Source organism: Anomalospiza imberbis, chromosome 28 (genome assembly GCF_031753505.1).
Source record: "Anomalospiza imberbis isolate Cuckoo-Finch-1a 21T00152 chromosome 28, ASM3175350v1, whole genome shotgun sequence".
NCBI classification, from domain to species: Eukaryota; Metazoa; Chordata; class Aves; order Passeriformes; family Viduidae; genus Anomalospiza; species Anomalospiza imberbis.
Window position 1 is genome coordinate 3136924 of NC_089708.1, and position 71932 is coordinate 3208855.

Sequence of the window (71932 nt, forward strand, 5' to 3'; positions counted from 1 at the left end):
CAGCGTGCTCTTCCCACGTTCCAATGGTGGCTCTGATGACAAGTCTTTGGCATCCTGGAACACTCACTGGAGCCAAGAGACCATGGGCAAACTTCACCGTTTCTATTTCTGTGACCTATAGTTTTTTGGGGCTTTTTTTTTTTTTTTAACAATTTCGTTCTCCTTTTTCTGATGGAGAAAAGCTTTGGTTTTTTTGTGTTTTTTTTTTTTTTTTTTTGTAGTCAGATATTCCTTGTCTGTTTTCTGGCACCTGGCATGGCTCAGGCAGATCCAAGTGCTTACAATGCAAGCTCCATTATTTACCATAAAACAGGAGGAAAAGCACATGTGACATCCCCATTCCCATGGCTGTTCTGGCATCAAGGGAACCACAGATAAATTATCAGCCCTCCTGACTGCCTGCAGTAAAGTTCTCAAGAATTACCTTCTCCAATAAAATATTGAAATGTGAATTTTATTTGCTATAATCTCAGAATGCCTTGGCATTGCAATATAAAATTTAATAGTAATTCCTCGCACTTTCTGTTCTGTGGATGAGAGATGCTTTGTAAATATAAAAGGACATTTATTTCCAAGGATCTCCATGTGATGAGTGCATGGCACCTCTCAGGCTGGAGGGCACTAGATGCACATTTCTTTTCCTTCTGTGGCAAATATATTTTCAGATTCCCCTGTATCTTTGTTTGAAAGACAGGTGTCTGCCAAGGAAGGCGGGAACCTCCCCCGGAATGGAAAATGTGACCCCCTTCCCTCTAAATTACTGTAACTCTGAAATTAAGGGGCTTTCAGGCAAAGATATGGGAAAAGGAATAAGAGTTCTTTACTAATAGATATGTGTATAACAAGGCAAAAAAACCAACAAGTGCGGTATTAACATCAAACAGAACACACACCCAGCACCAGCCCCCTCCCGGCTGCAGGCACTTCCCTAAACCTCGGGAGAGAAAACCCTGCAGGCGTGTGCCCCAGTGGACTCTGTCCCTTTATTCGAATGAAGTTGAAGGACTGCTCTGTCTCCTTTTTTGGACATAAACCTCTGGCATTTCTGGATTTTCCTGACAAAACTGTTCTAATAACTCTTATTTTTCTTCCCCAGGTTCCAAATATATCCCCTGCTCTATTTACCTGATTAGTTTTAGTGATTTTAGTGATTTTCCCCCTTGATTTTTCCTGTGTGTTCCCACCACTTCTGTCTCAAACTGTGTCAGCTTGCTGTGTGCTGCTTTTAAAAGGTTTGTAGTGTGTGCCCCACCAATGCTGAACAAAATGAATCCATTAATATGAAGCCATTAGGAACAACTGGCAGAGCAAAATGCCAATGTGCTGGATCACACTGGAAGCAGCTTTGGTTTGCTTCCCAACATCTTTGCAGAAAAGTGTTTTGCCAAGGAAGACAGCAAAGAGGAAGAAAAGAGAGTGTTAAATACAGAATGTGTTTCTACATGGTGTTGATATCCTTGAGGATATGGGTCATCCAGGCAACAGGAACAGCCCAGGCAGATCTCAAAGCTGAAATATGGGATAGGAACAGTATCGTAAAAGGAAGAAATCTTAAAAGGAAGAAATCTTAAAAGGAAGAAATAGTAATGCATAGTAATAAATAGTTCAGTAAGTAGGTTGTGAACAGCCAACGGCCAGGGATTGTAATATTGTTGTATAAACCTTGACTTAGTCAAGGATGGGCTCTGAACATAGAAATTCAAAGAAGGTGCAATTCTTAAAAATCCAAGCCCATGCTGAATCATTTGAGAAGAGCTGAGGGAGCTGCATGGACCCACAAGCATCACACCCAGTGCTCCAAGAGCCTTTTCCACATTATACAGCTGGATAAAGGAAGAACATGAAGACTGAAGGATTTATCTGTTTTGTCAACAGAGGACTGACAGAAACACTAAGAATAAGTTAAACCAACATGTTGTGGCAGGACATCTACACACACACACACACCACTCCCCCCCCTCCCCAGATAACCCGGGGTAAGAGGTCCAGCAAGGTCTCATCTCTGGTGCCAAAAGGGCTCAGGCCTCAGCTGAGAATCAAGATCTTAGTCTGGAGAGCAGATGTCAGAAGAGATAAAGGAAATTTTCTTGACTAAAAGACACTGTTTTACAAGTCTGTTCAGCCCTGACAGTGAGAAATCTCTCCTCTGCCTCCAAGGGCAATTAGGGTAATTATACACATGTCAATTAAATGAGAGAAAGAATAAATCAGTGTCAGTACCCTAAACCACAGCCCATTTCTTCCATCATCATGAAGCAACTTTTTGTATCAACATCCTTTGCATTTACTGGTATCTTTTAGTCCTCAAATCTCCTGCTTTGACCATAGAGGGTTCAAATTCTTGGTTTTGAAAAAAAAACCCTGATTTTTCATCAAGAGCTGTGAGAGCTTGTTCATGGCCTGTCCATGTGCCCCTTCATGCCAGAAAACACATATTCTAGGATTCTCTTAAAAACTGTATCCTAAACTGGGCGTTAGGATAAATAAATCCACAATTTTCTCATAGATCTCTCTTTCTGTTTGTACTGTTCTGGTAGGTGTGAGAAAGTGTTGGCAGGGTTTGGAGGCTGCAAAGGCTCTCAGTACCTGAAAATGAGGCACAGTGTGGAATTCACAGGTCTTAAATAAAACCCTGAGATGGTGACACTGAGAACATTTTACCAAACAAGTCAGTCACAGCTCAGAGACCCCCAAGGAGCCAAACATGAGTATTTACTCCAAATCTGTGCAAACAGGAAAGGATTCTTTTTTCTTTAATTCTTTTACTCAGTGTGTGTTTACCTGAGTGTGTGACATATCCTACTCTTTAATGTCTGTATGTCTCAAGTTCAAAATGAGTGAACGAAACCCTTTTCTGTCTGGTGTGTTGTGGAAACCCCTTTGAATGTGACACACAAACCTGGTTCTTACTGGGCTGAGCCTCAGACTGGAGGGAATCTCAAGAAATTTGCTAAAATAAATCAGGACTCTTCAGAATTGCTGGAAAAGCGACCTTGCTTAAGGAAACAAAAGAAATACAGAATTTAGCAGGGAAAAAAAGAGGACAGATTCTAATGAACCTAGATTTATTGAAATGTATGCAATTGACTTCAGTGGGAGCAGCAGTTGGCTCAGAATAGACCAGATTAATTAACAATAATGATATTTTGGCAGACTCCTCCAAAGTCCCAGAGGAGCAGTCCATGCAATTACCACTGCAAAATCCTGATAAATACATGGCTGCATTTGCTCTATTAAATAAAAAGGCTGTAGAGAGCTAATGGACTGGGAGGGGCCTTTATGCAGAAGATGGCTCATGGTTAAGCACTGGAGTGCCATGGACAAAGAATGTGAGTTCACAGAAGTCTATGGCAAAATTCCACCCATTTCTGTCGAATGAAGTTTCACTTTTGATGGTCAGCGAAGGTGGGAACTTTTGCCCAGTGGCAGCTTTGTGCCAGCACCTGATCAGGAAACACTTCTGTTACATCTTGTGCCAACCTTCAGCTGGAAGCACCTGCAGCCTTGAGAAGTGAATCTGCAAATCCCTCCTGTCTTGGATTCTGATTGAAATTCTGTAGTGCTTTAACTTGCAGCCTGGAGAAACAACAAAGTAAAAGAGAAAACAAACCTGAGTAATGGAACTGAAGTGATGGAAGAGGGGAAAACTTCTGGCTATTTTAAGGAAGTTTTTGGTTTCTTTTTTTTTCAACAGGCTGCTAAGGTTTAGTCACTGGCACTACTAACCACAGGTGGAAAACATAAATTATTACAAGACTTCTTAATAATAGAAACAATTTCTAGGCTTGTGTCGTGGTTTACGATGGCTTGGTTTTTTAGTTAAGGAGAAATCCGTCAACCACAGAAGTGATTCTCTTAGACAAACTGCTAACAGTTCCTCCAGACCCAACAGAGTGAATCAGCTGGCTAGTTTTGAATATTGACACCCTTTTAAACCACTTAAGAAAGCTGAACACGCCTCTGCGAAATAACATTTAAAGACAAAGAAAGTCTGGGAAAAACTCTCTTGCTTCTGGCTGTTGAACGGGTAACTGGGGGCCCGAGTGGCCCAGCTCTAGGTGGGCCAGGTCCCACTCCACCACACAGCTCACATGGCTGGCGGGGCCGGGCCCGGCCCTGACCCCTGTGGCCTGGCCAGGTGTCATGATCAGCTAGGACAAGTGGGGTCACGATGGTTCGTTTGCCAGTCCCAAAAGTGCAAAAGACAAAGAGCAGGGGACTATCAGATTAATCACAACAAATGCACCTTTTATTGAGTGCCCACAGCAAATGCAATAGAAGGATTAGAAAGGACATGAAGGATAGAGAGAGAGAAAGATGGGAAGGGGGATATAGCTACCAACGGGGAGACGAAATCCTCGTGGTCTGGCCAATAGATCCGTTGTGTCCGTCGGGGAGATTGTCAAAGTCTTGGTTAACTTAAGGGTCTTTTATAGTCCTCTGCCAAGGTGGGGGGAACAGGTAAAAGACAATGGAGAAATGAGTCTACTGAAAAACGGGTACAGACAGTCCATGTTTCGAAGCAAGGCAAGTCAATTTCAGCAGTGAGTGAGACCCACTATTTTTTTGGTCCAGCGGACACAGGGTAACACTTGGTAAACATCCCGCTTCAGTCAGGCCAGTGCCCCTGTGTTAGGATTATAGGGATCTCAGTCTCAGTCCTTGGGAGGGAGCTTCAATCTCCGTCCGTCACAGTGGTTGTGAGGCAGATGAGGGATCTTCTGTGGGAGATAACCAAAGTTACCCCAGAAAGTTCATTTGGCCAAGAGGTGGGAAAATTCATGGGTTATTGTGATGAGCGGGTATCGTGAAGCAGGTGTAAGCGTACAGAGCCAGCTCCTCCTTGCCAGGCCCTGCTCAAAGCAGTGCAGCATGGCGACACAGCAAACACACCTGCAAACAATCACTTGGCAAGCATCCACCTCAGCCAGGCCAGGACTCCAACTGGGGTCTTCAGGATCTTAGTCTCTGCCATTGTGACGATCGTGAGGCAAAAATGAGGGGAACTTTGGACCATCTCTTACACCAGGTCGGCCCGCGGTGTGGCTCGGCTGAGATTCAACCGCAGCTCAGCCGGCGGGCTGGGCCGGGCTGGCTCCGCTGGAGCTTTGGCCAGGGCTGAGCTGCCCCATCCCACCCCCTGCTCCAGCAGTGGGACGCCGAGCCATCCTGCTGGGACTGTCCTGGCGCTGTGAGAAATCATGTGGCTAAGAACAGAGGTGGCCCTGCAGCCCCTCGCAGAAAAGCAGCCCCGCGTCTGGAATTGAACGTGGCAGGGGCTGGAAACCAGCCATTTGGCCAGACTGGCTTTTGCCTGGCAGAGATACATGACTATCTGCAGGCCCAGGCAAGATATTAACTCTTTCAGTGCACAGACATTAATCCTCTCTCAAGTAAGAGAAGAGGAAAGGGTGAAGACACGTAAAGAAAACAACATGGAGACACCGAGGTCAGTGAAGAAGGAGTCAAATCCTAGATGGGAGGAGAATGAGGAGATGCTTTAGCCTTGGGCTGAAGTTCTTTTGTAAAGCCATGGTGATGGACTATGATACACTAAAATATCCCTGTAATTCATGAAAAGCATGGGAGGATGGTGTGTTCAAACTGTAGACATGCTCATCTGTGCTGAAGCAAGCAAGTGTTGAAGTAGCTGTGATCCAATGAGAAGCTTGAACACAGAGACATAGGAGTGATGAAGAGTCTTTGCTCCCAGAGATGATCTCAGAGATAGATGAAGACAACCTTTGCTTCTGAACTCATCCTTAAACTTGTGCCCCATTAGCCAAAGATTGAGCCCTCAGAAACAATTATGGGAAAAGCTGTTAGTCGAGGGGAGGGACTTTCACATGGCAGTCATATTTCCATCTCCCGGGTGGCTGATTCGCTGTGACATTGAAGCCACAAGAGAACTGTTTCTTGTGGAAAAGTCTCCATGGCATGGCAAGAGAGACTCCTCTCCCTAAGTGAACTGAAGAGAGATTATTTTAGAGGTAGTAAACTAGCTGAAAATCCCAGATATTTTCACTTTACGTTGTCAGTGGGAAAAGAAAGAGGAGGTGGGGGGAGGAGAAGTGTTATGAAAGTTTATTTAGTTCTTATTATTCTCCTTTTAGTTCTGATAATAAAATTTTCTTTATACCCTTTAAAGTTTTGAGCCTGCTTTTGCCGTTCTCCTAATCCTATCTCGCAACAGAAAATGAGTAAATAATTTTAGTGAGTGCACTGGCGTTTGGCCAGTGCTCAACCCACCACAGCTTGGAAGTCTATTTAGGAGTAGCTGATTAAGCATGTATCTTGTGATCTGTGCCCCCTAACATGAACATAGTGCTGTTGTTTCATTGATCTTTTTATCCTGGATAAATCAGAGCACCTCCCCTCTCTGCCTCACCTCAACCCGACTCTGCCTGAGAGAAAGATCCAAACTGTCCTGTACATATGTAGCAGTGACTGAGGAATGGCCAGGATTTCCTCTTCCTGCTCTTTCCCCAAATCCAGGTTTCCTCCCCTGCCAGGCTCCTGCTTCAGGCTGTGACCATTCAGTGTCTGGCCCATTTTTGCAGCAGTAATTTGGGATGGATAATGCTGTTGCTCTGCATTGCTCAGATAAAGCCCTGTTTATTTCCCATCTCATTGGCTCTGAGGGATAATTGGAACACAGTCCTACAGTTTGGCTCTTTATAAATACCAGCCAGAGTGGAGAATTTTGCTTTTTGAATTATATTTATGCTTGTGTCTGAATTATATTTTATTGAACATGTTTTGATGCCCTCCCAGTGTGCTGTAACTGCACCAGCAGGGAGCTGCCAACTCTGTTGTCTGATTGACATCAGATTTCTACTGTGGGATTAGATCAGGGAAAAATCAGAGAGCCCAAGATATCCAAGACTAACACCTTCAAAATGTTCCTGGCATTCCTTTTAGGTAACCACAAATGTCCTTACTGATATTTTAACTGACTTTCAGGAACAATACAATATTAATTAATATTTTGCCTAAACAATGTTCCAAAGAATATTTGATGCCATGACTTGTTCACCTCTGGATCATGACAAAGTAAGGAAGAGGACCCCGTGACAGGACAAAATTTCTCATCCTCTCAGGGGGGAAAGCAAAAAACAAGGGGGTAAGAAGTCCCCCTTGAGAAAAAGAGGCTGCAAATGAAGAAAATCACAGACCCTCTTCAGAGCTGTAAAGAGCTATAAACCAAGGCAGGATAGTGGTGAGGACATCATTGGTATAATTTTCTGTCTGCATTTTGAGATGGTGATGCCTTGCTCATGGTGTTGTTGCTGTGCCACGTAATAAAAACTCCATCTCATGCTTCAGCATAGTTCACTGTCCAGCACAAATTATACCCAAAAAAGCTGAGACAGGGAGCAGAGAAAAGAGAAGCAGAGTGATGCTATAAAAAAGCTATTTTTTAAAAGTGGTATTGATCCTCTCCCTCTGAATTCCTACACATTACTTGCTCAGCTCCCTCTGCAAATGTTTATCCCATTAATACATCTGCCTGGAACATTTATTACCAGTTTGTGACAGTTCAAGGCAGTGAAAGCAATGAGCAATGTGGTGTGGCCCCAGACTTTACAACAAACTAATCACTTGTGACTGCAAGGCAAGCGAGGGTGTTAATTACCCCCAGTATTAATTTCTGACCTCTGTATGGGGAGGATTGCAATAAACCCTGCTCTGACCTCACTGTCTTTGAAGAAGAAAGGCTTTTAGAGGCTGATTCTTCAGCTGCAAAACTTTCTCAGTGCTTCATGCATCATCAGATCCTCATTGGTATCCACCAGGATAAAGGATGTTGATTAATTAATTAAATCTTGCTAATAGTGCTCTGAGACTTACAAAAATGCACACTGAAGAGGATAACTTCATCAAGATAATCCTGGATACCGCATTTAATCTGTTCTAGCTGCCCAGGAATGATGAAGACTTCCTAACAAATCCTGCTGCAATGGTGGGGATTTGGTATTTGGCATTTCTACAGCCCAGCCATCTCTCAGCATTTACCCTGGTGTGTATGTGCTCGTCACTCCTGCTCCTGGAGTCTAAAATGAGCAAGATCCTATTAGCAGTGGGAACTGAGCATGACAGGGGAGAGAACTGGAGGTGTTCCAGTCACGCGGATAATACTTTTTGCTTGGCGATAATGACAGTCCAGTTATGTTAATTTTTTGCTTTGCACATCCAGTGTGCCACTGACAATGATGGCCCATAAGCGTTTTTATGAGGGCTTAATGCACACTCTGGGGTTCTGCAAAGCAGTTGTCAGAGTTAAATGCAGGACAAATCAGACGGTTAATCAGCATGTGAATTCATGAGGAGCCATGTCTGCAGGCCAGGCACTGTTATTTTTAAACCCCTGGGGAGCTCTGCCATCAGATGGGCCTTTTTTTTTAACTTTTTTTTTTTTTTTTTTTTTTTTTTTTTTTTTTTGAGATTTGAGTCCTCCTCAGAACAGTTTAGTTTGGGCTTTACACAACCTCTAGTAATTTTGGGAATACCTTCTGTGACTGCTCAGCCTGGCTCCTTATATTTTAGGTAGGGATCAATCAATACTAAGAAAGTTAAGGCAAATCCTGTGAGTTTGCCAGGTTGGATGCTTGGACCTGATGGGGATATTTGGCCTTGTTTTACCTGTCCTGACCCTTGGAATACATTAGGAATAGTTCAGAATGAGATGTCCCAGCCCTGGAAGTATCCAAGGCCAGGTTGGATGGGGCTTTGAGCAACCTGGAACAGTGGAAGGTGTCCCTGCCCATGGAATGAGATGATCCTCAAGCTCCTTTCTAACCCAAACCATTCCACCATTCTAAGTATTTAAATATGCAAACTCACTGATTTTGAGAGTTAAACGCCTGGATATGAATACAGTTTCTACATCCATTTGTGAGCCTGAATTTTTAACCTCCAATTAATTCCTGGAAGTAAATAAACAACTTCACAGCTTGAGGTTATTTGAAAACTGCTGAGTGGGGTTTTGTCATTTTTAATTTAAACTTGACCAAAACATATACAGACTCAAAAGATAGGATGTTAGAAGGAAGTTGAAGGTGAAAACATCTATTATTCAGTGATTTTTCTTCCTGTGTCTCTAATGTAATTTTTCTCCCTGCTCCTAAATAAATAGGGGAGACAATTTCCATTAAAAGTGGATGAGCTGGAAGGCTGAGTGGAGGGTTTTCTACTCTGAAATCTAAATTCCTTAGTCTTCAAAATCAATGCCGAAGTGCTCATTTGTCTCATGTTCCACCTCCACAACCACATTATCTGCTAAATAATCTGCAATGACTGTTATTATTAATAGACAATGCAATGATTTTCCTCTAGCAAACTTCCCCAGGGCTTCATCTCTACTCTGAGCAAGACAAAAATATTTACTCACACTAAAAAAACTCTTGTCAAGAATTTTGACATTTCTTCTGACCATTAATTAGCTTGAAAAGCATTTACCAGCACTACTGTTAGCACTTCATGCCTGACTAAACCTATGGAGAAAGAAGTGAAGAGAACAATTCAATGTATTGTGAAATAAATGTGCAGAGAGGAGAACACGATACAGAAACATGAATACAACCAACAGAAAACTTATTTTTCTACTTTGATCAAGAACTAGAGGCTTCTGGTAACTATCCAGAATATGTTTTGCTCTATACTATATTCAGTTTTTTAATATACTCAAAATGCACCACAGTTATTCCTTTTTCCACCTAAATAATTACTGGAGCAGGACTTCAGCATCTTGTGTAAGCATCATTAGCACTCATGCTTCTTTCTGGGATATGAAGGGACGTTCCCCCTCTTTTCTTTGTTTTCTCTGTTTCCCCTTTCTCTCAGGAATACCTTTTCTCTTTGATGTGCTATGTTTGTCCCCACAAAGAGTTTGGGTTCTGAGAATCGGACATTTTCCAAAAGAAGCCCATTCCATGAGAAAATCTCCAAGCTAGTAGTTTCTCTAACTACAAGCAGTTTGCCTCTCATGGTCTCAGGTCCAGCAGCAATCATACAAATTTCAACCCAACTTCACAAGCTCTTCCAGCCAGCTCACTCCTGTAGCCATGTTTTATATAAAATTTAATATAGAGAGATGTTTCTACCTTTTTCTGGGGCGCTACAGTGCTGTCCCTCTGTGGCCACCAATGGCTTCCTGATAGATTTAAATCTAAAATGTGATTTAAAATTAAATTTCAAATGAAACATAAAATTTAATTTCAAATCAAATTTCTAATTTAATCTAAAGATACATTTATTATAAAGCTGTCTCCCAGTGCATACAGGTATAAAGAAACCTCTTTGCAAACACAACATGGAAAAGGTGTTATTTTTTTACTGACATTTCCTGCCAACTTTCTTCCCCTGGTCCAAGGTTTAATCTCATTTGATGGCTTTGAGGAAAGATAAGGATTTGAGGACCGTAGGTGTCTTTGGCTCATTCCAAAAGACAAAAAGGACAGAAGGAAGAGAACATTTGGAAGTAATAATTCTGTATGAAAGAAATATTTAAAATAAGTGGGATAAATTTCAAATGGATTCTTGTGGCACAACTACTGACTTTATTGGAAGCAGTTTGTATTATAGCTTGCACTGACTCTTGAGTGTCCTGGAACATTCTTTGTTTCCTCATTGTCAGTGTGCATTGTAGCAAAATCACGCTGGAGTTTGCTTTTCCCCAGCAGACACCCCCAAAGCAGGAAGAAAATGGAAAAAAAGGCAAAAAGCAAATGCTTTCCTCTGTATTTGCAAAACAAAAGCATTGTGTGTAAATTTTCAGCACAAGGTTTTGAGAATGAAAAATTATGTATTACACATACAAAAGTCTGCCAAAATGACAGCAGCTCTTGTTACATTTTTTTTGTCAGGGAGAAAAACTTGTCTAAATTGCCTCACTATTTTAATAGGAAATGAAAAACCAGTATCAAAGTGGTATTTCTTTTAGAGTTGTATTGTAAATGGAGTGAAATACATTGAAAATGTAAATATGGTTTGATTGATTTGTATTAGATCTCCCTATTTATCTGTATTTCCCTATTCACATCACATTTTGTTCTGATTTTGACCTGGGTTCCTTTCTTAATGCTCAATATTTTTGTAGGGAAAAGACACCCTCCTTCCCAAGCTGTCACCTGCAAATCCAGAAAGAGAACTGTCTCCTTCTGATAACCTGATGATCACCACAGACCTCTCCATCTGGGCTGCAGTTCTGGCAAATATTCAGGTGTGAAATAGACTTGAAGCATTTGAAATTCTCCGCCAAAAAGAAGTGCAAGTACTTTGCTAGACAAAGCCAGCTTAGGTACAGGCAGAATTTTAGCAAAGACTGGGGTGACTACACACTCCTCTACTAAAAATAGAAATACTTCTTCAAACATTTATTTAGCTTTCCTAGTGCAGAAGTGGAACAGGAAAGGAGCCGTGTTATCAATCAGCCCTAGGGCTCTCACCCAGTTGGAACAGGACATGTTGTGCACTATATATTTATATTTACCCATTTCAATAGGCTGTAGATTAATTTTTTTCCCTGACATGAGAAATGTTGGTGGAAGCACTGAAGGATTAGAGAGTGGCTGTGATTTGCCTGCTAAAGTAAACATGAGCCAATACTGTAACCAGATCACATTCTTGTGGTGGGGTGAAGAGACTTTAATTCTCAGCCACACTGAGAAGCAGCAAAAAGTGCACCAGGAAATAGGCTGAGCTTTCTTTAGTGTGGGAACGAAAACATGGGACAAATGGGGACATTTGGCCTCATTTTACCTGCCTTGATCCTTGGGATACACCAAGAATAGTTCAGGATGAGATGCCCCATCCTGGAAAGTGTCCAGGTTGGATGGGGCTTGAAGCAACCTGGGATGGTGGAAGGTGGGACTGGATGGGCTTTAAGGTCCTTCCTACCCAAATAATTCTGTGATTGTAAGGATTCTGCAGACAAGAAATAAAATTGATTTCTCCATTTTAGAGAGAGCAGTGCTGTCCTGTCCAAGCAATCTCTGCACTGTGTGTGTGCAATGGCACTTCCAGGCAGAATTGGAGCCCACTAGTGAGAGAATACATGGCAAAAGACCCTCCCACTACAAGTACAGGGCACGTGCAGGGAGGGAGGAGAACTGCCCTTTCAGGCCCCCTGTGCTGACTGAGGTGTGAGGAGCAAAAATGTCACAGATCTGGACTGAGGTGAGCCAGGCAGCTTTCAGCAGACATGTCCCTGGAGTCCCACCATTCCTACAAGTCATGGGAGGTCAAATGACAACCAGGCTCTTTTCCTCCCTAGTATCTTTTCCTTCCTTTGAGGACATTTCTGTGCATGCACCGGAGAGGATTTATCTGTAAATGGCAGAAAAGTTTGATAACCATGAGAAATGCAAGCTGAAAATAATGAATCCTTGTCTAAAGACAAGCACGACCCCAAGTAAGTGGGGTTAGAAATATTTTTTAAGAGTGCACAGATGGCACTCTTAAAAAGAGTCTTCCATCTTCACAGATGGAAGATAAAGTTTTCTTCTTTTTAAAACTCCAAACACCAAGCACTACACTGCAAAATAAATTCATTGTTTTGCCATGTTGTTGTGAAGCAAGTACCTGGTGCAATGGAAGATGATTCTCCAAGTAATTTTTGGGCATCACTCTGTTTTCACAATGAAAAATTCTGCATGCATTGGGTGGGAGCTGGATAAGTCACCCAATATTTGCTGTGATTTTAATGCCATGTTATTTTAATGTCTAATGGAAAGCATAAATCAGAAGTTTTCAAATCACAGGCACATTTCTGGAGCAATGTTGCAAACCCACGTAGGTGAACAAGCTGAGAGTTACAGCTGAGTTCTTTTCTTTGAGTACCTGTGCAAAACAAGCACTGCTCTAGATCCAGCCATGGGAAAGGGAGAAGGAATAAAATTAATACAGCTCATCAGAATCCCTGGATTTTTGATGCGAATTTGTCTCTTAATGTATTACTATGACCTTTTGGGGAAATTTTCTGCTTTTTAACTAAACATGTTTTAATATAAATAATAACAATGATAATAAAATCAAGCAGTTTGCATTGAGGTCTTATTTTCCCACAAGGATTCTTGAGAAGCTGAACAGGGAATGTTCTCCAGAAGAAAAACAACTTCTGCCCAGCAAAGCAGATCTGTCCTGCTGCAAAAAGGTGCAACTCCAGCGACTCCAGCACAGCTCTGTGACCTACAAAAATGGCCAGAATTGATTCAAGAGTTGGAAAATGTTGCTCTGGCTCACATAAAGAAACAGCACATTCTGTCCCAGAGTGGTTATGTGGCCCCTGCTGAGCTGAATTTCCCCTGGATAATTTCTTTATGTCTTGGAATTCAACGTCCAGCCAGCCCAAGGCTTTATGTGCTACTTAAATTCAATGGAAAAATCATTTTGGGAGTCTTAGTGATGTCCTCTGCTCTGTGCTTGTCTACGTGCACAGCAAATTTACTGTGCAAGCTTGATGCTTTGATGTTATTTTTGAAAGTTCTTGAGGGCTGACAAGACTCCTTGAGTTTGGGGTCAAGCTGGAGAGACTGAAGTGGGGACACAGATATTTTCTGATTTATTTTAGCATCCTGTGCATTATGCAGCCCTGGACTGTGTCCACCTCTTCCCACCTCCCTTCATACCAGTTCAATCTGGCCAAAATATGGGAATTTGTAGTTTCTCCCCCTATTTTTGTTTCCCACGCAGAGAAGACATTCCACATTGTGAACAGTTTTTGTCGCTACTTCTCCTTTTTTTTTCCTACTAACAATTTCCCAGATATAATTGGCTCAGGTTTGCCACTTCTATTTTGCTCTAATACAACTTCATTTCTGGTGTAAAGGAGTTCTTGATTTTCAACACATCTCACATCTCTTGGTCTCCTGTCACATTGTTAGAGAAAGTTTGTGTCAGTGAGTTACCTCAATAATTCAACTCTTGACAGCTGATAATTTATAGTTTTGCCTTAGAAACTGAAACTTCTATGGCAGTTGGAAGTAAAATCAGACTGTCTGAGATCTGCAAAAACACAGGGCTAAACTGAGATTTCTAGATTGATCAAAGTTCAGGCTTGTCCATGAGCCTTTGACTTGAATGTGCCAATGTGTGAGAGGGTTTGTGATCAAATAATTGGGGAAAATAGGTTTGGATTTAAGCCATATTTCAATGCAGGAAATTTTGCTTAATTTTTAATTAAGTGACCTTGTCTCTCAGTTTTCAATGCTTATGGGCACCTAATTCCTGTTGGTTTGGAGCATCTGAGCCTTGATTAATTTTGGAACCACCATAACAGGGCTTGGAGCGCCCTGGTCTAGTGGGAGGTGTCCCTGCCCATGGCACTGGATGGGCATTAATGTCCCTTTCCCCCACAAGCACTTCATAATTCAGTGATTCTATGAGAAATTCTGATCACATTCTGCATTAATGCACAAACCCCACCTCTTTATTTTACAGTATTTCCATGTCAAATGGCAGGGTAGAAGCCAGACAAGAAACTGGAGAGTGTGCTCGAAGCAACGGGGGAAAAATTCCTTCCATGAGAGCATCCTTTCCTGAGGACTGTGTATGGGATATATCTTGTTTACTTTACAGTGGATAAATCCATCCCAAATCCCTGCTCTCATGGAGGGAGCCTCCCTGTGCTCCTTTAATGACTTCCCAGGGGTGGAATCAGTCATTACATTCTGATCTCCCTATGCATAGAGGCTTCCCCTGAAAGAATGATGTGGTTTGATTTGCTTTAAGTTAACAGAAGAAAAGCTCGTTTATTGCAGTCACATCAACTGAAGAGTTACAAGAAATGAGCTGTGTAACTGGGAGAGAAAGCATGAAAAACTAATCTTATTTCTGTGAAATATCTCAGGTCCTGGTGAGCTGCTTTGGAGAACATTATTTGTATAAAAATCTGTGGATTTTTTTCAGTGACATATTGCAGGTAATGGCTGAGTGAGTGTGAATTGGGCTGGTTCTAATTTTGTGTTCATGAATCTGTACAGCCGAGGATGGGAAATCTTTCCTGTCTGCCTAGCTCAGAGCTTGGGTTTCTCCTCAGCCATTGCTGATCCAAATTCTCTCTCTTTGTTCTCCCCTCTCTCTCTCTCTCATCCAGCTCATAAGATGGTCAAGAGGGCTTCTGGACAGATCTAATTGTGAAATTTAAAGATTCTTGGGTTTAAAATTCAATTTCTCCTGCTCAAGCTGCATAGATGCCACTCTGAAACATCAGTGGAGAACAAATCTGTTTAATCATCAGTCCAGGACTTTCTATTCCGCCTCTCAACTGCATAAACTCTGTTTGTTACAAGTCTGAAGTAATGCTGAGGAGCTTCTCATCTGATTTGACTTGAAGATGCCATTAATTATTCTGAAAGCACCACCAATTACTCTCCTGAGAGCTGGATGGGGATAAATCAAAGCCTGGGGATGCTGTTGCTGCAACAGAGACAGCAACAAAACAGACATCTGGTGTTTTTCACTGTAATAATGTCAACATTCAGGAGAACTCTGAAGTGCTTCAAGAATACCTTACCCATATTACCTCACAAATGGCAAGAATTAGATTTTTAGAAAAAAAAAACTTTTCCCATAAAGTACATAAAATACAAGTTGCAGAGAATTAGATTAAATTAAAAGGATGAAGGTTAGGGATCAATTGGATTCTTATTTAAACTGCAGATGTCTGGATCAGGAATAACTCCACTGAAATTACAGATTTTTTGGCGGTAAGAACTGTTTTCTATTGAAACCTTAAAAAAAAAAAAAAATTAACAACCCCAAATGCCAGCCTAAAAGGAAATCCTGGTGATGCAAACATTCAGCTGGTGGTCCCAGGATAACAGAATCTAAAAGTGACCAAAGGAAATCTGGTGCCAAACTGAAACCTAACGCACCTTGTCTTTTGACCCACACACACACCCAAACCTAAAGTAGATCTCTGATAAACCAAAACTTTTGTATTAATTCCCACAGGAAGGGAAATCTTTCCCAAGGAGTTCTGTGGGTGTAATACAAACTTATTGTTTGCATTATTGTTGCATTTAGACTTGGCCTTTGTGGTTGTTGTCCCCTTTTTTGGTGGAAAATTAGGCACCTTTACGAGAAGAAAATGTGTAATTTAAGAGGATGGTTGCAGTCGGTGATACCTGGGCTCCCTCTCCTGGCTCTCCCTGCTTTGCAGCTTTTCCTGCTGATCCCCAGACCTCTCTCTGAGCAGTTTAATTCCTCATCACTGCAGAACTGGGATTAAATATTGCAAATTGGGCAGATTTTGGGGAGCAGCAACAGAGCTCTGCCACTGAAACCCATGGAATTTCCCTCCTGCTAGCACACATCTACATGTTTTTTTACCTATTTGTTGTTTCTTTAAGTTCTCTCTGCTATATAAAGAGTCAATAAACAGCAGCCAGATTTTTATTCTGAAATATCCCTTTGTTGTGTAGGATGGAAGAAATCTTCTAGGAAGGAGATGTTTGCCATCAGGTTGCTGTCCTGCTGTAAGTGTGTTACTCACTATCTACACCTTCTATTAAATTGCACAGCACTTACTCCTGGAGATCCATAACTGGGATACCTCCTCCCTTTCCCCCAAAGCTATGAATTGGCTGAATTACTCCATGCTTTTCCTCTTCACATTCCAGTTTTAGTAGTCTCCAAAAACCAAGGCATTCTGCTCTAACAATAAGGGAAATTCCTATTCCACTTGGCCCCCTCTACTCCCTGAGCTAATTGGAGGATGTTTTACTTTGCTGAGATTTTATTAATGAATAATATTTCTTTCAAAGCTAATTAGAATCTCCAGGCACTTGGTAATGGAGATGTCAGGTACAAAGGCAGGGAGCAGGTGAGCAGGCAGCCTAAAAACTGTCATTATTTTGTTGAGAAGGAGGAATAAGGGGCAATAAAACCCAGCATTAGAGACTCATAAATACGAAACACTCAAGAAGTTGCCAGCTATGTTGAGCCACCATAAATAATTCACTGATGCTGCTTTAAAAAACTTATTTTAAAGATATTATTGGGCAAAAGACACTGAGATGTTGTTCTCAGCGTGTTGCTCCTCTGCTGGGGCAGAAGGATCAGAAGATTTGGGTTCTTCCAGTTCTATCTAAAGAACAGAGAATTATTAACTTTAGTGTCAATGCATCACATAATTGATGGCGCTTTTTTTGAATAGTTTGTGAGGGTTTGTCAAATTCACATGAATTGTACTGAATGGAAACACAACACTTTTAGTAATTAACTCTGTGTTAATTGACTCACAATTAACCTGCCAGAAATGTCATAAATGTCAGTGTCATGTTGAAAAATATACACCCTGTAGCTTTAATTAATTGTGTAATCACAGTTTTTATAACAATTTTAGCTTTATGCTCATCACAATGAGACCTGGATCATCACCCAGAGTTATTAAATCTGAAAAATTCCACCTGTAACAGCAATTAATATTCAGCCAATCCATTTTAAATATTTAGACTTTCCAAAGGTGACCTTGGAAATGGAGCCTCTGAGATGTGCTCCTGAAACTCCGATCATTCTTCAAGGAAGGTGTAAAAGAAGCAACATTCCAGCTGTTCCTGTGAGTCTGCAGACTACAGATATTATTCTCTTATGCTTATTTGAGCACTGAGTTAATTTTAATTAGGCTCCTGTGCCTAATTGCTCAGGAAAACACCTCCTAGTAACAAATGTTGCTCCTTGCTACTTAAAAGAAGCTGAATCACAACCCCATGTTGCATTCTATAAATGTCTGTGTTATAGCTCATTAAGCTGATATTTTAAAGTTGTTTTTGATGATGTGGTTCACGCTTTAAAGCTGAGCAGAATTAAGTATTTGCTTTAAAAGGGAAAATTAAATAATGGAAAATAATAATTTATTGTTCTCTGACAGGCAAGACATCAATTTGATGTTGTTCAGTTTCTATTGCCATGGTTCTCAAAACTGCCTTCTCCTCCCAAAACAACAAATGAGTTTTGACTTCTCTTCATTAAATGCATCATTAATTCCTCCTCCTGGTTTCTGTTTCTTTTCCCTTCCTGCTCTCTGGTGCCTGAGTTGGATGATGTGAGGGCTTTCCCCTGTGGCTTTGCATTGTTCCCAAATCAATATTATACCCCAAAATTCAATATTATTCCCCAATTCATGCTGACAAGTCCATGCCCAAGAAATATCGGAGTTGCAAATATTCAAATGTGGAAATAACCACAGGTTGCATTGTGTCCCCTACCTATACGAACATTACCGTTGAAGTCTTTTGACTATTTGTTTTTGTTGTAAAAACCCAAATCAAATCAGCACGCTTGGTTTTCTCTGGCATTTTTTAAATCCCCTTGTCTTGATGTGTAGTTGGAGGAAATCACCGCTTCTTTTGGAGTCGAGGTGTGTTGTGGTTAAACCAGACATTATTGAAAAGCATCATATTTGTACATCATATTTGGGGAATCGAAGGTGGTACAATTGAGGCAGACATGAGAAGGCTAATGAGGGGCAAACAGGGCAGAGCCTGGACAGACAAAACTTTATGGCTTTAAGTGGGAACCTTCACTGTTTGAGAGGCACATTTGGAATCATATGCAATAAGGAGTTTTGATAAATGGTATTTTACAAACAGGACTGAGGTTCCATCCTGCTGCATCATGCAAGGACAAACAGTGTGCCTGGAGGAGGTTCAGGAGAGTGCTCAGCTGTCACCTCAGCCATGGAGATTTTTCTTTATCTACCCCAGACTTCTCTGTGTGCTCTTGACCCTGGAACAAGCCTTTACTTTTGCTTCCCTCTCTAATTGCTTTAAGGTTGCCCTCATTCTCTCTAATGACTTTAAATCACTGGGTTTGATGACTAATTTATCTTCCCAAAATGTAACACCTCTGACTGCATCAAATTCCCTTCTTAATCCCCTTGGCATCTCTGATCACTGAAGACTGGAGTTAGATAAAATCTCCCAAGTAGCTTTTGACATCTTTCAAGAGGCAGATGAATGCCATAAAAGATCCATCATACTTTCCTTGGTGTCAGAAAGGTTTTGCTATTAGAGATTAGGGAGGCTGGAGGTCACTCCAAATCACAGTATTGCTCACTTTATAAGCCAGTTTTATCCTGTCATCTGGTATTTTGTGTTCCAGATGTTTCGGAGGAGTCTACAGCATTCATCAATTCCTCATCCTTCAGCCCCTCTGCACATTGGGGTTTAAGCACTGTGTGATTTGTTAAATGTCTCCAAAGTCAAGCCACTTATCTTTTTCACCATATTTTATTTTCTCTGTTTTCCCTGACTTACAAACCTCCACTGAGCTCTGCTTGCTGTAAGAGCTGGTGCCTCACAACGGGATCCAGAAGAAAAAAATCCTTGTGTAGTGAAACCCCCCTACTGAAATACTATTTTAAACAAAAGTAGAGGCCAAAACACAGTTTCAAGGTCCAAAATATTATTGTTGATTATTTCTCAGACTCAACGCTGAGCTTTCCAAGCCCATTTATATAATGCAAACCTCAAAACTGGGAGAAGAGCAACACTTTTAAATCCCCAAAGCCCACATTTGGCAGACCAAAGAATTGATTTGAGGTCCAAATCCATTCTCTGGGACTACAAAACCACACTCGTAAGCTCCAAGGCTTATGATTTTAAAGCTCAAACCCTCATTTATAGGGCCCTGAGCATCATTTTTCAAAAGTCTGATCTGGAATAGCAGTGGGACTGTGATGTCACACAGAGCCTGTGACACAGTGGGACAAGAGGGGCCACAGGGAGGTGGGTTCTGCACTCTGGAGACAGCCTCGAGGGTGAACATCCTCACCACTGAGGACATGGCTGTCGACAGTGGTGTGAGACCAACCCAGATGGATTTCTGGGATGGGATGGAGTTTGTGTTCATGATGCCCAGCATCACCCCCACAGGTACAGGCAGGAGCATTGCTGGAGCCGCCCTCTCAGGGCTGCGGGGAAAAGAATCAGCACTGACCCCTGTGGGGCTGGGGACAGCAGTGACACACACGCCAGGGGTGCTGGAAGGCTGAGAGCCAGCAGAAACACAGCATGACCTGGTATTTCCTTGTTTTCCAGAGCGAAAGGCTGTCTGGGATGCAGTGGCCAGCAACGTCCAACAACAGCTGTTGCTGCACAAGGTGGAACAACACCCTGGGGCAACGCCCTGGGACAGCACTGACATCCTTCTTTGCCCACTCAGAAGAGCAGTGAGGAGTTCCCATGGCCCTCCTCATGGATCATGGCCTGCAGTTCCTCTTGCCCTCCTCAGAATGCAGGAAGCCCACCCCAAAATCCCCTGCTGAGGGACAAACGGAGCTTGTGCAAGAGTGGTATCACCTCTTGGAGGTGGCATTGTAGCACAGGGCTGATCCTGGTCACTGGAGACTGGGGATGTCCTCGAGCTGCCTCTATCTGTCCTGACTCCAGCATGGATTTTTTTGGTGGGAGGAGGGAAAGAAGAGGCCCCAGCATCTCCTTCTCAGGGCTCTCCCCACTGTCCTGACTTCTGAACAGTGGGAGTTGGCAGAGTTCGGTCAGAGGCACAATCCCTTGATTGAATCATCCTTGGCTCTTTCCTCTGTCCAATTCTCAACATTTGGGCCTTTCCTTTCTGCTCCAGGGCATCAGAATTCCCACCCTTGGGTCCTTTGATGTGGTCCACACAGAAATCCTGGTGGGGAACAAGACTGTGATTGTGCAGAGGCCAGTGTTCCACCTGGCCAGGAATCTTGGCGGAGCCCAGAACCTGGAAAATAAGGACAAAAATAGCAAATTAAACAGAATTCACTGTTCTATTGCACAACTCATCCCTTGTACACCTGCAATATCCATTTCTTGTCCTTCAGTCCCTTAGGTTTAAGCACTGATCATTTCAATAAATGTCTCCAAAGTAAATTATATATCTTTTCCACTGTATTTTATTATCTCTATTTTCCAAAAAAAAAAAAAAAAAAAAAACCAAAAAAAAAACCTCCAGCACAACACTGAGTTCTGTTCACTTTAACAGTCTCTGTAAATACAGGGTATTTTTACAGAAGGAGGCACCTGCAAATGCTTTTTTGCAGTATTCAAAATTGCACAGTGTTTTGAGGGAATTCTAGTGAGTTTCTATTTGGCTTTTATAGTATTGTGTATTTCCAGGTAAGAAGTTCACCCTATTCTTTTATTCAGGACTGGTTTTGTTTCATTTCACATTTTAAACTCAGTTAAAATATGGGATATGGCCACATATATTTTAGAAGTTAATGTGCCAGAAAGGAGAATATACAAATACACTTATTAAATGCTGGTAAGAACCAACAAAGCTGCTCAATGCTTTAAAAATTTGCTGTAGTGCAAAGCTCCTGCACTGCTTACCTGACATTGCATAGGGCCATAGAATGGTTTGGGTTGGAAAGGATTTTAAAGCCCATCCAGTGCCACCCCCTGCCATGGGCAGGACACCTCCCGCTAACCCAATGCCTCTCAGTAACTAATGCCCTGCCCAACCTCGGCTTGGACACTTCAAGGGATGGGGCAGCCACAGCTTCTCTGGGAATTCCAATCTAGCACTCCATCACCTTCACAGGGAACAGTCCCTTCCCAATATCCCATCTAACCTTGTCCCCTGGCAGTGTAAAACCCTCATCCCTGGGCCTGGAATTGCAGACCCTGGTGAAGAAATCTCTCTGTGCCTTTCCCATGACCCCCTTTATCCAATGAAAGGTCACAACAAGGTCTCCTGGAACATTTTCTCCTCCAGGATGAGGACGACAAAACCCCCAAATCTCACAAGGTTTCTGTTCCAGGAAACTGTTGCAGCCCTGGCATCATTTTAAAGGCCTCCTCCTGGACCTGCTCTAACAGGGCTGGGTCTTGCATGTGGTGGGGGGAGCTGGACCTGGAGTCTCCAGAGGATGGAGCAGAGAGCAAGAATTCCTCCCAATCCAAAACTTTCACACAGACTATTGTGCTTCTTATCTTTATTTAGACTTCTACCACTAATTCCTTGTCTCCAGTCTCACTGTCCAGGAGCTCAGAATTGGCTCTCAAAGCTGTGAGGTGCCTGTGGAGAGAGAGGAAGCTGCTGAAGCCCTGCTATGATTTGGTATGTGGTGGGTGTGAGGATGTGGAGCAGTGCTGGACATCCCATGGGATGTGGACACCCAGCAGCTGTGGGCATAGAGAGCTTTGGACAGAGCATGGTGCGCCAGCTCCCAGCACAAATCTCTGCTGAGTTTGGCCAGTGACCAACTGGGCGTCCAGCGCTCCGTTTCTTGAATTGCCTCACAGCAGGTCCAGCTACCCTGTACCAAAATTTGGCAACCCTGGAAATGCCTCATGGCAGGTTCAGCCCCCCTACACCAACATTTGGCAACCCCCCCACACCCCACAAGTCACTCACTCTTTTGTGTCCTTTGCCCATGCAGGGGCCACCTTGAGCAGCAGCAGAGCAATCAGGCTGCAGACCACAGACACAAGGAAGGCTCTTATAAAGACACTCCAGATGATTTTAGCACCAACTGTGCCTGTGTTTGCCATGGCCTCCACAGTGTTTGGTTCTGTCTTGGTGTCCTCAGCACTGCTGAATCTCTTGTCCTCACCTGAAGGATATTCCCAAAGCTCTGAAATCCCTAGGAATGGGATGTGCGGCATGGTGGGCATCTCACTGCACTCACAGAGGGTCTGAGTGTGTGTCCCTGGCACAGGAATGGCCACAATCTCTACCCTGAGGGATGGCCAAGGGACAGAGATTCCCTGACTCACCTGTTGGCTGAAGGGCCTCACTGTTTCCCCCAGGGACTGGCACTGCCTGATGACCTTCCTGAGGTGCCTCCTTATCCACAAGCTCGGGGTCCAGCACTTTAGAGAGATGGTGTGCCGGTTTAATTCCAAGTCACCCTTCGGCATGGGAATCTGAACGCCCAGCTCCCCACCTCCTGTGATTAAGAGTCACTTGTACCTGGAAGTGTTTTCTTCAGTAAAGTAATGAATTCAGACTGTTCCACTAATGGCCAGGAAATGTTTCCCAATCCAGTTTTATTCTTCAGACCTTAAGGGAAAGAATGAAAAATTTTCACCACAGAAATCCCTGGCTGTGCAATCGGTCAGGACTGACCAGTGACCCTCATGGTGCTTGGTCCGGCTGAGGAGCTGGGAAAGCTCAGGGACACCAGACGCCCATGAGGAGCTTCCGTCACACTCTGTGGTGTTCCCTGTCTGGACTGACCAGCAGCACAGGGAGAGGATCGTGGAGTGACCTGTCACACCCAGGCTAGGCTGGATTCTCTTATCTGCAGGAGATGCCTCGCTCACATTTGGGCCTTGAGCTGGCAGTTCCCAAAACAAATCAAAAGCTATGTAGGGTCCAGGAGAGTCAGATCCAGCACCTGGATCTCCATTGCCTCCAGCCACGGCTGTGAACAGGACAGAGAAGCTCAAATGAAATATTTCCATGTACTTTCCATGGCAGGAACTGTGGTTGGAACATGGAATGGCTCTGTGGACCTGATTGTCCCTTCCCCTCTGGAAGGTCTCTGGAGCACCATGCAGGCAGGTGCCAGGTGTCTGATCCATGATGATCCAAAACAAACTGTGCAGGAGCTGCCAGGAGCTAAACCTAACCTCAACAATCCTGCTAGCATTGCTATTGGAAGCATCTCAGAGCCTTGGAATCTGGGAGGGAATGCTCTGCATAGCTGTGTGTTCTGGGGCCATCCCTGAGCCTGACCCATTGCGTCCCTGCTCTGCTGCACAGCTGAGCATCAGCCAAAAAAAGTATTTTATTTCCTATCAACAGGGTATTGAAACCTAAATGCTCCTGTGGGACCTGCCCCACTGCCCCTCCCTGCCCACCTACCTGCTCCTGATGGTCCTGACTCACCAGTGGGGAACTGGGCCCTGGGGGCTAGCAGGGCTATCAGGGATAGCAGGATCACCAGGGACACCGGGACTGTCAGGGCTCTCTGGAAAGCCAGGAGGATGATGCTGGCCATGGACCATCGTGCCCACCCCATGGCCGCAGGTGCTGCTGAGGCCTCACCTGCCTGCACTGCACACCACAGCCCAGCTGTGTGACCCCTCAGGGGGCTGCATCAACCCTCAGAGGGCTGTGTGACGTCGTGAGAGGCTTCTACCACCAACATTCCACTGTCTCCAGGGGACCTCCTCATGTCCTGCAGGTGCCTTGGACAGTGTAGGCATGGCCCTATCCCAGCCCACCCAAAGCTCTCTGCTCTAGGAAACTCTGCATAGGTCACCTGGGACTTCACCTGTTTCCAGAGCAAACCCCAGAGCAAAAGGAGGCACTCCAAAATCATGATTTTTAGCTGTTTGGTGGAAAAATGGAGATCAGACTGATTTTTTGGGACAGCATTTCTGTCAAGGGTTAGAACTATAGAACCCCAGAATGGTTTGGGTTGGAAGGTACCATAAAAACCATCTACTTCCAACCCCCTGTCACAGGCAGGGACACCTTCTTAGCACTAGAGAAGGAGATGGGGGATACTTAACAGTGCTGATCCTCAGGATACTGGAAAGCAGCAAAGTCACAGTTTAGGAGCCAGAATTGGGCTTGTCCAAACCCAAGTGCTTCCCAACACCAAATCCTCCTTCAGCATCACAACCCCTCTGGAGTCACCAAACTCCTCGAGACCCACCAAACAAAACAACTTTTATCCCTCCCCCCACCACCAACCCCCCACAAAACCACATACCACAAACACAGATTTAACCTGCAGCTAGTCTCACAAATCAACAGGAGAAGAGCAACCACCCAATTTGCAGTGGGAAAAAAGGGGAGAGTTGGACCTGCCTGGGGGATTTAGGCAGAGTCCAGCAGGGACCTGGGAACTCCTCTGTCTCCAGAGGAGGCCAAGAAATGGTTGCAGATGCCTGGGAGGAGTCCTTGGCAAGGGCCAGGCATTAAGTTTCCCCAACACACATATGCAGTTCCCTCAGAATAGTCTGGAGATGCTCTCAGGGAATTCCCTGCTCTCCAGGAAACTCCAAAATACTCCTTGAGATGCCCAGAGGAGTCACAATGAGCAATGAGGCACAAACCTGACCCCATCACAAATAAAACTCTTCAGGAAACTGCCTAAGAATCCAATGTGTTTCTACCCAAGACCTCTGCTGTTCCCAAGGAAGGCCAAATAGGAGGAGACATGAAGTGATGCAAAACCTGCAACAGATGAAAGGCTTGTCTGACATCCTGCAAAATAAAATGTCTTAGATGAAGGTTTTCCCTGCTGTTGTTGATATTGGGTTCAACAATTGGGTTCAACAACTGCTTAAAATTGCATTTTCGTTACCCTTAGGAAGATTGCCTACCTGATACCCTTTTTCCTGACATACTCTGGCACTCACACATGCTTATTTTCTGCTAACAGCTCTTGCCATTTATAAGCTTTGCTGTGGAAATGCTGGTTCTCCTTGTTCAAAAGGATCTGGGAAAACTTCACTGTCAGATTTAATATATTAGCTCACTGCAACAGAGACTAGTGAAGTTGATTTTGGATTAAATGTTTTTAAATATTAACATGTTTACATAGCAATGTCAGCCTGCAGTTATACACACCACTGGAGTATTCCTTAACTGCTGTCTGCTTTTCCTATGCAAGACTGTAGGCTGAGTTAATGGCCTTCCTTATGGCTTCCTCTAACACAGATGCATTTGGTGGCTGAAATGTCCTTAGTCTGTCTTTGGGCTCTGTCAAACAGGTTCCTTCAAGCAGCACTGCAGATGTTTTGAGCAATTTTGTACTGAAACAAAGACAGAGCCCTCCGATGGGCGCCAGTCCTGTCTCAGCTGGGCAGTGAGAATACAGAAGAGATGCTGCCAGCCCTGGCACAGCTCAGCTGCCAAAATATGCCTGGCTTTTAGAAAAAAAATCTGTGTAGGTACCTAATCCTGTGTGGATGCTGCTGTGGGGAAGGTTTTGGCAAATGAAACAATGTAGAATTGTCTGGTTTCATATTAATCCTCAAATCTGTGTGTGTGCAGTGCTGAGCCTCAAGTCCTGTTTTGGAGTGAACCAGATCTGGGCATGAGGCTTGATCACACCCCGAAACATGTGGCAAATATAAGATGGGAGGGAGCAAAAAACTGGAGTTTCAGCTTGTGCAGTGACCGTGGTTTTCCTGCAGGGCAGCTCCCAAAGGGAAGCCCAGAGCTGATTTTCTGTGAATAGAGTTAGAAATGTCAGCTGGTCCTCTGAACTACTGGAGAATTTTCTCTGTGGTGGAGAGGAGGGTTCATCGGTTGGCAGCTGAGCCTGGTAGGAGCCAAAGGTTATGCTGTGACTGCAGTAGAAAGGTAGGGGTTTAATAATGAGAAAATACTCATTAGGCAATTTATATTTGGTCCAATCTGACTTTTCAGCAGTGCTGCCCTCAATCTCCCTCTCTGAACCTTTCCCTCTGAGCTTAGGGTTGTGTTGGTGACAGTGTGGGCAGCATACTACCAAAGATCTGCCCTTCCTTCCTAATTTTATCTACCTTTGCTCAGTTTGGAAGAAAGAAAAAGTTAGAAAAAAATTTAATTACTTTAATAAAATTGGAGTTGGTTTGCATGTTCCTGCTCCCTTGGGCTGTTGCTGTCCCTTCTCTTGTGTTAAATAAGTCAATGCACAACATTGCATCACTACCACGTTCCTGAATGCTTTTTGAGGTGTTTGTTCTTTGGAGATGCTCCTTGCACTGGGTAAATATCTTAAAAATCACAATAAAATTCCATTGTTTAATTAGCGTTTAAATTATGCTGGGAATTACCCAGAGCACAGTACATTTGTTTCCACATTAAGCAGTTGTGTGTCAGTGTGGATATATAGGAAGTCTGAGATAATAACAGAATAACTCATAGCCCAGAAGTCTGCAAGACTTGAAGTTTATTTATAGTGAAAATGCCAGGTAAGGCCTACCCTCACTCTCTCAAATGAAATGCCCAAATTTGTGTGCTGGGAATGCAAACCACAGAAGGCTTCTTCCCAAATTACCTGCTTTGCTGCAATGGGTGTTTGCTCTGGGAGACTTGACAAATCTGTGCAGCCTCCGAGGTTGATAATGGATGATCTAATCTCGTGTTCATGGCAGGAAAATAAAAATCAGGACTCTTGTAACATCGACAGGCAGTCTTTCTGCTCTTGTGCTTGTCACTGCCCTGTAATGTTTTAGCAAATGCTAGAAAATAAGTGTAGGTTTTGATCCCAGTTTAATACAATATCAGTATAATGTATCTACCCTGTTCATCTTTGTTTGCATCTAGGGAAAAGTGATGGGAAGGAGAACAGGAGCTCTGACTTGTAAAATGTATTGGTTTTCAAATCTCCCATTTCTAAATAATACTTATACCAAAAGACACTTATCCTGGGGGAAAGAAAAGATTTTCCTACATCATAGTTAGCACTAGAGCACTGAAAAATGCAGTATTTCCAAGCAATTTGTATTTAGGGGTGTAAGAACATTTTATATGTCATAAATTTTGGAGAAGGCAGAATGTAGAACAGATTTGTGCAAGGTTGCCAGACAGTGTTACAAAACCAGATGATGCAGGGTTTTGCGTGATGCTTTCCTCTTCTCACAGGCTGCAAAGCCCTTTTGTCCAAGACATCGCTGTCACAAAATTCCCCCTAGAGAGACCCAGGAGTTCCAGGATTCCCTAAAAGGCACAGGAGTTGTGCTCCACTTTGGGCTTTGAAGACCAATTTGGGCTGGTCAAAGAATTCCAGACTGATTTGGATTGGAAGTGACCTTAAAGCCCACACAGTGCCACCCCTTGCCATGGACCAGGACAACTTCCACTATCCCAGGGTGCTCCAAACCCTTTCCAGCCTTGCCTTGGACACTTCCAGGGATGGGGAAAAAGGCTTTTTCTTCAGTTTATTTAAAGAACAAAGATTTTTATTTGGCTTTAGCACTAGATGGGGCTAAAGGACTAAGAAGAAGAAGAAGAAGGAAAAAAAAAAAAAAAAAAAACCACCGGTTGAGCCACAGCATGTGAAAACCCCCTGGAAATGAAGAGGGAAAAGCCAGTGGGGGCAACGAATGCTGTGGGAGCCCCTTCACTCGCTCAGCTTTGTGACAGGAACCAGACCATGACTCTGCAGGTGTTGGGTTGTCAGCACTTGTGAGGGGTCAGTGAGATGTTCTAGGGTGGGGTGAGGGGTAAACCATGAGTAGGATACTTTGGACAGCAGTCCTCAGCAGGTGGGTCCTGGTTTCAGACAAATCTTTTAGCAGAGCCTTTCCCTGCATGTTATAAAGGGCCTTCAAAAAACAGCTTTCATCCTGCAGCATCCAGGAATAATCCCAAGAGACACCACTACAGGGGAAAGACCCAGATTTTGTGTTTATGAGCTCATTTTTGCATGACTGGATTTAGTGGTTTACTAGATGACTTTTTATTTATCATTTCTGCTTTCAAAATACACAAGAAAACTCCTGTTTAGATTGTTACTCGCTGGGATTTCCCCTCCTGTCCCATACAGGTAAAAAAATCTGTTCGTAATCAGGTAAAGCAAGGAAATAACACTTCATTTTCAAGCACAATATCCCTGGACTGTTTCAGTTAAGAATTCTAACTCTCTTTAGACATCCTATTGCAAATTGTATTTATCAATCCTATTGCAAACTATCGTTATCAATCTTCCTGTAAGCTATCCTTATCAATCTCATGGCAAAGATCTGCTGTTGCATCAGATTTTGCCTGTATTAACCTGAGTATTTGTGTGTGTTCACACAAAGATTTCACTAAAACTCAATAACCAGCTGTTTTCTCATTTGCTTCACAAGTGTAGAAGCATTTAATGAAATTGCTTATGGTTTAGTGATTTGTATGACATAAACAATACTTCCCTTCTGTCAGACCTGGGCCAATCTTAAATTGCTTGAGGATGTAAACATGAGAGAACAAACCCAAACAATTTAAATTAAATGCCTAATGTACCTAGGTACAGATTATCTGCTCTGCTTCCATTTTTCCTTACAATCTTCTCACAGTGGGGGTTCCTGTTTGTTGTTCGGTGTTTTATTGCACAAATACTTCAATGCCAAGGAGCAGCACAGGGGTGAGGGGATGGGCATATTTGAAGGGAAGCACCAAAGAATTCCAGAGTCTTTTCTTAAACCTGCAGTTTCATCATGGAAGAATAAAATATCCTGAGTTGGAAGAGACTCATAGGGATCATTTGAGATGTTGGAATAAGCTCTGAGAGAAAAGACAGAGCTCTGGGACATTGGCAACAACCAGAGCTGTGGTGGTGTGGTTTGACAAGAGAAACACCGGCATTGCGCCAGCATCAAACCATAACATGTGGGCAGCAAGGACGGACTCACTCCTTGGGGCAAGAAGTTTTTAGTGCACAATTCTCATTTACCTCAGGATGGTGTTAAGCCAGTTCCAGCTTGGATGTTCTGGACTTTGCAACTGATCCATTTTTGTTGTGTGTATTTACCTGCCTTCACTTGTCCATCTTGAGTATAAGTGGCATGGAGGTGTTTGTGTGGACCAAGGACTGCCTTTGTCTTGTGCCAGTGCAAAGAACTCTAGTCTTTAACATCCCAGAGAAGCTGTGGCTGCTCCATTCCTGGAAGTGTCCAAGGCTGGGTTGGAGCAACCTGGCATAGCAGGAGGTGCCCCTGCTGTGAGAAATGATACTCACTTTCAAAAATTTAAAAGGTTTATGAAAACCTTATCAAAAATACAACAGAAGACTGAATAGAGAAAGTATTACGGCGCTGGGAGCAAAGGATTTTTTTTCCCACCATGTGCTCACCCACATGATGGAGGTTTTGCCTCTTAACCCTTTAACCCCTCCCAAAGTTCTGTCCATTGACTCCTTCTTCGCTGTCCAGGGGTGGAGGTCACTTCCTGACACCTTGATTGGAGGTCAGCTGTTGCCGTGGTAATGAGCCGACCCTCCCAAATGTCCCAAACCCAGGCCACCCCTGATAACAACACAAGGGGGGTAAAATATAACTATAAATCTACAAAACTTCTCCTAACCTATATCCATGGTATTAGCCTTCTAATTGTGAGAGTCAACCACGGCATTCCTCATCTGCCACACTGCCCATGGCAGGAGGTGGGGCTGGATGGGCTTTAAGGTCCCTTCCCACCCAAATCACTCTGTAATTCTAGGATTCATCCTTTTATTTGCTTATGTCAAGGGCTTGGAACCTTTACAAATGGATAGCAAGGAGAGTCTTTGCATCCAGCAAAAAAAAAGAGGAAACTCAGGACGTAGCTGCAAAAGCTGGCGACCTTATGGAATCCTAAACTCTGCTTCCCTGCAAGTGAAGCACGTGGCACTAAGACCATAAACAATCCCCTCAGACTGTGTCAAACAGACCTGTTAGATTTCCAGCACCAGCAACATCCCTGTGATCACTAGAGTCGCAATCAGTTCACTTCTTGGTGTATCCAGCGCTGAGGAAGGTGGTTAATCACCAATTAGGTGATTTCAAAATTGCTTTCAAAAAGGAGGGCTGGGAAGGAAATGAGCTGCTGCTGGAATATCACATTGGCTTTGGCATTAGGCAGGCAGGAGCCGTACTTTAAAGAGAGCAGCAGAAAGTCTGATGTCACATATGTTCCTCCCATGCAAGTTTTAATTATAGATCTGGACTTTGCTGAGACACATCATTGAGTCCCATGTTCAGACAGCTTTTCCATGAATAAAATTGGCTCCCAAGGATGATGTGTGGAGCAGGATGTTGAACCCAATTTCATTTCAGAGGAGTCATTCTGGGTAGAGCCCCAGAATGAAGCTGAACCTCCCAGCAGGGCATAGAAGTTAAGCCAAATTGCAATCTCATTTGATGTATTCCTTGGGTTTTTCCCAGTTTCTGGGGAAAGCAGATGGGTGGCAGCTCAGTTCAAGCAATGAACTTATGACTATGAGAGCTTTATGTTTTTTGCCAAGAGACAGCTCTAATTGATTTCCTTGCACTGGGAAAAGTTATGTTTGCAAGACAAGGTATTACTTAGCACTATCTTAAGGGAATTTTCAGCTGGGGCCTTTGGCATAGGTGGAAAGTTATAATTTGAACAAACAAAGGGTGAGACTTTGTAATCCTTCACCTGGATATTGCTGTACAGAGGCTTGCTTGGTCTTGAGGCACTGATATGGAAAAAATGTGTAAGAATAAATTGTCTGTCTTTTTTAGATGTGAAATTTGCCTTTGCCCTTTGGTTCTCTCCTGTCAAGTCACTGCATGAGCCCGCAGGATGTCAAGAGATGATGTGGGGAGTGACATCAGCTTGGAAATGGAGTCTGGAAAGTTGAAAATAGTCTAGCAGTCCCTATTAACTTATTCCTCTTTTTTTTTTTTTTCCCTAAGCCTTATAAAACATTTCACGGTTGAAGTCAAACTCTGTGGTAGGATTGAAATGCCATCAGTTGATTGACTCTGCCAACATCACCCTTAATCCAAGAGTGATTGAATGAGTTATTTTGAGTGTGTCCTTTGATAACCCCCTATTAAAGGATTCTTATATTTTGTTTTAAATTTGAACTTTTCTCCTAAATTTGTGATTTATTTGTTTGTTTTAAAATTGAACTCTGGACTTAGAGATGAGGTGAATTGCCCAAGATGACAAAATTCTGGGGCAAAGAGGGAACTAAATACTGCTAGAGAAGGACTTCCAATAAATGAGAATATTTTTCATAGAATCCTGGAGTGGTTTGGGTTGAGAGGGATCCTCAAGACCACATAGTTCCAACCCCCCTGCCACTAGACCTGGTTGTTTTTCTCTGAAAACAAAAAGAAACCCCAAACAATTCTTGATAATTTACTGGTCCAGCCACCTGGATGTCATTAGGATTGTTTGATCCCAGTGTCAGTTCCTGTTGTGGGTATGGAAGCAGATGGAAGTGTGGCTGTAAAAGCAGGGTATATCTGTTTGTGTATCTTTAATACAGGACCAGTTTTAAAGTACAGAGACTTCCTAAAAGAAATTAGTCTTGAAATCTAAGCCTTGCTGGGTAACTAACACAAATAACATCTTCCATTATTTAGGTTGTAAGCAACAAAAAATATTCTTGCTCACAATAGAGAGTTTTCTCCATATATACTTGTTTCTGCTGTAAAGTTGATGAATCTGTAATGGACAGCTTAATTAAACATTGCAGGGATATTGCTTTGGAGAGGAAACACATAATGAAGGGGATACAGTAAATTTTGGTGATTACCAATACAGTTGTTCAGCCCAAGCATTGCATGGTTGGCTTTGTAGGTTAAAAAAAAATCCCAAAGAACACAATTTCGCTTAAGCTCTGCCTTTCTGCCTTGCACTGCTAGCAATGGATTAGGCTATTAAACTCTATTTTTCCATTAATAAAACAAATGTTAATGCATTGTTTGATGCTAATAATGAAACCATTGTAGGAAGCACAGCTCCTTCCATTAACATTTATCACATCTTGTCAAGGCTGGGGCTTTTTTTCATCAAGGTGAAATGGGAAAGCACAGCAAGAACTTGCTGCCCTCTTAGTCTGCTTTGTGTTTGCCACGTTCTTATGGACAAGGCTGATCCAAGGGCTGCATAGAGCAGAACTTTAAATACATCAAACTGTCTGCTACAGCACATCACTGGCTTCATTAAATTTTAGTAATTCTTAGCAGAGTGAGTCAAGCAAGAAACCTCTGCTAAGCTCTGCCTGTTTCAAGAATCTATTAGGTGGCTGGAAATGCTCCACCAGCTCTTATGGTACTGCCTGTCCTAAGATTTTTGCACTGCAGCTTGCCTTGGGCACATCCATAAAAACATGGAGTTGGAATTCGCCCCTCTCCATCAAATCCAGTGTGGTTAGATCTGGCTGGCCTGCTGAGGTAGGGGTGTGTGTGTAATTATGAGGGCATGGGAATGGTTTAATACCTTGTCCAGCTGCTAATGGCTTGATTTTTACCTTTTCCAGATACCTGGGAGAAAGTTCAGGAGTTCAGGACGAAAAACCTGGTGTCTTCAGGGGGCTGTAACTGGGTGCCTTACTGAGGTAGTAGTGTGTGCATTGATCAGGGCATGGGGATGGTTTGAGGCCTCATTCAGCTGTTAATATCTTGATTTTTATCTTGTCCAGGGACTTGGTAGAAACCCACTGAGCTCAGGAGAAAAAATCTGATGCCTTCAGCTGGCTCAAACTGGGTGTTGCTCACTGCAAGGACAGGGTCTGTCTTTCCCCCCCCCCATCTCTTTGTCAGACATGATTGTGCATTAATTCTTTTATCCCTGGCAATTCTGTCAGCTGGCTGGTGAGAGAGCAGGAGGGAAAGCCCCTGCACAATGTTTATTGTCCTTACTGTAAAGCTTTGTGCAGACACTTAAGTTGTGGATATTTTAATGCAAACAATGATAGCTGCAGATGAAAGCCAGTGTAAGGGGATGGCTGGAACCTCCCCATCAGTGATTTGAGTGATGCTGCACACAACGTTTCCTCTTACAAGGGAGAGCAGAGGGCACAGGCAGCTCTCTGAAGCCTCAGCAGAAGCTGTTTCCAAGGTCTGCTGGAGCTCTCGGAGCAGGGCCACACTGCACACAGGTGTCTGTCACAAAAAGGATGGCAGTGCCTTCAATCACAAAACGATGAAGGCAAAACAAGCTCCTGGTATTTTGGGGCTGTAGCCACAGCTGTGCCCTCTTCATCCAGAGCAGCAATTTGTGTTAAAAGACTGTGAGGGAGCCACAGTTGGTGAGTCAAAGACATAAATACCCATAGCCAAGCAGGTCCAAAGAAATGCTGCTGTGCTATTAAGGAGAATATTTCTGAGTGCTCCAGCTGCATGACTGTATCAATTCTAAAAGGCACCAATTTACAAATGTGCCTCAAAAAGCAACTCCAGCCATTTACTGGAATGCTTCTGAAGTCTGTGCAGACCTTAATTTGCCTTATCAAAGGGTAATCTGTTGTGTCAAGACTTGGAAGAAGGCTTGATTAAAAAAAGCAGTTGAGGTGTAAAATGCTGATATCTGGGTGGTGCAGAAGTAGTATTTATTTAAATGCATTTAATGAGTGATTTCGGTAATGTGGCTCTGTATTTAGAGTTGCATCAGTGACTCTTCCTTCAGCAGGGCTTAGTCACACACTGTCTTTTCCTGCTAAGATTATTTCTCTGTTCTGTGGCAGCCCCCAGGCTCATGTTGTTACCTACTGGACAAACCCAGCAGGCTTGGCACCCTGAAGCTTTTATTGCAAGCAAGGAAGGAAAGCAGCCCTTTTGGGGTTCAAAGAGCTGATGCACCCTTCTATGCTCTCCTGGCAGGTTGTTTGGTCTCACTGTTGTCCATTGACAGGGTTTAGGTAAAACCTTGCCTTGTGTGAGCTCCAGGGCACAGCTTGGGAAAACTCAGTTTCAGTTCTGCCAGTGTTAACAGCTTTTATAAGTATTTAAATTAAAATGAATGATCCTAAAGCTTTGTTTAAACAACAAATTAAACCCCCTCCAACTATTTTGGCATGAATAAAACTTTCCAGTAGGCTGCAAATTATTATTCTGAGTGTGACAAATAAAACCTGATTTTTATCTACAGCTTTGATGCTTTCAGCACTCAGCCCTGCCCTTCTGGGTGCAGGTGGAGTGGCTGCCCATTCCTACATAGAAATCTCTTTCAGGAGCTGCCATCCATGTAGAATTATGGCAAAATCTCACTGTTGTTTGGAATAAAGCTGTAGCAGGGGACTCCTAATCCCTTTTCTCCTGAAGACACTGTTTTGTGTGTTGGGCCACATTAATGTTATATAGTATTAGGTGAAGCAAATGCACTTTATTTTAATCCCTGCCCTGTAATTACACATGACACAGTTTGGTAGCTGAAAATAAACTAAGTTTTGAATAAAATATGGTTGTTTTTGCTAACACTGTAATGCTTGGGCTTGTAATTTCCCTCTTGAGCAGTCTTTATTTTTTTCTGAAACACTTAAGTGGTCATGTTTAGGTTTTATTAGTCTTTTTTTTTGTTTGCCTACCTTCTCCAGCATATTCAAAGTGTCCCCTATTCAACTCATGTAATTTTAATCAAATTCAATTGAACATTTCACCTTTCTGTGCTAACGTACCTGTGTTGGCTTTTATAATACAGGCTCAAATATTGTGAAATTTAAAATTCAGCTCTCTCATGAAAGAGAGTAACATAAAGAGAATGCAGATGGTGAAACAACTGTTGGAGCAGCAGATGAATATAACCTCCTGCTCAGGTATAAAGCATAAAATTCTGTTGTATAGACAATTTCCTCCAGATTGAATGAGACCTGAAATTTAATTCATTGTTGAAGACTGTTTGTGTTTTAAAAAATACTCTCTGGGGAAGTGTTGTGCCTTTCTGCACGGCACAGAGGGGAGCTCAGCATTACCTGTGTGACACAGCTGATGGACAAGATTGTGAGATTTGCCAAAAATCACATTAAAAGCCTTAAGATATTTGGGATTCACCACTGCTCAGACCTGCAGGAGCAGATGGTGGCAGTGACAGTGGCTTTCTCACCCCCGTGGACACCAGGTTCTTTGCCTTTCCTGATGAAGGTGTAAGGATTTCAGAGCACATGTGAAAAGCCTCTCTCCTTTCAGAGTCTGGACTGAATGCTGAGTTCCTGGTATCGCTCTGGAATGAGGTCAGTGGGACTGGGTGCTCACCCTTCATGTGCGTGGCTGGGGGCTGCCTGAACATCCTGGCTGGTGCATCCCCCTCAGCATCTGAGGTGTCACAGGCACCTTGTCCTCAAATGTTCCCAGCAGAGAAGAGCTGCCTCTGAATGCTGTGGGCTGGACAGGCAGCTCTGCCACTTCCTAGAGCTGGTGAAGTGGTTTGGGTTGCCAGGGGGAGGAAATGGATGAAGAAGTTTGTATGGATCCCCAGCTGATGATTTATGTCAATTATTAGAGCAGCTTTGTGGCCACATCAGGGGTGGCCTTCTTCACACACCTTTGAAAATAAGATGCTCTTGCTCTGTAAGCTTCTTTTTGTGCCTGGTTTGTTGGTCCTGAGCTCTCCAGAACTCTGCTCCAGCCACTGCTTCCCATATGCTCACTTGGCTTTGGGAAGGGCTCTCTGGGCAGCTATCCAAGAGGAGCCAGATCTTCCTCTGCAGATAATGTTGTCTCTTTTAACAGCAGAAAATACTCAAATATTAGAGATTGGATAAAGGCCTTGAAAAGAGCAATTAATTTGATGCACTGAAAGTTTGCAGGTCAGTTTTCAGCAGTGGGCAGCCTTACTTGACAGGCCTTAAGGACGCTGTCACACATAAAGGCACAGATTAGAATGTCTGTGTGATCTGAAGATTGATTCATTGTTCTTTGCTTGTTACATGTGCCCTAGTAGAGGAGACTATTCCATCACTGTGCATCCAGGTGACCTTTAGAAGAACATGGATGGAAACCCAACGGGCACCTTCCCCTCTGCAGTCACTTCTCACTGCTAAATGTGGAGTGGACCTACGAATTTAGCAAAAAAGACATTTGTGGCCCATTCTCTCATCAGTTATTTTTTTTCCAGGCTCAGAAGCTGCACTAAACCTGATTGTTGTATTGTGTTTTTATGATTCTGTAATTGTTCCATAATGGTTTGTCCCTTTAGCCCCCATTTTCACCCAGTGATTTACCCTGAGTTCTCCTGCCTTTTCCCTCAATGTCAATCTCCCTGAAAATGCCTAGTCGTCCCCCTGTTCCCCTCCCCTGGTACCTTGTCTATCCTATTCTTCTAGAATCTTCTACCCTGGGCATCAAGTGATTGGGCGAGGGCCAAGAGCCCCTTCTTTAAACTTCCCCTGTTGGTGTTTGTATCCGTCTATCCCTCCACCTTCCTCTGCCTCAAATCCCCTCATTGGTTAATGGGCGTTCCTTCCCCACTGTTACCGCCCCTGTATTTAAACTGTTGCCGGAGTGCAGAGAGGGCTATCGGCTGCTGGATCCTCTGGTGTTCGGAGCTCCTCGGAACCGGGATTAAACCTGAGCTTGGTTCCCCAGCCTTGAGTCAGCTCATTATTACTTCCTTGGACGCTGCGTCTCCTCCATACTGGACTGACAGCGAAGCGCTCAGTCCAAGCCGCTCCCCGACTCTCCTTGAGACACAGGGAAGTGTCCCCTGCAGCTGTCTGTGCCACAGCTGGGCAGGTGAAGTCAGGGGCTTCTGGTGGGCATGGCAACACCTGTTCACATGAACCTCAAATATTTGCCTTCATTTTCTCTCTGTTCCTTCACTATCAGCTCCTCTGCCCTGTCCAGGAGGACAAAGTCCTGATTTTACATTGGCTTTATGATTGATAGAGAAAAACTCTCTCATATGCAGTGTGAGCTCTACTTTTCTGTAAGAAACTCAATTTGAGCAGTTTCCAGTCAACTGTGTGGTCACTCTCTTACAGGTTCTACCAATTCTTGCAGAAACCTCCAGTGTGACTAGAGCACAGTGAGTTATTTCTGTTTTAGAATTGTCCATCTCTGTATTAGCTGATGAATTATTTGCAGCTCAGCTGTTTCCATGTCATTGCCTTAAGTTTGTTCTTTAATAGAGAAGGAATCTGCAATTACTTTCCTCTCCCTTAAATCTGTATTCCACTGCTGTCTCATCTGTTTAATACATTTCCTTTACAAACCTAGACTTATGTTTTAGCCTAATGCCAGCAAGAGCTCTGGAAAGATTTATTCTTCTGGGACCTAATGTGAAATGAGCAATGCTACAACTGGCTCCCTTGGTAGCAGCAACACGTTTTACTACTGATTGTCAGAAACAATAAAAAAGAGAATACATTGGTAGTTTCTGTGCTATTTGCTTCCTGGGATTTTTGTCCTGGATTAACCTTCACAAATATATTGCATGAGTAACTTTGGAGAAGTTCTCAGCATGTGTGGAGGAGAGAACAGGGAAAAGAAATTGAGTTGTTGCTACAGCTTTTAATAATAAACATCAAGAGAATGAGGGGTTCATGGCAAGGCTGTGGTGACCCACTGGGCAGCCACTGTCAGGTGTCCCGCTGTGTTTTCCAGAGCACAGAAAGCATCTCTTAGCATGGCATTTACATATCCACAGGTGGAATAAGTTGTGTCTCAACTCGGCCAACGCACAGGCTAAGTGTGTGCTGCAGGTAAGACTCAATTCAAAGCTTTTTAAATTTCAATTATCTTTAAAAAGCTAAGATTTGTCAAATTCCAGGTTCTAGCACAGCCCAATGGATAAGGGTGTTCTTTTAAAACAATGGCTGACCACTTGGCTCGGCATCAGAGTCTGGACTTGTTTTATTAGTTTTGCTGAGAAAAGCAAGTGCTTCCTGCTCTAGTTATTAAATAGATGAACATGGCCTCTTTTAAACATAAAAATACTGTGAAAATTATTCTGTTAACAGCCATCCAAGGTCTGAGTGAGTGGACAGAGAAATCTTCAGTGCTGAGTGCTGTTTGGCTTTTACACAAAGGAGTTTTAAAGAGATACAAAAGGAAAGGTAATGTCTGGATTTCAGATGGAAAGGAAACCAAGCCTGATATTTGAAAGTTGATACAACCCCCTCCTAGAGTAGGTCAGGAGTGCTTCAAACTGCCCCACTTTCAGCCTGGTAAAGTTCAGGGGTTCTTGTTGTTATTTAAAATACATCAATTTCCTGTGAGTGTCATGAAAGGAGTGAACTGGACTTGCTGTGAGAAGAGCCTCCAGGGAAAAGGCTTTTTCCTTTTCTCTGTGGAGTTTGGGTGAGGGAAACATCACTTTTCTTCTTGGCCAAAAGAGATTTTCCAGGGCTTAAAGGTCAGGACCTGTCACCACCTGATTGTGGCTGTGATGTTGATTTAACAGTGTTCCACATTGTCCTTAATGACTTAATAAAGTTTCTAATGCAGTTTGAGCCTTCCTTCCATCTCCAAGTCCCTGTTTCCTTTTGTTCTCCCACAGCAATAAGCACTGTTTTATCCTTTCCTATGACCTCTCCATGCTGTAGCACTTTCTGATTTGTGTCTTGAGCTCCCCAAGTAAGTTTTTCAGAGCAGTTTATTTGGCCGTTTCACATCAGTGATGGTGACTGAGTTTTGGGAAGTACAACAGACCCAACTGTGATATAATTTCCATGGGGGTTTGGACAGAACTGTCCCATTTCAAGTTTCCTTCTTGGCTCTACCTTGATGAAGCCACTTGTTGACACCCTCACTGTTCTGCAAAGGACGCAGGGAGGATTTTACATTTGTTTTACATGTGTGGGACTAAGCTTCCAGAGGCTTAAAATCTAATACCCTACCTGTCCTTTCTATCATTCACTTGAGAAGAATGAAAGGCAGTTAAAATCACCAGCAATGACAGGAGCTGACGGTTTTGGGTTGTGGAGCATTGCTTGCGATGAATGGCTCTGCAGAAACTGTCACATCTCATCTTTGTCTTCTGCCAGAGCTCCCTTTCCCAAAATGCTGCTAGGCTTTCCAAATTGCAATGATTTAGAAACAGCTACCTTGTCTAAATTTTTTATTTTCACCCAAGCAAAGGCACAGGGAAGTGATGTTACAGAGAATTTGTGGCTGCGCTGTCCCTGGAAGTGTCCAAGGCCAGGTTGGACAGGGCATGGAGCAACCTGGGATAGTGGGAGGTGTCCCTGCCCATGGCAGGATGTTGCACTTGATGGGATTTGAGGTCCCTTCCAACCCAAACAATTCCATGGTTCTATGATTCAATGACTTAACAAAGCCAGCAGTGCAATGCAGAGATGGGATGGAGTGTTTGAGCTCGGAGTGGCTGCCGTTAGCCGTGATTTAACAGTTTATCCAGTTACAGCCCAAAAAAGAAAATCAAACATTTTCTGTTTGCTACGAATGGGAAGCAAACTTTGCATTGCAGCTGTGCTGAGAAGTTGGCTGTGATGAGACATCCAGGATGAAATGGATGCTGGCTCCTACTATTAAACAATTTTACTCTGGTAGAAATCACGTGTTGGCCACATCTGGGCACGGCTGGATGAGTAATTATAAAATGTGGGATGGCTTTTGCCTTGGAGTAGTTCACAGCATGAGAGTTGATGTGAATATCTGAGCACTGGCCAAGGAGCAGTGATGCAGAGACACCTGGGCAAGCTGGGTCCCAAAATCACCCCATTTATAGGTGGGAGTTAATGGCATGGAGAAAATCTGAAGTGTGATTTTAATTAAATTCCTTATGATTCTCCCTGGCTTTAGTTCAATCCCAGTTTACCACTTAAAACATATTTTTGGAGGACTTTAATGAGGTCTTTAAATAGTTTGTAGCTGTGTGAGCTCTAAAAATAGAGAAAAATCAAAATTGGCTTTGAACACCTGAGAGATTGCGATTTGTCTGGGAGCTCTGTGCTGCTTCCCCATTTCTTGTTGGCATGTACATAACCATGGTTATGGTCTGAAAGAGATGTGTTTTAAAATATCACTTAGGTGAAGCGTGACTCTTCACTTGGTAAAATAACAGAAGGAAACACAGAGGAGGGAAAGGAAGTCAGATTTTACAGAGACACAAGTGGATGCTGGGGCTAAATCTCCAGGCCCAATTGATTTCAAGATTTGGTAGAGTTATTTGAAAAATGGACCTGCAAACTTTTGAAGAAATTATTTCCTAAACTGGAATAATTCCATGCTCAAAATCAGCTGAAGACTGGATCTTGTGTGAGTACATTATGCCCCTGGGAATCCTGGTATTGCTCATAGCAAAAGAGGTTTATAGAGAGAGCAATGAGTGGAGATCGGTGCAGTAAACTCAGTCTTTGGGAGCTAAGACTGATTTCTAAGTTTTGTTTTTTGCAGTTTGTGCTACCATCAGTACCTAAAGATGGATTTATAGTTTCTTAAGTAATTTCATCACCATGTAGACACGATTTTTTTTTTTTTTTTTTTTTTTTTTTTTTTTTTTTTTTTTTTTTTTTTTGCAGAGGGAGAGATCTTGCTGAAAAATCAAGCTCATGTTTTGAATTGGATTTTTGGATTTTTTTTTCCCCCTTAAATAATCAAAGCAGATAAAGAAACTTCATTCCCATGAGTACCAAGGGTGACCTGTAGTGGATCATACCCCTTTCTAGAGGAGTGTTTCTGCTTGAGTGGCTCTGCCAGAAGTCCCAGATGATCCCCTCTGGAATGGGAGGGTCTCCATGTCCCAGCTCAACATCCCCAGCACTGCTCCACTTACCTGTAATTCCCAGAAAGGATGGAAGCTCAGCCTCTGTGGTGGGAGAAAAAAGCTAATTTCCTGAGGAATATGGTATTTCACACTGCTCCTGAGCAGTTTGTCTAATCATCTTTAACACTTATTTGGGTCCTTGCAAAACAGCTTCCATATTTATTTATAGGTTTAGACCACAAAATGCTGATTGGCTGACTTGGATCCACAAGGAGGAAAATTTCAAAGAGCTTTTCTTTATGCATCCCTGTAACAAGAGGACTGGAAAGTTTGTTCTAGAGTGGGAAGTTAAAGGTCTGGTAAAGAACTGACCTCTGATCAAACTGGAAATCTAAATCTAAGCTGATCGTGGTCCAGTCAGAGTTCATGTGTTTGACTTTGGAGTTAAACTCTGGCATAATGACTTTGAAACCTGTGTGTCTTGGCTTGAAAAGATAAGTGTCTGCCAAGGAAGGCGGGAGACTCTCTTGAAATGGAAAATGTAAACTCACTCCCTCCAAATTATTATAATTTTGAAATTATGGGGTTCTCAGGCAAAGATATGGGAGTAGGAATAACAGTTCTTTATTAGGAAAAATAAAAAATAAAAATAAACATGCAGTAATACAAAACAACACTGCCAGAGTCAGAACAGGCCCTGGCACGCTGTGGGTCAGGGTGGTGGCAGCAGTCCCATTCCATGGTGGTTCAGACCTCCTGCAGTGCCAGCTGTGCTTCTGCTGGAGCAGGGATCCTGGACAAGGGGGGAGTTTTCCTCTGAAGCTCCAGGGCTGGTGTGGATGGGCCTGGGCTTCCTCTGGGAATGCACTGGGCAAAGGCTGCTGTGGTGCTCCAAAACTCAGATTGTATCCAGGTAGGAATGCTTGGCTCCTCCCCCTGGGCGGAGCATCTCCCAAATGTCATTTTATCGGCCATGCAGTGACACCCACTGGACCATTAACAGAAGATATCTTCCCTGAGTGAAAATGAGTCTGGAAGAGATAAAGAAAACTGCCTTACCTGGTTTTTAACAGGTGGCCCAATTAACAGAAGATAACTATCCTACCTCTCACAGATGGCAATAGAATACACCCTTGGCCACATCTTGCATTTGCAACCTAAGACACTGTGGCAGACACAAAGTGATGTAGTGTTACAGGTGAGCCTTGAAAATCATGGAAGAAGTTGGTTTGCTTAATTTAGTGAGGAAAGTTGCAGAAAAAAAACCATTTCTTTTCAGTTTTATTGGTGAATATAAATAGAAATATTACTGGGAGTTGTTGCTAATACAATATTGTGCTGCATGGGATGTGGGCTGATGATTAAAACCCTTTGCCACATTCACCAAGTGTTTTTCTGCTCTCCAGGCAGTGAAAGGGAAAACCATTTTTGTAACTAGAGCTTTTCGTTGGCAGAGAGATCTGAACTCTCTTTTACACTCTGTCCCAGCTCACATGAATCAGACACTGCCAAGGCTGAGTTTATTCTGCCAAAGAAAACCAAGCACCTGCCTGAAGGACCATCAGGAGCTTCAGTGAATTCCTGCTGTAGGGCATGGTCATTATCCTCCTCCTGGCACTGCTTTGATGTCTCAAGAATTCCAGATGTTCCTGTAAAGCAAACACCTTTCTGGATGCTGTCTGCCACCAGAGCTGGAAACCCAGCAGAAGCTGTGGATGGTGCTCTGAAGTAAAGAAACTGGACAGGTGACCCAGCAGCCACAGATGCTCTTGTCCTCTGAATCCCTCAGTCAGAGTTACATGCGGGACGTTTTTCCTTGTTATAACCCCAACTTTCCACCCGCCTTGGATCCAAGTGACACCAGCATGGTAAACTCCACCCCATGCCACTTGCTGTGTGCTCCTGACGTGCTTGCTCACTGCAAAATAATTGTTGGACCTGGTGTTAAATCCATTAATTTTGATTTTGTTAGCTCATTAATGGGCTTCCTTCATCTTCTCCCTTCGCTTTGCAAAGCAGCCTTATATTTAATTAGCATTGACTGACCTTTTTTATTTAGCTGGTAAAAAGGTTATTTAAGTCCTTAAGAAGAATTACTACAACTACAGTCGACCTGGTAATTGGTGTATTTCTGAGGGGGCTAATTAGGCTTATATTCGGGCTGGGGAAAGCTGTGTACATGTGGCACAGGTGTGTGAGCATAAATTAGTGTTGTTCTTCAGCAAAAGTCAAGGCACAGAGTAAGGAAATAGTAAAAGCACTGGCAAACTACTTAATGGCTGGTGAGTGCTCATGAGGGAGATCAGCTCTTCCTTTGAAGCTTTCCTAGCAAATAAATGTTAGTGTTTTTCTTCTAAATACAATTAAGATGTAGTCTAGTGAATATTTGGAGTTCCTTCTGATGATGCCTGGCCAGGCAATTGCAGTGATTAATGAAAAACACCAGCAAGCCTGAGTGTTCAGAGATGGGTGTCACACTGTGGACAGTTGTAGAGATAAAACCAACAGCCCTTGCAGAAGTGAGCCGAGACAGTGGCAGGCAATGTTGTCTCTGTACCTCTGTAAGTTTAATCAGGCATACTCATCCTTTTAAGAGATGCAAACTGCAGATAATAAAACAAATCCTGGTGTTTGCTGCACTTGGAATTGCCATCAATCCCCCAAGCCTAGTAGAATCTGTTCTGAAAAATGAGAATAACAGGCATTCAATAAAACTTGATTCAGAGAAGTTCATAGGCTGAGCTGGTTTTTTTGCAAGTTTCCTTGGAGAAAGCCTTGGGAAGGTGTTTAAAAGGATCCTTTAGTCAAGGTTTAAACCACAAATCTCTTCTATTTCTTATATGGTCTCCTTTACATCAGGCTACAAACAGTGCTTTGTCCTTTGCAGAAAAACTTGGAATTCTGGAAAGGTACCATGGTCTTTAGGGTTCCTTCCAATCCAAATTCTATAATTAGCCCACGTTCTGTAGAAATTCTGTAGGGTGCCTATCCATTACCTTGCTGGAACCACATGCTGGATCTGTCTGCCCAAGCTACCAGAAATCTGAATCATAATCAGGTAAAACCTCCAATTATCATTCCCACACCTTTGGAATTACTGTAATAACACCTTAGCAGTGTCCCCCTGCCCTTTAGGGTTACATGTGTTCAGCCCATCAATCTGTTTTAGTGATCTCAGACTCACTGGTGTTTTTCAGCATAATAAATCTGCCACTGGTTCTGGCCTCATCCCCACCTACACAGGACTTACTGGTCTTCCAAGTCACACATCCTCAAGGATATGGCACCAATGGAGTTGCAGAGAGCCCTTGAGTAGCATGGAGCACGATGGATGTGAACTGGCTGCTGTTACGGTCATAAATTCCTTTCCATTCCCTTGCTGCCTGGTGATGGATTGGCATAGGGAAGGTACAGAACCTCCTCAGCCTGGCTGGGATTAAATCAGCTCCCCCAGCCTGGCCCCTGCATATAAATATTTGTAGGGAACTCCTTCCATGAGGTTTGTCACAGTTGGGAAAAATAAAGGGAGGGTTTAAATCCCTCCGTTTCATTTTTCCCTTCTCCTTCCACATCTTCCCTGGCCTATTGACTTCCTTTCAATACCAAAGATACTTTGTTAAAAAAACTACAAGTGTCACCAGACATTTTTAAATCCCTTCTTCAGTAATTTGAAGGAGAATTTCTGGAAGTGCAGAAAAACAAGGGAGTTTAGATAACTGATCTTTTAAATGTAACAAAAACAACAAAAGGCAGAGTTTCTTTAAGTAGAAAACCAAAACCAAAATCTGAACAGAAGAATTAATGAGTTTGGTTGATGGCACACAGGTAATTGTATTTCATGAGCTGATGTTTCTAACACAGACTACGCTGGGGTGGTTTGTAACATTTTAGGAAGTTGTGGGTTTGGTATTGGCCATGTTGGATGGGGTTTGGAGCTCCTTGGGATAGTGGAAGGTGTCCCTACCCATGGCAGGGGGTGGAAAAAGATCTTTAGGGTCCTTTCCAACCCCAAATACTCAGCGATTCTATCATGGGCATCTTTTCCAGACAGTTTCCCAGTAAAATTGTTATTGGTGCAGGTGCCCAAAACTTGCTTCATGCCAGGTTTATGTTTATTTGAATTGCAGAGGCAGAGAGAGCAATAGATACTGTATTTGTGTTACGGCCTGAGATGGGATTTTTAACAAGGGTACTCAGGAGAAAGCAAGTTGCTTTTTAACATTTTACATAAAAAATCAAAATACTAGGCTAGCTAGAGCAGAGACAAGCCAGGAAAATTACCAGCCCTCTTAACAGATGCTTTCTTTGAATGATTCAGGCATCCATAAATGATGAGTGTGCTGCTCACTCAGGGCACTGGCTTTTATTTTTATTTTGCCTGTTTATAGAGAAACAAAATCTATTCTCTGTAGATAGCAAGGTAACAAAAATCAGTGAGAGAGCTCCTGTTGTTTGCCAAGGCACAGGCATGTTTGACATCCTTTTTGTCTGCAGGTTTAATTTTGAGAAAGAGACTTGCTCCAATCAATTCCTAAAATCTCTACAAGACAAAAAATATTGCAATGGAAAAAACATTTTGCTGTCTTCAGTGTTTGGTTCAGCATAATTAACATGACTAATGCGAGACAATTTTCTGATAGTTATTATATTAGAGAGCTTAGCTGACTCATAACTGCCCCCATGACAGAGCCAGAATGCAAATTACTTGGATAGAAATAGCACAGAGCTGGTTTGATTAAAATGTGATATGTATTTTGAATTAAAAATATTCAAGGTCTTACAAAATGACCTTAATGTCACATCTCTCCTTCCCCCAAGGCCACCGAAAAAATTTGCATGATCATTTGGAGACAGCTTTTCCCTTCTCCTTCTGTGGATTCACAGTCTCTGCCATTCATGGAAAAACAGGGTCACTGATTCCGTTCCTTTTCTGAGCTCAGCTACAGCAGAATAACAATGGAGAATTTTGGCCTCTCTTTGTGAACCTGGCTGCTTTATCTTAGTTAGGAAGATAATTGAGCTAACAATAAACCATCAGGACTCTGTTAAATTATGTTAAAAACCAGAGCCATCTCCAAGTCTCTCCCCCCATAGCCCCTAAAATCTGACTGTGTCCAGTCACCACCAAACTCCTAAAATACCTGAGAACAAAATGTTGAGATAATTTTGAAGATTTTTGTCTGCTCTAAATTTTGTCTGAAGAGCCTGTAAACTTGGGCACTTGGGTCTACAAGAGGGTCAGAAAATCCTTTTCAGACTCTTGAGATGTCTGAAAAACCTCTCTTAATTTTCCAATTAATATTCCAATTAATTTTACAATTTTTAATTTTCCAAATTGTCTCAATTTCCTTATTTGGTCTTTTTAAAGTCTAACTTGTAGAGAGAGCATTTGTAAACCCTCTCTTAAGGGTGTTTTGCTTCTGCAGAAATCTCACATTCCAGGCAGCCTGGGAAGGAGCAGTGCTCTGGATGGAAAAAACAGCTGAAAATTAGAAAGGAGCAGTTATTACAGAAAATTGCCCCAAAACATGATTTCTAAGTGAGCTTTCTTCAGAACTCCAGTGAAGTGGTGCAGTGAGATTCTGTGTCATCCACACCAGTGTTAAAAATAGGTTAGAGACTGTTGTAAAACAGCTGATAATTGTTACGCACACACTGTTAGTTTGGTTATGGTCAAAGGGGTTTAGAGGGGTTTACAGGGCTCTGGAGTGGCATCAGCAGCACTGCTTACTCTCTGTGCTCTGCATTCAGATCTGTTTTATTTGGAGCATTTAAAAAATTGCAGCTAGAACTTAAAGATCAATGGATCAGTTTTAATTTTTGAAATGTTGCTTTAGAAGAAAAGTGTTTTCTGTTTGAAGGGCTTGGAGCCTTACTCTTTTGTAAATCCAGGAGTTCAGAAAAAAACTCAGAGAGGTTTCATTGCTCTTAGGGGTTGGAACTCCCTTGCTGTGGCCACAGTGTGATATTAATCTGTAGATCTACAGTCTCCTTTGTTTTGTTTTATTTGGGTGTTTTTTGTTGTTGCTTATTTGGCCTTTTTAACCAGTTAATTTCCTTGGTTAACAGTAAAATACTTGTTCTGGTGGGAAAAACAAGGTAACTCCAACAGTTCCCTTGGAAGCACAACAGCAGGGGAGTCGTAAAGCTGCTTAAATGAGTATAGGTTAACAACACTCTGTGGATAACTTCAATTAATGTCCTGCAATTAATGTCTGGCTGTGGGTCACAGGGCAGAGGCAGAAATCTGCCTTTTAAAAAGCAGAAATTTCTGCTGCAACTGCTTGAAATTATTCCTAGTCTCTTGGCGGGGAAACACCACTAAATCTTCAAGAGCTGAAGTCTCCTTTCCTTCACATACCAAGTACAGAGCCAGGGCAGTGTGGCAAGTGCTTGCTGAGGGAAGCCGTATGTGTGCAAGGTGCTTGCTATCATGGAGAAAAAAAAAATTCCAGGATATCTTTGCTTAGGGTGGGGTTGGGCTTCTCTGCAGACACACCTCTAGGTGTTGCTGACACGGTGGGATTACCTATGTTGCTATATCTGGTGAAAAATCCAGGAATCCACAAAACTGGCTTTTATTATTTCATATTACTTCCCCTCTACTCACCAGAAGCGCCTAAGAAGAAACCAAGCGTAGTCACAAAACACACTTTTAATTTCTTTTTGGGCAATGAAGCTTTTCACTTCTTAAAGTACAAGCTGCTTGATGGTTGTTTTTTTTCCTCTTTTTTTTTCTTTTCTAGATTGAATTGATTTTCTTTCCAGTTTCATGCTCTGTGGGTATTGGGACTAAATTAAACTTTTGCACATGTCTGATGTACATCAGGATGAAACTTTTACCCCGGAGACAACATGTAACCCAAAAAAGAAGCTAAAAATCTGACCAACATGGGAGTTTCTCCTGCCAGCCTTCAATGGCAACTGCATATCCTCCATCATGAGGAATGTGCAGAGAAGAAACAGCCTGTGCTCTGCTTTTCCCCCATTGGACTAAACAGCCACTTTTCCCATGGTTTTGTCAGGTTTTTTTTTCACTTTCTATGAGAGCTGAAGCAGTTAAGAGTAAACTACTGGTGTGCCTGTGTCTGTTCTGGGAACAGGTTTTTTTTCCCTTTCTTATCTTCATTCTGTATTAAAACACCAGATACTTGCTTTTTAGAACCACTGCCTGTTTTTCTGGATGTATCATTAGTCAGCAAGCTTCTGCTTCTTCCCCAGCCCCTGCACAGAGATGTTGCTGTCAGGGAAAGACATTTCTCTGCCAGTATTTTTTTTTCCCAGGGCCATATTTCAATTCCAGAAGCTGATCCTGAGAACTCTTACAAGCTGGAGTCAGTGCTGAGTTACCAACCACGTTTGGAGGCAAAATGAGGGAACATTTATTGCTTCCAGTGAAGATCAGCTCCCTGTGCATCTCACCTGGGTTCTATTATCAACTGATGCCTTTGCAAAACTGGCCTTTATTCCATCATAAACCACGATAATTCCTGAAAAAAAACCTGCTGTAAATATATCCTTAATCTGTGTTTCAATGACAGTGGTTTTAACAACTGGTTTTGATCCTTGCATTTTCCAGCAGGGAGGTTGCTGAGTGAACAACACTCCCCAGAAGTTTAACATATGTCATTCCTCATCGCGATACCTGAAGAGTACCGTAATTAGTTGCAACATCTTAACTATCTTTCAAACAAGAGATGTCTTCACATCTCAGTCGTCAGAGCCTGTGTGAGGCTGAGGAAGCCCCAGGACAGCGTTAGGCTGGTCCTGCCTGTCCAGGAGTTAAAGCTGAGCTTGTTTTTTTGCTACTTTAAAATGTGCTGCTAGTCCTGATGCGACAGGAGACGTTAAAATCAAACTTGTACATCCCAAATTATTGACTCTGTGTCCTTGTCACTCAGAGCTCCAGGAAGGTGCTTCATGGGGAGGGTATGGGCTTGATGCCTCAGGGTTTGTCAGCTTAGGGGGGATAGAGACCAATATTGTTCTTCTGTAGGTTTAAAATCCACCTTAGAAGCAAATGGCAAATTTTTGTGGGTACAGGAGGTCAGGATTGAGCTGCTGCTCTGGATCCACCTCTGCCTCACTGCAGCTGTGGAATACTCCAGAAGTGAAACACACCTTTTCCTGCATTCCCTGAGATAGGAGAGTATTCCAAAAGAACAGGTATTTTTAAATTCGTATTATAAAAAGATCCATCTATGATTATGCACTTCTGAAAGAGGGTTTTGTTCAGTTCTTTGTCTTACCTGGAGATGGCGACATGGCAGTGTCATTGTCACACTGTGGGTTTCTCTCAGGAATACACACAAATTACATAAAGCCAATAATACAAAATAAAGCTTGGTTCAAGCTGGCTTTGATAATATAGGGAATAAATGCGTTAGAAACATACAGATAACGGAGCTGAAACAGCTGATTTCACTAAATGAGAAGCTTGGTGAATGGTAAATTAATTTTTTTATTGCACCCAAACACCCAACATACTTTTAATGCCTTTAACATCCATTGTAGTGAGTGACTTAGATGAAACACGAGCCCTGTGCTCCTGCTTCTGGGCTGGGTGGCAACAGATGGGTGGAGCTGTCAACGTCCTCATCACCTTTATGTTCCTGTGCCTGAATCAATTTGCCTGAACCGAAATTTCCTGTTTATCAACTTAGGCCTTGAAGCTTAAAGAAGTTTTTCATAACATTTTGCTTGCTTCTGGCTGAGAGAATTTTTTTTTTTCAAAGGGGAAATTAAAAGGTCTTGTGCTTAATTACAGCACTGTGAGAGTGGTGCCAGCTTTAACAGAACATCCCAGAATGGTTTGGGTTGGAAGGGAACTTAAAGACCATCCAGTGCCACCCCTGCCATGGGCAGAGACACCTCGTACTATCCCAGGGTGCTCCAAGTCCTGTCCAGCCTGGCCTTGGACCTTTCCAGGGAACAGGGCAGCCACAGCTCCTCTGGAAATTCCATCTCATTTCTCATTTATGTTTCATTTTCACTTGTTTCAAAGAGTTGTGTTGTGGGCTATCAGCATCATTTTCAATTCCCAAATGGAGGGGTTGATGTAGGGGTGTAATGAACAAAGTTTCCAGGTGTTCCCCAGAGAGGCAGGCAGGGCCTTCCTAGTTCCCATGGCAACACTGGAATGACTGCTGGCTACCGATATTGAAATGTTAATTAGTTAATTGCTCTGTTTGTTTTCTCTAAACTACCTGGAGATAACCTGCCTCCCCCCACCACGCCGACATTCTGGGACTAAAATGCAAATAAGAAAACCCCTTGGGATCATGAGAGTATTTTTAGGGGATAAAGACACCCCTAAATAAAGAACTAAACACAGTAGAGGGGGATAGACAAATGCCCTAGCTGAGGAAGAGGGAAAAACATCCCCTGATCGACTTTTGCACATCATCATCACCTAAAAGAGACTAGACTAGAGTGGGCTGAGAGAAGTGGAGACGGAAAGACAGAGAGCCCTGGTGCTGCCAGAAGGGAAGGAGAGGGGACAGCTGTTCTAGACTTCAGCAACAGACTCTGCACGTCTCCTCACCCTTTGGCCACCAGTGTGCCACAAGGAAAGAAGAAGGGACAGCTGCTGCTCTGGACTTCAGCGACAGACCCTGCATGCCTCCTTCCCTTTGGCCACCTGGGAAAGCTACAACAGTGGGGGCGAGCTCCTTTCAGGCCCCCTGCCCAGCTGAACTTTTTAATAAAGAGCTGAACATTAATAAAGGTATTAGCCCTGCTCATTTCAGGGGGAGATGGACCTGGTCTCTTCCAGGACAACCTACAGGCAAAGCTGAGCAGGTATCCCAGGTTTGTTTATGCTCAGTTTATTAATCTGCATTCATAGCAAAAGGAACTCAGGATCTTTTGCATTTGTATCTGAGCAGATTTAAATGCGGACAATCCCCTTGGGTTCCTTGGATCATTAAGAATACAAGGGAAGGGGTAGATTATATAATTTGGGAACCCACTTCTATAGGAAGCTCTGGGGATTTAAGAAATGCGATTGCAAATATTTTTTTTCATGGGAAACAGTGTCTGCATACTGAACACAAAGGATTTGCTCACTTAAATGTTCTGGCTCTCAGCACCGCTTTAAATTCCCCTTTGGGATCAAGGCATCTGAGTTTGGTAAACGGTTTCCTCTGCCACTCCAGCTTGTATCTCTCTTCCAGTGCCTTATTTCTGTTCCTCCAGCGCACCCTGTTCTGTTCTAATACCTTTGCTGACGGGAAGGTAAATGCAGTATAAATTGTCACTTTAACATGTTGCACGTTGCAGTGTGTTGAATAATGCATTTAACACGCTGTCATGATGTACCTGCACTGTGCCAAACGTCTGCAGCCCTGACTGCTGGGTTGGTGCTGTTTGTTTACCAAGCACTTAGTGCTCCAAGAATTTTGTTCTCCACACAAATTCAGGGAAAGGACAGAGGAGACATTCCACAAATAGGTTGAGTGACCCCACCAAATGAGAGAGGATGGTTTTTCCTTTTCATGTCACTCCTTTGGTGTGTTGTTTTCTTACCTTGGGAATTGTTTAGAGAAGGGAAGATAAGCTCTGACGCTCACAGGGTCTGCGTTGTATTTTTACTTCTGTCACAACTGTTTATGTCACCCTGATGTGCCACCACATTACACTTGGCTCCCCAGCTCCTCAAATGGTCAGTTTAATACCTCAATCCACTCTCCACGTGTGATTAACTGCACTTTTCAAGGTCTGCCTGTGCTGTTTGAAAAGCTGACTGCTTGTGTGGAACACACACCCACCCTCCTGGCATCATCTGCCTGCCTTTCAGACACAATTCCAAATAAGAGGCGTTTATTGCATGGAAACGCTTTCAAAAGCCTTGATGTCCCATAAAACATGGCCCCATGAAGTCAGGTTCAGAGGCATCCTTTACCTTTCCTTTCCTAAACATAAACTGACCATTTGTGGCTCACGTTCATCCATGGGAAAGCAAAATCCCAGGTTCCTCTAGAGAAGGGCTGTTGGGACTGCATGGGAAAGAGAGAGCTGATATTCAGTTTCAGTTATCAAGTGTCTCATTTGGACACATTTAGTTAATTTGAAAAGCAAATGAAGGAAGGACCTAAACCATCTGTCTAACACTGTGCTTCTATTCCTGACTTTTTTTCTGATTATAATATCCTGGCAGCTCTGTGGCATCCAAGCTCCACTCCAGACAGAGAAAAGAATAGAGAAGGTGCAGGAGAAATTCATCTACAGGAGTACAAAATCTGGATAAACTGTTGTTAATCTTTTTACACTTGGTTAATTGCAGCATTTGTAATCTCCCAGTTGACTTCCAAGGTTTCGTCCAGGACGTGGCTTGGACAAATCCAAACTGTATGTCCCATGCCTGGGGAAGTGCAAAAGTGGGTTCCTGGAGCTGTGGTCCAACCATTCATGCCATGCTCTGCTTGGTATTCCTGAGCCCAGAAAAGCAGGAAAGCAAGGGCAGGATAAGAGGGGTGACTGGAGGCACAGCTTCCAGTTTAGATTAAATGATAGAAGTTAAAATCAAGATGGATAAGGAGAAGACAATAAGAGAATGACTACCATGGGATGCTGTTTTCACACTACAAGGAGCACCAGGAATCAGAAAGCAAATGGGCTTCAAAATGAAACGGAAATAATGTTTAAGAAAACCAGAAATTAAACTGTGGGGCCTTTGCAGTTGATGCTGCAGCAATTTAAGATACAGATTCATTCCAGACAAGGTTAAGGTATTTCCTGGAGGACATATTCCAGTGTTCCTCTTGCCATTTCCAGCTCTGACAAAATGCAGCCCTCTGGCTTTTTGGAGACTGGAGACAAATCACTGCACACTTGCCCTTGATTACATTGTTCTTTGAGCATCCAACACCAGATAGACAGGGCTAGGTGACCTCCAGCTGTATTTGCATTTTCATGGGGAGAAATGCTTGATAACTGTATTGTTCCTGTTGTTTGGTGGAGCTGATGGCTCAATCTGCCATCATGGAATGGAGAGGTTTTTTCATGTGGTCTTCGAAGTTTGAAAACCTTTTAAATCCTTGCGCAGCATTTGTTACAGAGGGCTTTTAAAATGCAGGTCATTATTGTCTGTGTTGAGCTCTGGGTATTCAATAGGGATGTATTTACTCTTCAGAAAATTCTATTTATACTGCAATGATGCTTCAGGCCAATTTCTGTATAATTTCTGTGCATTTATCTTTGTTGATGATGGTTTATTTGAAGAAGTCTGTCTTTATATTGTCAGTGACTTAATGATGAGAATCAGAGCTTGAGGATTTGCAGAAGAAAGGAAGTGCTTGACAGGCACTACTGTAATTGTTTAGCCAATCTTTCATTTTAACAATAGGGAAATAAAATAACCCAAGTGCAGAAATAGATATTTCTGAAGCAGAACATAATGCTCATCAGCATAGATAAACAGAGAGAGGATTGATGAGTTTTGAAACTGTGTCAAAAACTCCTGTTCAAAAGCCATGGTAAAAACAAGTGGAGCAGGCTCCTCCTGCACCTCTTCTCTTCCAGGGTCAATTAAAAAGGGTTTATTGAAAAAGGAGTTTTGCCTGGAAATGGGAGTCTGAAGTGGTTTTTCTTTGCCTGTTGCCTGCTCTGCCAACTCTGTTCCCTTTGGTTCAGGCTCCTGTGAATGAAGATAATTTCCTGGTTGTGATGAATTTAGCTTCTAAACTGTGAAATATGGGAGTCTCAGGAGACAGGAGTGTCACCTCTGTCACATCAGAGCTCCCAGATACTGGGATAAGGGATGTGGCACTGAACAGAGCATCATTTCTCTGGGGTGAGCCACAGCTTCAGGGGAAACCCCTGGTGAGGATCCCAAAAGGGAGAAGCCCATCTGTGCCATGGTGTTCCTGCGTGATCGCAACAAATATTTGCCATTTGCAGGTATTTCACTGCAGGGCCTAATGCTATGATCCAGAGCTCCAGAGCTCCTCTCGGAGCTCCAGCAAAGGCATAAATAGGTGTTTAATACTAACCCATTCATGTTGCCTTGGTTTGAAAGACAGGTATCTGCTAGGAAAGGCAAGAGCCTCCCTTGCAATAGAGAATGTAAACCTCCTCCCTCCAAATTACTGTAATTGGGAGACTAAGGGGCTCTCAGGCAAAGATATGGGAATAGAAATAACAGTTCTTTTCTAGCGTGTATAATAAAACAAACAACAACAACAACTATGGCAATAACAACAAACAGAACCGGGAGCCCCGTGACAGCCTTTCGGCCTCCACGCTTTCCCCTGTGCGGCAGTTCCGGGCACAGCCAGCAGGGGTGCTGCTGGCTCCCGGCCGGCAGGGCAGGTGCGGGGATCCCCACGTGGCCGCAGGGGACGCTCCGGCGCGGGCTCGGGGAGCACGCGGCAATGGCAGCTCTGCCGAGCCGGGGAGGGACGGAGGAGAGGCTTTGCTTCACAAACCCCTGGGGCAGCCCACCCCGGTGCCCCAACAGGACTCTCAGGAGCAGCAGGCTGGAACGGCAGGGATGGGCAGAAATCCAGGTGTCGCCGTAGAGCAGGACGGTAACGAGAAGACTCCAAGTCAAAGAAAACTTCTGAACTTTGCGTGTGTGCTTTGGTCCCTTGGTGCTCATCTGAGTTCGTCTGTCAATTTTGATCAGCTTGGAGACAGAGGAGCTCCTTTATCTAGGTTTCTTGCACTCCTTGGTCTTCTCCCGGTATTGTTCTTTATCGCAAGAAGCTTCAGAAATTTGCATTTTCCTATGGCCTTTGTACCATGGCAGAGGTTTCTTAAGTAAAAGGTTAAAATTCAACACACACTTCTACAAGCTAAAATTTAAATGCTTAATTCATATTGCTAACTTAAGCAGACCCCCAAAGCCTCAATTTCACCCTTTCCTCCTTTTCTCCCTCTGAGGTTAATTAAACATAAACAATGATGGTTTGAAAAATGTTTGTTAGGGATCTGAGGAATTTTGGGGGCTGGTGGATGTTCTTTATCCAATTGAGAGACTTATCCCTGATAAATGTGCTCCAATCTCATCTGAGATCTACAGGAATGAAGGAGTTCCTGAGTGTTGAGAGCTGATTTCATCAAAATAATGTCTGCACATTACATCTTGTAGGAGGCAACGAAAAAAAATCTTTTGTTTGTGAACCTTAGTGGGGAAAGCTAAGAAATAAGGATGCCTTCAAAATGAGATTACAGATGGCATTAGTAGTGACCTGCTCAGGCACCAGCCTCTTTGGCTGTAAACACTTCAAGACTATTTATCATTAATTTGTACTTTTAATAATGGGAAAGGGCTGTGGCTGAGTACTTCCTACAACAGCAATTTTATCTTGGAAAATACAAACGTAATGAAAACTTCCCTGTGGTTATTTACCAGTTTAAATTTGCTGTTTTGATAAGGACAGAAAACATAATTGAGACTTTTGTAATCTAAATTAACAGGGAAGATACCAGGTTGATTTGATGTGTCTGAAGTACTTCAGGGCTGTTTGTTTTTCTTGTTTCACAGAGAGTTTGTTTGCTTTGTACTTGCTATTAGGGGATATTTTGAAGTCTGGACGGTTTGGTTTCCAGGGGAAAGGCAACTTCCATTTTTAAAACAAACAAAAAACCATCCTTTTCTTGGAGAAGGGGAAGTTCTTTGCCTTTGTGCTTCACCCTTGGAACAGAAGGAGCAATAAATGCTGCTGCTGTTTATGTTCTTGTCAATCAGCAAAGCCTCTGTTATTAAAGGCAGAGCAAAAGAAAACCTTGACTGAATTTGCCCAGCTTTCAAAAACTGCTGGAGATGATGTTTTATGATGTGGCAAACAGATAGTTGAATCCATAATAATATTAGTTAAAATTAAAGTTTTGAGGTCCTGACTTTCTCCCAGTATAAAATAGTGTTCAGTGATAAAGTCCAGACACTTGCTAAGTCTCCCAGTAGCTGTGATAGAAGAAATCATCCAAAACATGAAATGTGATTACAATGAGCAGCAAAACATTCTGCAGCAAGAAAATTGGCATTTACATCTCTGACTTGAAGGAAACTTGGAAGGCACTAAAGGCCTGCTGTGATCCTGCAGATCTCCAGGATGAAACTCCTGATCTTCCACAGCTTAGCTTAAGTTGGTCTGGCAACTTAAATATTGCCCTTTGAATCCTTATTGCCTGTATTCCAGATGCCATCCCAGTGCATCAGCCTGGCACAGAGAGTTTTTGCCTGGCACAGAGAATTTTACCTGGCAGAATAAGTCAGGTCAGCTGTCAGTGGGAAGTGGTTTTTCCTAACCCAGTTGCACATGTGGCAGAAATGTATCCCTGGATTCTGCCAACCCCAAATTGTAATAAATATTTCCAAGAACTTCTGTTGACTTGTAGAGTCCTGACCAATGAATCCTGTGAAGGTATTGGCAGCTGGGTCCCCCAAATCAGTCACATAATTCTATCACTTCCTAGAGCAATCCACCCTTACATAACATATTGATGTTCTTCACCAAGAAAGGCAGCTTTCAAAAAGCTTTTTTTTTGGTGTTTAAAACCAAAAATAACAGTTCTGCTAAATTGCTGAAGGTCAGTGTACAACAGCATGACATCCAATATGACACCACTGCTAATCTAATCAAAGGAAAACAGATGTGGGAAGCTCCCATGATTTCCTGCTTATTAGGATTAGATTTGTCCTGTGATTATGAGGTTTTTTTGCCTTCTGGAGATATGGATGCTCACACAATACTCTTAAAGATGCATTTGAGAATTATTAAGAGCTGGTTTGTCAGAGCTGGTTTGTCTTCCCTATCTGCTGTTGGCATAAATTTATTAATGAGATAAATGTTATCCCCTTCAGAAGTAATTAGGACAACTAAGACGATTAGGACAACAAGAGGTTTTATGTGTGTGTACATCCTAGACAAGCATGAAAATGCTACAGATTCCATAATCTTTGCCATTTTTTTCTGAAGACAATTAAGTAGGTTAAGCAAACTCTCCCTGTGAGGGACCAGGGAGGCCAGACCTTCAAAGAGTGCCTGCTTTTATTATTTATTACTCAACATCAGTCACGTGTTTCTATTTCCAATGTCTTCTTTTTCACGCTTGATTGGATTTTTGTTTGAATATTTTCCAGGATGTGAGAAATGACTCTCACTTTTATAATTTTGAAAGGTTTATTAAACTTTATCAAAGATACAACAAAAGACTGCATAAGGAAAAATCACAGTGCCGGCAGTCTCTGTGACTATCCACCACATGCTCATCTACAAAATGGATGTTCTGCCTTTTATACCCTCAGAACCTCCCAAAGTTTTGTCAGTCAACTCCTTCTCTGCCGTCCATTGGTGGAGATTACTTTCTTACATCTTGATTGGAGGTCAGGTGTTGTTATGCCGTGCCTCTTGGTAAGAAGCTGGCCCTCTCCAAATGTCCTGACTACTGAGGCTGTTACAAGGGTGAGGGGAAAGAAGACTTATGGGAGGACATACTACAGTAACATCACTATACATTTTAACATCCACATAATAGCTATCTCTTAATTCCAAGAGCCAACTATTACATTACTGATCTATAAGAGAGGACTTAACTCCTCCTTAAGCCTCTCCACTTAGGAGAACTGATATTTCTTGTGGTGCAAGACTGCAGAGCTCAGTTTAATTAGTGCTTGTGGGGTGGTTACAAATTGTAAACCTCGGTTGCATCTTTGAATGGATTTAAGACCTTATTTTTCCTGTGAATTTATGTTGTGCAATCGCACATTCCTTCCCTAAAGCTATACCAGGCATGGTATTTAGCCTTTCTTGGTGTCTAGTCATTATCATCAACCTGTAAAAAAAAAGCACTAAAGGTTTGTTAATTTTAAAACCCAAGCGCAGACTTGGTCGGGGGTGTAAAAGCTGCCAGAAGAAGTGGTCAGGTTAGCGTGGAGGCACGTCAGGGGTTGTTATCAGAATCCCCAGGACTCCCATCTGGCCCGATGAACGCTCCAGGAGCAGATGTTTTACTGCCTTCTCTCAGTGCAGCGCAGCTGCCGCTCCAGCCTCAGCAGTGCTGGCTCTTTGGATTAACAGGGAAATCCAAGGTTGAAGGCAATGATGTCTGAAAATAAACTACAAATGGTAGCCTGGTGGAAATTAGGCAGGGTTGATTAAAAAGAGCAGAATGATCTCTGGTAGTGCTTAAATGCACCTGCTGCTGTGACACCATCCCAAACCTGTGTTCCTTTGATCCAACTTGCATGTGTCTCATGTCCTTCCCTGGGAATAGAGGTGATGTGTGTGGGGTGGAGCCAGGAGGGAAGATGGATTTTAAGTTACTTCTGTAGCCTAAATCCCCATTTTCTTTGCTGATCCCTTGTGATGTAACTCCAATATCCGTCAAACCTTCCCCTGCTGGAAGGCTGGAACCAAAAGATGGAGCTGCTTAAAGCTGGAGCCCAAAATGATGGAGCTGCTCAAGGTCTATCAAGTTTGAAATTGAAAGGGTGGAGCTGTTCAACATCTGCCAAGGCTGAGCCCAGCAGGACAGAGCTGCTCAAGGTCCGCCTGGATGGCCACAAGTCACAAATTGAGCACTGCTGTTGCAGACCCTGCTTTGGCCTCTGGCTGTAGCAGGGCTCTGTTCACTGAAACGGCAGCACAAAGCACTTTGTCAGCCTCTGACTCCTTTAATCAGATAAGGACAGGGCACAGATGGCAAATTCTGCAGTCCCTTCTCGTTGCAGTTCTGGTTCTTGTGGGAGAGGGCTACAGGGTCAGACCCATGCACTTTGCTAAGATTGAATCCTCAGCAGGAATTGCATCTGCTGCACTCCATTGATTTTACTTTTGTTTAACAGACCATAAACAATTTGTTTATATAGACAGCTTTTCATCTTCCACAGTGAATCATCAGTGAGTTCTCCTGGGATCAGTCCCTACTCCGTTTGTTGCTCTTCGTTTATATACCAGGCTTGGATGATTTAGATCATCAGTGTTTCCATATGAATTCTGAGGCAGCTCTTTTATGGCCTTTTCCTCGCACAAAGGATCTTACTAAAAATCTACATTATGGGTCTGGCAGATTAAGCTTTACTTTGAAATACTTTGATATAAAGTAGAAAAGAGATGTTATGACCTATTTGCCACAGAGAGGAGAACCCCAGTCCATCAATGCTCAAAACACATGTCCCTCTCTCCGAGCACTCCTGCTTTAATGGGGATAATGATGAGCTCTCGCTCTGTGCTGAAAAGAAAGAAAATGTGTGGCACAGGGCACTGTGTCCTACACACAGACACGGGAAATGACCAAATTGGCTGAGGTGATGCCCTGAAGGTGACCAAGTGGGCGTGAAAGCACAGCCAAGTGTTTTTAGCTAAGAACTGGAATTTTGTGAGAGAGTCTGAGCATCTGGGATGAGGCACAGCCCAAACCTCCTGAGAAGGGCAGCCTGGGCTTTAGGAGTGGCTGGAACCAGAGAAAACTGAAGAAAAACCTTCTTTGACTTGCAGTTTCATTTTTAGTCCATCTTCATATTATCCTACAGGGCAAGTGTGGCACAGGATCTTCAGGTCAGAATTGCAGGCTGTGTTTCAAAGAGTTTGTCTTTAGTTTTAATTCTTAGATATTTTAAATTAACTTTTTAGTTGCATATCTTGAGTTTGGTGCACTAAGTGTGGTTACACCTTCAGTGGCTGAAAGACTCCAAAGTGACAGTCTCTTTTCATATTTTCATCAGTTTTTTTAAGGAGGAACCTCTCTTTCTGGAGCCCAAATAATGTATGAATTTCGATGAATAGTATTTCCCCTGAAATGTCACTGAACTCTTGGGGTGATTTCCCTTGCTGAGCTGCAGAAATAACTCAGATCAACAGCCCCTACATTTAGGTTTAACCTTAGAGGGAAGGAGATGCTGCTGCTGCTTTGTTGTGAAAAATCCTGGAAAAAATAGTGAGATTACTCCTTGAAATTGCACCAAATGTACTTAAATTAAGGCTTGGAAGAGACTGCTTTTTCCTGTCCAGGTGTTTATTTTAAGAAGTACTTTGGAGCAAATAATTCATTATCCTCTCTCCTTGCACTTGGTGATTGCTTATAACAGTCCACTTGGAGAAGCAGTTGGCTTTTTCCTTCATTATATATACATAGACCCAAAGAATTTTTTATACTCCAGTAAACATAATTTGTAGTTCATGATGTGTTATGAGTTTCTTGTTGTATGAATGTCTTAAAATGAATTTATAAATAATTTTTATGGTTCAGTGAGAAAAGCCATTAAGGTGTTTTAAATGTTTGGAAGTGCAGGAGTTGAAAGAGTGGGTTGATATATGGGGTGCAATGGGAGTTGGGAGCTGTGCAGGAATGCTGTAGAGGAAATCTAGAGGGCTTCAACTAAAAATTATTAAAATTACTACTGGTAGATAGAGTACAGAAGAGAATTTAAAGGTGAAAGGAAATGAAAAACATTCAAGTAATAATATCACAGTGTTCACTTTTTGTGATCTGTTTAGATCAAGGTAAATGTTGGATTCATTTTAAATGTTTAAATAAATCTGTGAAGGTCTGCAAATAATTTGTCTGCTAAGGCACTGAGCCTCCCCCACACCTTGGAACTGTTTAGTATAAGAAATGCCACTTGTGACCCTGCAAAAATATGGTGGTAGAGCTCCAGGCTTGTCCTGAATTTCTTAATTATTCTGGAAAACAGAATGCATAAGAACACAACTGCATTGTCTGACTCCTGGAATCCCAGAGATGAATTGCTGTCCATGAATTTCCCTTTTCTCCTGTAGCATGACAAGCATGGTGCTAAATCCATGAGAATGAGTGGAAGTTGAGTGTGGCACCATCTCTGCCGAACGATGGAAACTTTCTGCAATGAATTGCACAATCACTTCATTTGGAGGAACAACTGCTATCAGTTCTAAATGGCTCCCACATCCCAGGGTAAGGTCTCTTAACTATTTTTCTGTGTTATTTTTAATTAACTTGGAACAAGCGTTTGTGCATAGAAATCTCAGTGCAAATGTGTACAAGCGTTTTTATACCTCCCTCCAGCTGCCACGCTCTGCAGGCAGGGATTTTGTTCCATTCTGGCTGTTCTTGCAAATTTCCTGGGATCAGCCAAGGGGGCAGGTAAGGGACAAGGGCTGCAGCAAAGGGACAAGCACCAGGTTCAGAACATCCCTGAATCCCACTGAATTCCATGAGAATATGTATTTACAAGGGCATGGAGTGACAGGGCATGGGGAATGGCTTCAAACTGCCAGAGAACAGGGTTAAATGGGACATTGGGAAGGAATTCTTCCTGTGAGGGCAGTGAGGGGCTGGGAAGGAATTCCCAGAGTGGCTGTGGCTGCCCCTGGATCCCTGCAAGTGGCTAAGGCCAGACTGGACGAGGCTTGGAGCACCCTGGGAAGCTCCCAGAAGGTGGAAGGTGTCCCTGCCCAGAGCAGGGGGTGGCAGTGGATGATCTTTAATGTCCCTCCCAACCTAAACCATTAAAGGATTTTATCATTTCTAGCTACTATTTATTTAACTGTCAAAAGAAAATTACTCAATCTCTTCATATTATTGTAGCCACCAGCCGAATGATTCCATAAAGCATAAAATCTGGTTATTAATTATTTCAAATGTTGGTTGTGAAGGTAATCTGTGGCTCAGAGAATAAACTGGGCATTTCCAGGCTACTGCTGATAAATTGAGAGGGGAATTCATCCTCCTGAGGATTAAAATGTCATAACTGATAAGGAATTTTTTGTAACCGTATAAGTCATTAATTTAAACAAAAAATAAACCCACACACAGATCCAACAACATTAACAAAATAGTATTTTTTGCAGAACACTTCCGTGCTGGAAAATGATATCACAATTACATCCATTTTGACAGAGAATCCAAAAGTAGCTCCTGGTTCTGGTCTATCCCCTAACCTCCCTCTTTTCAGATCTCTGGGTTTGAGATGCCTCAGGTGTGCAGACATTTGGAAGGACAGGTTGGCTCACAGGCTCTCAATGAAGCTGTCAATGAGTGTCTGGGTTTACCTCCCTAAAATAATACAGCTTCCACACTGGGATTGCCATGACAACAGATCATTTTGAACTACAAAACAATTAGATATCAAACCCCCACATAATCCTTCTCCATGTAAATCTGTGCCAAGAGGCAGATAGAGACTTCAACATCTTCATTTCGGGGGGTTAAAAATGCTGCTGCCGCCTGCCATGATTTGATGGAGAATTGCACTAAAAAGCTCCCAGAAGTTTATTTCAATAGAAATGCTCAATGTCCCCTTGAATGGGTGTCCTGTAAGAAAGTTGTTTTGCTTTAGTTAAAACAAAGAAGATAATAAACACCTGTCTTGTCCCATCAAAATTCCTACAGAATAAGCTTTAGTAGGAAATTACCACTTTGCCTTCTAAACCCTATTATTGTGCAGCTTCTTAAATATTTAATTTTCATAATGAACACATTCCAGTGTTACCATGGGCAAAGTTGGTTTTGCAAATCCCTTGTAGGGTTTGAAAAACTACCACCCCAATTTCAGGGATATTTGCCTGTGAGCAAGGCTTAAAAATGAGGAGTTTTCTCGATTGCTGGAATTCCACAGTAAATGTCAGTATGAATAGAATTAGAGTTTTTACATATCACCACCTCTCTCTTCTGCTGCAGGTAGGCAGCCAAACACATATGCTGGCTGATGGCAAAATGTCATTGCTCTGTCATGAGCACTTGTGGGTATAATCCTCATGGGGTGGTATTTTCTCTGCTAGAGGTCACTTTGGAAAAGGGCATGGAGAAAGGAGGGAAGGAAAAAGGTGTTCTGTGAGCTGGAAATGATGATAGAAATTCTGCCTGCACTTGAAATCTGGTGTTTGGGAGGTGTTGGTGGGACTGAACAGCAAGTTTCTGCTTAATAATTAAATAAATTGGAATAGAAATGCTTTTTACACAGGTGGAGAGGCCCTATGGGAGCAGGAGCTGCTGCCTCAGTCAGAGATGTCTTCATGACTTGCAGGGCGAGTTTGTCAAAGCTCCGTTTTTACAGCTAAAGGTTAATAAAGGTTCATGTGTTGTTACAGAACCACTGAAGGGACAATAATGGCACAAACTCTGAGTTATGGTGAGCCAGTTCTGGGTTTGAAATGAGCTCCTTTCTGCCTGACAGGAGGGGGCAGCCGGGGGGGAATCAGGCTGTGCTCCCAGGAACAGGGACAGGAGGAGAGGGATCGGCCTCAGGCTGGGCCAGGGGAGGCTCAGGTTGGACATCAGCAGGAATTTCCCCATGGAAAGGGTTTCTAAGCACTGGAAGAGATTGCCAGGGAGGAATTGGGGTCCCCATCCCTGGAGGTGTCCAAGGAATGCCTGGACGTGGCACTCAGTGCTCCGGGCTGGGGACAGGGTGGGGATCTGGCACAGCTTGGACTTGATGATCCCAGAGTGCTTTTCTGACCCCAGAGATTCCATGGCTAGCAGTCAGCACACAGGGTTTGCGGGGCAGATTCCCTCTTTCCTGTGGCGCTTGTCCCCTGATACTGTCACATCCCTGGGAAAGGGTCTCTTCCCTTGAGGAGGGGGTGGATTAAGGGACATCTCCTGGTTCCAAGGACAGAGGAACTGTGACTTAGCTAAGGCCAGAGGGGGTGAAGTGCTGGCATTAGGATGAGGAGCGGGGGCTGGTCCTGTGCTAATGATAAGGCAGATGTTAAAACCCTCCTTGTCCTCAAAACTCACAGTGATAAGGACAACACAAGGTCATCCACTGGATCTGCTGCTAATTAAATCTTCTATTCACACAAAGAACTTCCCTAAGTGTGTGACAGTTTTATTTTGATGGGTGATCTTCCGTTGCACTGGGGTTTAAGAGAGCAGAAATATGGCAATGTGAAACTTAACAATTAATTTACTATTAACACAAAGGGACATCAACATTTAATGAGAATATTTTATTATTTTTTAAAGATTTCTTACAGAATATCCAATCAACAGACTTGGCTATTAATACTTACTCAAATCCTCCTTGCAAGCATTTGATAACTGATAAAGGTTCCTGTATCTCTTTATTCCCCCTCCTCCACCCATGATCTGGTAACAGTGCTTGCCTGAGTATGCATCCATCTAATTCCTGCTTTTTCTCCAGGATGTTGGAATCTAAGTCAGGGATTTAATGTGCAGTTTAACCTGCAGGTAATTTTTTTTTCATAAAAATGTGAGCTGAATAAATGAATTTGGGCTATTTTTAGTTGTAAATTGTTCAATTTTGGGTGATTGCATCAAAATGCAGCAAAATTTTACTAAATGAATAAAGTTTAAATTGAATTTCCCTTTGAAAACTTGATGGGCTGAGGGCTCCTTGGTCTTAATTGGGGTAGTCTGATAAGGAAAATTTTATTCCACATGTTGATTTAAAAAGAAATGATGGCAGGAGGTAATCTGAAAGATTACAACACACTTTTTTACCCTCAACACAGCCTTTTCTTTTCCAAAGTACAGATAAAAATCAATAAATAATTTTATGCAATCACACTGTTAACTAATACAATTTCCTTATTTTTAAGGCCGTTCCTGCACAAATGATATTTAAGACCATATTCTGTATTCCTAAGGAATATTTTAAGAATAATGGCATAGCCAGGTTAAGGATACTCTGGCATGCAAGAAGGATTTGAGTCAGTATCAATAGTCACATCTGTCGATTGAATATTCCATTGCAATTTCTTAGGAAAAAAAAAAAAAATCTGTGTAAAATGTTGATGTTCCTATGTGCTAAATTAATAAATTAATTAAGCTGTTAAGTTTCACAAGTCTAAAATGTTTGGAATGCCATGAAGTAAAATGTTCTGATTTAATTTTAAAAAATAAAATAAAACAATGAACAATGAAATTATTGAAAGCAGGCTCAGAATTAAGCTTGTGCCAGCTTCAGATTGGAATAACTGGGAATATATGAGCTACTACCATTAATTAATGGCTATAGAAATAATTTAATTGGGAAATCATTTGCTTGAAATAGTGAAGCAACAAAAGTACACACGTGGCAGAGCAGATATAGAAGGAAAAGCAGGAAAAACCCAAAGCTGTCAGGAATATTTCAATTGCCTCCTGTGCAAAGGATGTATGATTAAATAAGCAATTAGTTATGGATTATTCACTTGACTGCTGGATATTTGAGTAGCACGTTAACCTTGAAATGAGTGGGTTTATAGCCCTTATTGTTCACCAATAAATTAAATCTGCATTAAAAATCTCACCCTTCCTGGACTTGATCTTGCAAAGAAATTTTGCTGCTGATTATTGATCACAGCAAGGACACTGACGCACCATGGTGGGACAAGCTGGAGGCACATGTGGAAGATGATCCTCCCTGCCTAAAATGCTTTTAAATTACTGGGGGGGTGAGGAGAGGGAAGAAGAGATGGGGAACTTTCCTTTAAAAAGGGAGAAGCTTAGCAAAGAATCACAGAACCATGGAATGGTTTGGGTGGCAAGGGACTTTAAAGCCCATCCAGTGCCACCTGTGCCATGGGCAGGGACACCTAATATCCCAGGGTGCTCCAAGCCCCATGAAACCTGGCTTTGGACACCTCCAGGTAAATAGTTTTGTGGGTTTTTTTAAACAGTCAGTATCTAAAATTCTTCATCCAGGTCTCTCTGTGTCCAGCACCCAAATGGAAGAGACCCTTCCCTGTCTCAAGCTGCTCTGGGGCTTTGTGCAGCATGTCCTTCCTGTTTGTATTGCCTGGTTACAGCTGTGCTCCCAAACTGGCACCATAAGCCTGTGTCATTTAGCAATATCTGGAAGGTATTTTATAAAGATCAGAACTGAGATGACGTTTCTTTTCAGAGCACCATTTACTTGTGGTCCATCCACACTGGGCTGTCCAGCAACAAAAGCGACGTTCAGCATCTGTGTGTTCGCACCTCATTTTTCTTCTTGTGTAACCAGGTAATCAATTTTCACTGGAGAAAATAGGGGTTTTTTTGTGGGAAAAGGAAAAGCAGGAGGTAGTTCAGAGGTGCTAGTTGCTGCCATGAACACACATCTGTGCCCTGCTGCCTAAACCCATGATTGCTTTGCACTGGCACAGAGCAGTGGTTTCTGTCTTTCTGTATGAGCTGAACAATACAAGGGGAGGGGATTAAATGCCCCCGTACATCTCCAAGCCATCTGTCACCAAACACACTCCAGGTGCAGTCAGACAACCCTAAACGAGCACATGGGAGGACAATGAGCTGTGTGAAACCACTGAAATAACATGGACCCCAAACCCCAAACCTGCCTGGTAGGTTGGCTCAGGACATGCTCTTAGTGGAAACAGCAGCATTTGGCACTGCTGACACCCTGTTCCCACAACAGCTGATCAAAATTTAGGTTGAGCTCATCCCTCCCTTCTCACCTACTCTGATCCCAGCAGCAAGCTGTCCCGTTCCTGCTCCTGCATTATTCATTCAAGGAAAGGGAGAACAAGTCAGACAAGAACACCTCTTCTTCTCTGTGAGACTCATCACTGTTGGAAGTTCTGGGGGAATTATACTCATGACTGTATTTGTTACCTCATCAAAGAAAGCAGAGAGGAGCAGACAACCAAACCTGGGAAGAAAAAGGTTTTTTTTCCTGGTTTCTCACCTTCAAGTTCTTTGTCATTGAGTCAGAGCAGGGCATTGTACCAAGCACTGTAATTTATACTGTAGAGAGACTGTAATTTATAATATAGATATATAGTAATAAAAGGGAAGGGAGGCCCTGACACAGGTTGCCCAGGGCAGCTGTGGCTGCCCCATTCCTGGAAGTGTCCAAGGACAGATTGAACAGGGCTTGGAACAGCCTGGTTTAATTAAAGATGTCTCTGCTCATGGCAGAGGAGTTGGATTGGATGATCTTGAAATGCCCCTTCCAGCCCAAACCATTCTGTGATAAAATCATAGTGGCTGAGCAGAAAGAAAAGCTGAAAGTGAATTGCTTTCATATTGCCATTTTAATGTTTAGAAACCTAAGAAATTTCTCATTGGACACATCATCCTCTTCAGAGGTCTGATACCTTTCTTGGCACTATTTCAAACCCAGGACAAGATCCTTGGCTGTCACAAATTGTGACAGTGTTGTTTCTCCCAGGGACTAATGAGTTTCCTCATCCAGAGGGACTACATAGATCTCCAGTATAGACAATATTCATTATGTCCAGGAACTTTTAGGTGTTTAGGACACATTAGGATTTCTGCTACATTTTAAAACATTTTTTTAAATTCAAGGCAGCATAAAGAAAAAGCAGATCTGTGACTGAATTTAGCAGTTTCTGTGCTTCAATAAATGAAGTGCAGCCGGGCAGAACAATTACCCCCCACCTTCCACTGATCACATTAAACATAAAGAGTGAAGTTTTCATGGCTTAAAGGGAGAAAACTCTGATTTGAATTCAAATAAATCAGAAACATTAATGTGTTTGAGAAATTAGTTTAATGATGTATTTAAGAACTATTAAATTAATGTTTCTCATTAGTGGCACAGCTTAATCATTCTTTGCAAGCAGAGGGAAGAAAGTAAAGCAATATTGTAAAAGATCAAATAGTGATTCAAAATTAATTAATCCAGCGTTGTATAAATCAGGTAGCTTCAATAAAAATACTAGTTCAGTATTCAGTTCTTACAGGCAAAATTAAAAATAAAAAATGCCTTAATTAGTACCTTTTCATTCAATCCACCTGACCTATTTATTTTTAATTGAACTACAGGGTGCTAAGCATACTGTGAAAGTGCTAATTGCAGTAGTAAACATTTTAATATTTTCCCCCTGTTTTGTGGGAGAATATCTCAGAATAATGGAGAAAATTGGTGCCTTGCTGTGCTGGGAGCTGCTGTTGTGTTTCCTCTCCGGCTTCTGACCTGTTTCATGTTGTGCAAACATCTCATGGCTCTTGCTACCACATATTTGCTTTGACTGTGTCAAGATTCATCTTGCAGTTTGTGCTTTGTGAATTTGTTAGAAGCCCTGTTTGAGTGACAGCAGTGAAAGAGCTTGTGTTATTAACTTTAAAAATTTGTGAAGTTCAAACTGCCTGACTGGGCTTTTAATGAATGATTACTTTTAGAGTGTTTGTGTCAATGTACTTCTTTGCTCTGAAGTTTTCTTGTGATCCTACAAGCAGGTGTGTTGTCCTGACTCAGGTTTATTCCTACTGGGAAAATGAAGGAAAATCAGAGGAGAGACTGAGATCTTTCCCTGAACTTCACCATATGCACTGGGGGATGCTGTGACCAGTGCTATGAACTGGAGCTGAACCGCTGCTATTGCTTCAAACTGGTATTTCTCATTGCTGCCTCACTAATTGTTTTCTTCTGGAGCTCCAAATTTTACTGGATTTTTCAAGCACTAATCCCCAGAAATTATTCCAGTGTTGCAGCCTGAAGACCAACTCCCTTTAAAAAGGCCCTTCTCGAGCTCTCAGTGAAGAATTAAATCTCATCTGAGTGCCCAGCCTTGAAAATTAGCACCTCTTTGGGGAAAGCAGCTGTGTTACAGACTGGCTAAGGGAATTCTACAAGCCCAGATAAGATTTTTTGCAGTCCCCACGGGGCTTTGTAAATGAAGATGAGTCAGGTGCCTGAGCCTCACTGTGATTCTGTGGACGGTGAGAACACCCTGAGCCTGCTTGACTCTTCATACTCTAATCTGTGTTCAGCTGCCCAGGGCAAGAAATTTGTGTTTGTGTTATTCACTCTATTTCTGGCCAGCTGATGAAGTAGGAAGAGATTTATAAAAGACTGAGCTCTGGAAATCTTCAGCTTCAGGTCAGACTCCTAGATTTGTATCTTGAGCACCTGAATATTCATTGCCAGCCCCTAATATTCGAAAATCATGATCCAGGATCTCCCAAAATAATGAGAATTATGAAATACATAAGTGATTGTCTTCTGCTTCACCAGTGTAAAGAGCATAATGGCATAATATATTCACGTTTTGTGAATATTTGTCCCAAAATATCTTTTAATTTACCAAAATACTGTCATCATTCCTCTGAATACACTGAGGAACCCAGTTGTCCCTGTCACATACTAAGGTAGATACTTGAACACATTTTGTAGCCCAAGTGTCCAAAATACAACCTGAGCTTCCATATTTCCTAATTTTTTTGTAAAAAGAATGGGAACAGATAGAAAATATAAATTCCCTGAAGAGTTAGGATGGTGCTGTTGCTGTCCTGAAACTGCCAAGCATAGCTGTCACTGTTGGTCCGCCAATCCAAACACCATCACCGTTTGGTGGTGGCTAATTAAGAAACCACCCTTTGGTAAACAAATCTCCATAACACATCCACATGTTCACAATAACAGGTGCAGCAAGCTAAGATAAGAATTTTATCTCATTCTTTTCTCTGACTTTCTCACAGCCTTTCCCAGGAAGGCCTGGGAAAGCTGTGTGCCGCTTTCTGAAGCCAGAGAGCTGCTGCCACACATAGTGATGAGACACTGATGGCATTCTCCACTCTCTGAAAAAGAACTTTGTCCCATCCAGCAGACTAAAACCATTGAATCTTCACAGAAGGGTGGTTAAGCTCAGCACTTCCTCTTTGTTCCAGGTTTTTGTGGCGTTCCTGGAATTGTCCATGAATGTCTAACAGGGACATCTGGGAAATTCTAAATGAAGATGAGCTGCTTCAGCCTGACCTCAGATCACACTGTTCAATTCTCTTGCCACGCCAAATGAATTTGCAATAAAGAACTCCATTGTTTATTGATTTTAGAGATGGATGTGGACATAAATACTGTTCTAATTGTTCTACATTTCCAGAATTGCATCTGAGCTTCAAAAGCCACCTCAGACCTCTGAAAGCCTCGTACTGTACCTGTTGAACCTGATATGACACCAGATGTTACAGAGAGGGCCTGACTGGGTTTGAATGCTCTTAAAACCACACTAATGCTTTTTAAGTGGAGGATTAAGTAATTGGGATGAGATGGAGATAGCTCCCACCGTGCTGTGTGATACCACAGACCTTCTCTGGGCAAGCCCCTTTGAAGTGCATGGAGTTAATCCAAATATCCATCCCTGGAACACAGATCAACAGGAGGGCTTTTCATCATGAAATATGGAAAAAGCAGAGGTTCTCCTGGCACCTACTGCTTCTAAACCAGAGTTCTAATAATTTGCTCTACAGAGGTAATGCAGATGATTTTAGATACGGATTCAATTTTCAAGTGCCCCCAAGCTTTAAGCATCCACTTCAGTAATCCCTTATTGGAATTTAAGTGGACTTTTTACAGTCTAAATTAAAAGCCTTGTTGAACCTGACTGAATTTCTTCCATTATTTAAAGTGGAATTGGCGAAGAACAGAGAATTGTGTTTTAGATAAAGAAATCTATATGAGTAGTTAAATCTCCATGATTTCTGGGAAGATCTGAAATTCCCTCACTAAGTCTTTCCCCTGGCATTGAAACAACCCAAATATTTTTCCAACATTGAGGTGTTTTCCTTCCCAACGCCCCTCAGAAGTGGAGAAACAAAGTGGGTAACACACATTTTGTGCTTTTCTTTCCAAAAGTGTCCGAAAGTCCTTGGGAAGCTGATGCTGGGCCCAAGTGCTTTTGCAAATCTCTCCTCTCATGTTTTACTCAATGACACTTCAGGGCTTTTTTGGGAGACTTCAGAAGAGGGAAAGGCAGGGCCAAGATCCAGACCTCTGAGACTGCCATGGGGTTATTCCTCCTGCAAAACTGTATGAGAACACTTTTACTTGCTGCAGACAGGTTTCTAATTTAAATAAAAGGAGTAAATTCCCCAGGAATAAAGTGCTGTTGGTTCCTTGTGAAAACTTAGGAATATCACCCATGTCTGTTATTTCTCCTGTGTAATTCCTGCATTTTTGAAGTTTCTGTATATTTCTGCTAGTCCTCTCTGCTGAGGCATTTCTTACAAAGCTCCTCTCTCAGCAGTGGATTATTTATGATTCTCTAAAGGTGTTTTGCTGTGGACAACTAGTTCTTAAATGTTAATGCAAATAAATTGAAATCTCTGGTTGCAAAGGCTTCACACTGGAGGGTCGTTATAACACATCATAAAAATCTCCTTTCCAAAGCCCTCCTGAACATGTAAATAAAGCAGGAGGAAGTTCAGCTAACACTCCTGAGGAGTCTGCCTGCATCCAGAGAGCAATTATTAACCAGAGAAACATGATTTGACCCTGAGACTCAGAGTGTGGTTTCAGGCTGACCTCTCTCCCTCCTCAGCCTGGCTTTGCAAAGCAAATGTCCACTCTTCTTTCAGCTTAATTAGGGGCTGCCTCCCCGTTCTTTATCCAGGGAGTTCTGAGAAATGGGTCTTGAAGGGTTCAGCTCTGGTTTCAGTGTGTAATAAAGAGCTAATCACCTGTTTAAGATGAGTGATTAAAGAAAGTGTATTAAACTAAATAAAGCCCTTTTATTCTGGAATTGCACTTTCTGTGTGGTTATTAGAGAACATCTATTTCTCCTCAAATTCGAGCTTGATTGTAACCTTGAATTTACTTTCAAGACCAGATAAGCCCCTAGATTAAGGTGTTTTTTCTCTGGAAGGGGAAGAGGGAAAAGAATGAGAACCACAGATAGCAGTGAGGAATTGGGACTAATAATGTTAAACAGGAGGGACGCTGGACGTTGGCAAGAGGAGTGGGAATACTGGTACATTTCAGCAGCTAGAAAATTCCCATAGAGTATGGTAGGCACAACAGTTTTTGGTTTGAAACCACTGTTGTTGCTGCTGTCACTCTGAAGCCTCCAGAAGCTGTAGATTGCCAGGCCTGTGACACGTCCCTGGGTTACTGCAGCAGAGAAATGTCCCCCTTCACAAGCCATTGGGTCAGGCAAAATTAAGAATTGATGAGTGCTTGGGCAATCTAGACCAAAAAGGAGGAGGATCAAAAAGTATCCACACCAGTGGGGTGCCCCACAAAGACTGGTGACCCCAGCTTTGGAGTTTCTGACTGAAAGATGCGTGCTAATGTCTTTACAAATAATTTGATGGGTGAATGTGACAGCTACAG

At 42.7% G+C, this 71932-nt stretch overlaps 4 long non-coding RNA genes across 4 annotated transcripts; 1 reads left to right on the forward strand and 3 right to left on the reverse strand.

Moving 5' to 3' along the window:
* Nucleotides 1–19213: 19213 nt before the first annotated feature.
* On the reverse strand, nt 19214–21399 carry LOC137463323 (uncharacterized). The gene is made up of 2 exons (XR_010993881.1): nt 20938–21399; nt 19214–19263 (listed from the first exon to the last, which is right to left on the reverse strand). It is a non-coding gene; the product is annotated as an uncharacterized lncRNA (long non-coding RNA).
* LOC137463322 (uncharacterized) lies at nt 19491–20720 on the forward strand. Its single transcript, XR_010993880.1, has 3 exons — nt 19491–19877; nt 20043–20104; nt 20587–20720. It is a non-coding gene; the product is annotated as an uncharacterized lncRNA (long non-coding RNA).
* A 514-nt stretch (nt 21400–21913) lies between the features above and the next one.
* LOC137463241 (uncharacterized) lies at nt 21914–23048 on the reverse strand. Its single transcript, XR_010993868.1, has 4 exons — nt 22909–23048; nt 22713–22808; nt 22351–22579; nt 21914–22011 (listed from the first exon to the last, which is right to left on the reverse strand). It is a non-coding gene; the product is annotated as an uncharacterized lncRNA (long non-coding RNA).
* A 195-nt stretch (nt 23049–23243) lies between these two features.
* Nucleotides 23244–24332, reverse strand: LOC137463242 (uncharacterized). The gene is made up of 2 exons (XR_010993869.1): nt 23806–24332; nt 23244–23362 (listed from the first exon to the last, which is right to left on the reverse strand). It is a non-coding gene; the product is annotated as an uncharacterized lncRNA (long non-coding RNA).
* Nucleotides 24333–71932: the final 47600 nt, after the last annotated feature.